The 71,012-nt window shown below is 38.7% G+C and overlaps 7 protein-coding genes across 8 annotated transcripts; 1 reads left to right on the plus strand and 6 right to left on the minus strand.

The window, feature by feature from the left end:
* Positions 1-2,781: 2,781 nt before the first annotated feature.
* On the minus strand, positions 2,782-6,722 carry LOC112175411. 2 transcript variants are annotated; one of them, XM_024313084.2, is made up of 5 exons: positions 6,572-6,722; positions 5,571-6,055; positions 4,746-5,177; positions 3,915-4,346; positions 2,782-3,261 (listed from the first exon to the last, which is right to left on the minus strand). In XM_024313084.2, exons 2-5 carry the CDS (start codon positions 5,852-5,854, stop codon positions 3,120-3,122), a joined length of 1,290 nt encoding a protein of 429 aa, XP_024168852.1. In that variant the 5' UTR covers positions 5,855-6,055; positions 6,572-6,722; the 3' UTR covers positions 2,782-3,119. The 2 variants fall into 2 exon arrangements, with proteins under 2 accessions (XP_024168852.1, XP_024168853.1); XM_024313085.2 differs by lacking the exon at positions 6,572-6,722 and adding an exon at positions 6,436-6,456.
* A 10,899-nt stretch (positions 6,723-17,621) lies between these two features.
* Positions 17,622-18,675, minus strand: LOC112175412 (replication protein A 70 kDa DNA-binding subunit A-like). Its single transcript, XM_024313086.2, has 2 exons — positions 18,237-18,675; positions 17,622-17,859 (listed from the first exon to the last, which is right to left on the minus strand). Exons 1-2 carry the CDS (start codon positions 18,524-18,526, stop codon positions 17,718-17,720), a joined length of 432 nt encoding a protein of 143 aa, XP_024168854.1. The 5' UTR covers positions 18,527-18,675; the 3' UTR covers positions 17,622-17,717.
* Positions 18,676-19,129: 454 nt separating this feature from the next.
* On the minus strand, positions 19,130-34,062 carry LOC112176837. The gene is given in 24 exon segments (XM_024314925.2): positions 19,130-19,658; positions 20,035-20,120; positions 21,146-21,385; positions 21,467-21,674; positions 22,388-22,674; positions 22,755-22,943; positions 23,412-23,646; positions 23,950-24,074; positions 24,204-24,469; positions 24,579-24,687; positions 25,277-25,370; positions 25,999-26,095; positions 26,098-26,325; positions 26,773-26,982; positions 27,058-27,175; positions 27,688-27,787; positions 27,886-27,941; positions 28,542-28,667; positions 28,768-28,896; positions 29,443-29,562; positions 29,877-30,085; positions 30,721-30,836; positions 31,902-32,892; positions 33,867-34,062. Coding segments are annotated over 23 exon segments (4,350 nt in total). The 5' UTR covers positions 32,744-32,892; positions 33,867-34,062; the 3' UTR covers positions 19,130-19,498.
* Positions 34,063-37,012: 2,950 nt separating this feature from the next.
* Positions 37,013-40,221, minus strand: LOC112175421 (serpin-ZX). The gene has a single exon (XM_024313096.2). It carries the CDS (start codon positions 38,519-38,521, stop codon positions 37,184-37,186), a length of 1,338 nt encoding a protein of 445 aa, XP_024168864.1. The 5' UTR covers positions 38,522-40,221; the 3' UTR covers positions 37,013-37,183.
* LOC112177678 (protein N-lysine methyltransferase METTL21A) lies at positions 39,487-40,173 on the plus strand. The gene has a single exon (XM_024315944.1). The coding sequence runs from the start codon at positions 39,487-39,489 to the stop codon at positions 40,171-40,173; it is 687 nt and encodes a 228-aa protein (XP_024171712.1).
* A 191-nt stretch (positions 40,222-40,412) lies between the features above and the next one.
* On the minus strand, positions 40,413-52,009 carry LOC112175420 (regulator of nonsense transcripts 1 homolog). Its single transcript, XM_024313095.2, has 29 exons — positions 51,284-52,009; positions 50,041-50,292; positions 49,767-49,937; positions 49,575-49,625; positions 49,379-49,471; positions 49,177-49,272; positions 49,032-49,082; positions 48,827-48,945; positions 48,236-48,344; positions 47,575-47,697; positions 47,412-47,483; positions 46,528-46,599; positions 46,370-46,436; positions 46,124-46,266; positions 45,957-46,028; positions 45,727-45,855; positions 45,395-45,550; positions 45,150-45,263; positions 44,971-45,069; positions 44,811-44,888; positions 44,398-44,532; positions 43,659-43,733; positions 43,390-43,507; positions 42,511-42,884; positions 42,366-42,428; positions 42,198-42,269; positions 41,588-41,719; positions 41,362-41,481; positions 40,413-41,170 (listed from the first exon to the last, which is right to left on the minus strand). Exons 1-29 carry the CDS (start codon positions 51,827-51,829, stop codon positions 41,036-41,038), a joined length of 3,837 nt encoding a protein of 1,278 aa, XP_024168863.1. The 5' UTR covers positions 51,830-52,009; the 3' UTR covers positions 40,413-41,035.
* An 8,285-nt stretch (positions 52,010-60,294) lies between these two features.
* LOC112177679 (putative cytochrome c oxidase subunit 6b-like) lies at positions 60,295-61,393 on the minus strand. Its single transcript, XM_024315945.1, has 3 exons — positions 61,263-61,393; positions 60,476-60,557; positions 60,295-60,372 (listed from the first exon to the last, which is right to left on the minus strand). Exons 1-3 carry the CDS (start codon positions 61,391-61,393, stop codon positions 60,295-60,297), a joined length of 291 nt encoding a protein of 96 aa, XP_024171713.1.
* Between the last annotated feature and the right edge of the window lie 9,619 nt (positions 61,394-71,012).

A 71,012-nucleotide genomic window follows, 5' to 3' on the forward strand; every position in this document is an offset into this window, starting at 1 on the left:
TGGCAATTGCCTATTACATCTCTTGGAAAAATAAAGACTTAAATAGAATAGGCGATCTATTGATCCCAGCCAGATTTGTAGTCTTCAACCCTTCACTTTAGATCATCTTCTTGATCTTCTTGTTCCACATAATGAGCTTCTCTTGCTTCACAATATGCTTTGTAGGCGGTAACAATTTCTTCACGAGCTCTACAAATGTGTGCCCAATGACCGGATACTCCACATCGAGAACATACATCTCTTTGATCAAACTCCATTGATTGAGAGGCTTTGAAAGCGTCATTTAGATGGCTCTTAGTGTTGGTGGCGCCACCAACATGGCCAGAGGTGTTGCATCCCTCTCTCTTTCCATGTTGACCTCTTCGGTTTCGTGTTCGCCTATTTTGGCGGTTACCTTCCCAAGTAGAGCAGTTATATAGACTAAAAGGTCCAGAAGTATCCCTAAGATTAGGGTTTCGCTCTTGGCGCTCTCTCTTAGGGGCGCGACTATAATTGGATTCCGGAATATGCTCTATTTCCACGGATCTCGAATTATAGTTCTTCACAATAATGTTATCATGCTTTTCAGCGACATTCATAGCTCCAACAAGCTCATGAAATCTTGTGATATGTCCTGCAGTAACATCGATTCAATAGTTCTTAGCAGCCATTAATGCAGAGACAGGGAAGGTAGAGAGTCTTCTCAATCAACATCGCATCTGTGATCTCTTTACCACAAAATTCCATTAAGGATTTAATGCGAAGTGCTTCTGAGTTGTAGTCAAGAACTGATTTGAAATCACAGAAGCGGAGGTTATGCCATCTCACTTCTAGGTCAAGAAGCAGGGAGTCACGGACGTTGCCAAATCATTCTTTGAGTGAGACCCACAGCCTTCTGGGGTCTTCTTCATTCATACACTCGTACTGGAGCGAATCATCCATATGACGAGTCATTAGGATGATGGCTTTCGCCTTATTTGCCTCTAAGGCTGCTCTATTTGCTTCGAAAGCTTGAGCTTGCTCAACAGTTAGCACGTCCTAGCTAGGCTTGAGAATTGTATCCAGGATTCCATTGTCCTTGAGATGTTGGGGGACGACACGAACCCTCCTGTGATATCCAGAGCCAGTTGTTCCTAATGGAGCAAAGTCCAATTTGTTCAGGTTACTCATCCTGAAAGAGAACAAGAAATTAGGGTTAGTTTCAGAGCGTAAAAGGCTACCACGAAAACATGTAAAATTTCTGAGCGTAATCACTTCCAAGAAATTAGGAATTTCTTAGCATAATTGCTGCTTCCAAGAAATTCAATTCTAAGAGGTATTGGATTAGATCAAAACAATGATGTAAGTGGTCGACCATAAATTCTGTACAAACTCTAAGTTTAGAGGTCTCAATAAGCCCCAAGCTTGGAGTGAGCACGAACCCCTACAGTTCGGCTTTTGGTCTACCCTATGAAGAAGAAAAGGGGGGAGGGGGGTAGAAGAAGGGAGTTTACAAGTCCCCGAAAAAAGAAGAAAAGAATGAAAAACTTCAAAAACGGGAACTTTTAGAAAGGTTTACCTTGAAAAATTATCGGGAAAAGGTCGCTGGAAAATTGGTGGCCGGCGGTGGTCGGCGTTGAAGTTGCTGCAGGGAAGCTGCGGGGCCGCTGTGGGGATGCCGCGAGGTCGCTGCAGAGATGCCTTGGGGATGCCGCGAGGTTGCTGTGGAGATGCCGCGGGGATGTTGCAGGGATGTCGCGAGGTCGAGGAGATGCCCCGAGGTCGCGAGGATGCTGCAGGGATGCGGCGATCGTGTGCGGGAAAAACCAAGTGTTCACGGGGAAGGGCGAGTGTTCGCTAACAAAAGGCAAGCATAACTTATGGGCGCTGCAGGGGCAGCGAGGCTAACCAGGTAGGGTTAGCGTTGAGTTGCGATGCAGGGGCTGCAAGGGCAGTGGTAGCACCGGCGAGACTAATTCGGTGAAGTATTTTTCGGCTTTTAGGGTTTTGGTTTTTAAGGCTAGGGTTGGGGCTCGTGCTGATAACGTGTTTTAGGGAATCATAAATTGAGAGAGAATTGCTATGTATTCTCATTTATGATAGGGGCCTCTTTATATAAAGGATTACAATGCATAAAATCAGAATCATACAAGGAAATGTAATCATACATTGAATAAGAATATCTAGATTCTTCTAATTAAACCCTATTACCATTAGGTCAAGTAACTTAGAGTTTGGGCCGGACACACAAATATGGATTTACTTAAACAACTATTAATTTATCAATTATTTAATATATTTGCCAACGGGTAATTTTATTCACACACCTTTGTTTGTTAGATACACACTCCACGTACTTTTTTGTAAAAATTAAAAATCCTGTTTTACCCCAACTTTAGAAGAAGAAGAAGAAAAAAAAAGACTTCATCTCGAATCAGCTTGAAGGAAAGGCCGCGATGGGGAGCCTAAGTCGCCGAAGGCCAGCAGTTGTTGGATGGGGAGAAGGTGGCGAGACTTACATAGTTATATAGGGGTGTGTGTGTGTGTGTGAGTGTGTGGAGGGCGGGGAGGGCGGGGGGAAGGATTGTTTGGGTTGCACCGTTGCAGAGCTCAAAACCTCGTTCGACATTGAATGATTCTTCAATTTAATGTCTATCAAATTGAACAATCGATCTGATATTTTTTTCTTTGAAAGAACAATCTTATCTTTATGGACAGATGAATTAATCAAACCTCAATGATCATCTTGGTTTATAATAATTGTTTGATGAAAGTGTAGAGATGCTATAAGTTTTAAGTTAATCGCTGCAATGAAAAACAATATGTTTCAAAGTCTATAATTTTACATTCCACTGGATTGATGTATTATACATTTATGCCAGATTTACATAGAACATGATATGCAAAGGCGGCCGGAGAAGAAAGAAAAGTTGCAGGTGGGGAAAGAGAGAAAGAGGAAAAGGGTAAAAGAGGCATAATGAAGGAAAAATGTATAAAAAAAAATTGATGGATGTGTATTAAGAAGATAGCTGTGTGTTAATAAAATTTCTCTTTGCCAACTCTATTAATTTGTAGAGATTTAACTGTATATAACACACATTTTTGTAAAAAAATTGCATGTTGGAAGCATGTTGAATTTTATAGAAGACGACCAAGAAAGATTATAGCCCCAAGGAACCGAATTGCTCGGTTGTTTGATCTATAAGTATTGTCCATTGGGATAGTGCATTCGAAAATCCGGCAGCCTGTCCAATGATATCACATTTATCAACTAGCACATTCAATGAGATTATAATGATGATCCTGCACCCAGCAAATGAGAGAGTTAAAACTAGAACTGTAGCAGACAACTTCCATGCATCTAACGTAACAGCAGACACAAAGAAACCGAAAAAGATGTACGTTCTACTAATGACTGCATTTTACTATTTTCTTCTAGATAATGTTACAGATTTTCCTACTAGCTTTCATTTCCATCATTAATGTTCAAAAAAGGACTCCAAGACTCCAAATTAACCTAATCAAACCAATCGCAAAAAAAAAAAAACCGCTAGACTCAACTAAAACACAGCTTCAGTACCCTTGATGAGATCACTGTTAACCCCTAGCGGCCTTTATCTAGTTAGCCCAATTGAATGTACTAAGAGCCCATCTTCAGGATCCATTAGCCTTACTTGGACAGCTGGCACCAGTGGTCCATACTCCATAATGTAACCTGATGCGAACTCCCTTATATTTTGTATTGGCTCTCTATTTTGAATTATCTATGAAAATTTTGCATTCTCTTTAGCCTTTGTTCCTCTCTGTTATTCTGCTGGTATAGGTTGAGTCTATCAACCCTAGCTAGCCTTTTCTCTCAATTCCATCAATCATACAAACTCCTAAACGAAACACGCATCAATTAAACTTGACCAAAAGCATCAAATTTTGAAAAGGAAGGACAAGCTAGCACATACTTGCGGCCTTGGATGGTGGTGCAGGTGAATTGATTCAGGCGGACAACGGAGCCCTTCTGAAGGTGGCCTTGCTGAACCAGGAAGTTCTGCTGAGTGGCCAGCATCCCCTGCTCGGTGTGGTACCCATCGGATACGGCCACCCTGTACCGTTCAGTGACCTGGCCGCCGCCATGTGTGTGGATTTGCTTCAAGTCGATCACTTGCAGGATAGGCTTATAGTTGTCGTCAAAATACTCCGTCGTGATGTTCAGTATCGCCCCCTCCGTTAGCCTCGCGTCCATCGCCGGAAGACTGTAGGGTTCGCTTATAATTGTCTCAGTTGTTTGATCTACAAGTCTTGTCCGTGGGGATAGTGCATTCGAAAATCTGGCAGCCTGTCCAATGATATCACATTTATCAACTAGAACATCCAATACGACAATAAGGATGATCCTGCACCCAGCAACATGAGAGAAAAGTTAGAACTAGGGAATGTAACTGTAGCAAATTAACAACTTCCATCTCGTAAGAAACCGAAAAGATGTACTATCTACTAATGACTGCATTTTACTATTTTCTTCTAGACAATGTTACAGATATTCCTACTTGGTTTCAATTCCATCATCAATGTTCAAAAAAAGGACTCCAAACCTAATTAATCAAACCAACCGCAAAAAAAAAAAAATACTAGACTCCAGAATTCTAATTAAATTAACTAGAACACAGCTTCAGTACGTTCCTAGCCTTTTCTCTCAATTCCATTATTCACACAAACTCCCAAACGAAGCACGAATCAATTAAACTTGACCAAAAGCATCAAATTTCGAAAAGGAAGGACAAGCTAGCACATACTTGCGGCCTTGGATGGTGGGGCAGGTGAATTGCTTCAGGCGGACAACGGAGCCCTTCTGAAGGTGGCCTTGCTGAACCAGGAAGTTCTGCTGAGTGGCCAGCATCCCCTGCTCGGTGTGGGACCCATCGGATACGGCCACCCTGTACCGTTCAGTGACCTGGCCGCCGCCATGTGTGTGGATTTGCTTCAAGTCGATCACTTGTAGGATAGGCTTATAGTTGTCGTCAAAATACTCCGTCGTGATCTTCAGTATCGCCCCCTCCGTTAGCCTCGCGTCCATCGCCGGAAGACTGTAGGGTTCGCTTATAATTGTCTCAGTTGTTTGATCTACAAGTCTTGTCCGTGAGGATAGTGCATTCGAAAATCTGGCAGCCTGTCCAATGATATCACATTTATTAACTAGAACATCCAATAAGACAATAATGATGATCCTGCACCCAGCAAATGAGAGAAAAATTAGAACTAGGGAATGTAACTGTAGCAAATTAACAACTTCCATCTCGTAAGAAACCGAAAAGATGTACTATCTACTAATAGTAAAATGCAGTCATTTTCTTCTAGACAATGTTACAGATATTCCTACTTGGTTTCAATTCCATCATCAATGTTCAAAAAAAGGATTCCAAACCTAATTAATTAAACCAACCGCAAAAAAAAAAATCACTAGACTCCAGAATTCTAAATTAACTAGAACACAGTTGCAGTACGTTCCTAGCCTTTTCTCTCAATTCCATTAATCACACAAACTCCCAAACGAAGCACGAATCAATTAAACTTTGACCAAAAGCATCAAATTCGAAAAGGAAGGACAAGCTAGCACATACATGCGGCCTTGGATGGTGGTGCAGATGAATTGATTTAGGCAGACAAAGGAGCCCTTCTGAAGGTGGCCTTGCTGAACCAGGAAGTTCTGCTGAGTGCTCAGTATCCCCTGCGCAGTGTGGGACCCATCGGAGATGACCACCCTGTACCGCTCAGTGACCTGGCCGCCGCCGCGCTGTGTGTGGATCTGCTTCAAGTCGATCACTTGCAGGATAGGCTTATAGTTGTCGTCAACAAACTCCGTTGTGATCTTCAGTATCGCCCCCTCTGTTAGCCTCGGGTCCATCACAGGAAAATTGAAGGGTTTGGTTGGTCGGGAATGAGCGAGGGTTGAGTCGAAAGAGAGGGTAGAAGAAGCGAATTGCTCGGTTGTTTGATCTACAAGTCTTGTCCCTGGGGATTGTGCATTCGAAAATCTGTCAGCCTGTCCAGTGATATCACATCACATTTATCAACTAGCACATCCAATGAGACAATAATGATGATCCTGCACCCAGCAAATGAGAGAAAAGTTAGAACTAGGGGATGTAAGTGTAGCAAACAACTTCCATCTAACGTAACAGCAGACACAAAGAAACCTAAAAGATGTACGATCTACTAATGACTGCATTTTACTGTTTTCTCCCAGACAATGTTACAGATATTCCTACTTGGTTTCAATTTCATCAGGGACGGAGGAGCCAGGATTTTGAAACAAGCTGGGCTAAATTTCCATTTGATAAAAATTCCGAAATATATGAATATAAATAAATAAAATTTTGTACAATCCAAAATCAACTCACTGAAACAAGTAGATCTCATTGCTACATATAAAACTGATCAAGTTAAATATGCAAAATAGATCAAGTTAAAACACAGTCTGACTACCTGATCTTAAGTTGTACTCTACGATTCTTTGTAGCAACTTCGTCAATATAGATTCAGCCCCAAATTCAGAAACATTTAAATTGAAACTCTATAATTTAAATTTAAATTTAGATGTATAAAGAGAAAAGTAAAATACCTCTGGAAGAAACCTGATTGAGAGTTGATAGTACAATAGCTCAATAGCTGAAGAAAAAGAAAAAGGTCGACTACCGTAGATGACGGAAGAAGAAAAAGAAGAACTGCGTGCGTTGAAGAAAAAGAATTAAAGAAAGGTATAGTTTTTACTTTCTCATTTTTATATTAAATTTTTAATGAGATTTTATTATTAAATAGTTTTTTATGGGTGGATTGGGTGCCGTGTATGACTTGATCACTTGATCAAGTTTGAAATTATCTTTTATCGCAGCAGTTTCATAGTGTTGTCTTTCAACCTGTGCATAGAGAGGTTAATTTTGTGGCTGATAAGCTAACCAATCTTGCTCATAGCCATCCTGGTTGATGAGTTTTTAGACTGGAAGTGGATTTTTGGGTTAGGTGTTGGGAAAATTTCTTGATTTTGTTTCTTGGCTTGCATATGCGTTTTTGGGTTGGATCTGGATGAGTTTTTGGGATGAGTATGGGGAATTGCTTGGGTTTGCATTGCGTATGGGTTTTTTGGGGTTGTTTCTAAATGCCCCTTCACAATAGTAAGAACTCCTATAGGAGAATTGATGTGTGATGCAGCATTAAGCTTGCTGCCTTGTCTTTGGCGTGTATCTGTGATCGTAATCCCAGAAATCTGGCTGTTGAGATTACCATTCTAGGATTCCCGCTGCTGAAATCTACTGTTGGGATTGCATTCCCAGGTTTTCTGCTGCGCTGCTGGGATTTTGTTATGCTGCTAGGATCAAGATTTTGGACGTGGTCAGTTTCTTATTTGGGTGGGATTGTGAGAAGATGGTTTCAATGGGCTTTGGCTGAGAGGATTGTTTCAATGGGCTTTGGGTTTCTTAGCTTGTTGGTTGGCTTTATCCTTATTAATGAGATATTGAGCTTGAATTGTGCTATCTCTCTTCTTCACCTTGCCCATATAGAGAATTGTGGTGCTGGCTTGAATTTTGGTCCCAAGTCCAAAATTATTAGCATGCCTAAAACTCGCGATGGACATCATACTTTTCTGTAACCTTCCACACCACACTCATTCTTGTAAGCCCCAAGTGCATGAATGTGGTTTGGGTCCACGTGCGTGGCGTGATGGTTGCAGGTGTAATTCGCCTTGAAATATGAATTGGGCTTAAAGCATGAATTAGGCTTGTTAGCTGGATTTTTGGGTGTCAACAGTTGTTTTACCAAACAGCTCTAGCAACTTAAATTGAGAAATAAGTTACTTAATCCACAATCACCTCGGGGCCAAATTGGGGCTAAGATAGATAGGGATTGGAGATTTAGAATACGGGTCTTGCTAAGTGAACCAAGCAAATATCTATCTATACCCAGCATATAAATTTTTTTCCTATATTTCCAATTTTACCCTTACCTTTTCAAAAAGCCTTCTAGCCGTACCCAACTTCCTTCCCCAACTCTACATCAAATTTTCTTGCTGGCTTTCTTGACTATCCCTCTCCACTGGGTAGTTTAACTTTTTCATCATTTAGAATATTGGGTTTCTGAATTGCTTCATAGGGTTGCGAACAAAAATTGTGTAGACTGTGAATCATGTCAGTTCGATATAAAACGGTGTGGCTTCATCAAAGAAGCAATTGTCAAGATGATAAAAGATCAGAGACATGCCAATTTGATAGTTAACAATTCAATTTGGAATTGCAAAACTAGTTAAAGAAAATAGAGAATGATGGTGGGTTCAATCAACACCATGAAACCATGAATATATTTTTCATCTGGTAGCAAAAGGGAAACTAAGCCAACTGCTCAGGGAAGAAAGAGAGAGAGATCTCATGCAGAAAAGTTTAGCTGAGCCATTGCTCATCACGCGGACGCAAAGGAGGCTGAGGAGGTTTGATTTTCACAGTTCTAACCTCGTATTAATGTTCACTAATAGAATAGCCATATGTGGTTGATTTTCACAATTCTGTTTGGGTATTGGAGAGTTCAGTTGTTTGCCTTATGATTTTCACAGAGGGAGGAAGAAAATGCTGCTGGAGATGAAGGAAAAGAGCCAAAGGGGACGGTTGGCTGAGGAACTGTGCAATTTTTTTTTTCAACCATACAGGGACAAAGTTGGAACAATTTAACATAAAATATTATTGCTGAGTCTACTTAGAAATATGCTGGGTACAAATTGAAAGACCCTTTGGATAATTAAGGCTATTTTATTAGGAAAAACAAAAAAGTTGCATGCTATAGCCCAATTAAGCATGTACTATATACTATCCTTGAATTCCACCATCAATGTTAAAAAAAAAAAAGATTTCGTTTTTCCATTCACTGAGTGTAAGAGAAACTTGGATCCGCCACTGATCCTCATATAAAGTCACATTTATGGTGAGATACACTGTTTGAGTCGGAGGATGAAAGCACTAGCTTGTAGCCTTTTTGGTTTACACCATACCTCACAGAAACACACTTCAGAGCTCTGGCATCAAGTTTGGTATGCTAATTCTTAGGAACTGAACGAAAATGACACAACGAAAGACATAAAAACAAAGATTATGAAATGAGGGAATAAAGACATGACAAGAAAGAATTTTGTAAGAAATCTGACCATTGAGAACATAGGAGGTAACCGGTTTATGAGATGACATGCTGTGAGAACTGCATCTCCCAAACCTGTTTGGGCAAATAAGCTCTAAACAAGAGCGAACGAGCTATATCAAGAACATAACGATTTTTTCTTTCTGACACCCTTTTTTTTTTTTTTTTTTTTTTTTTTTTTTCTAGAGTTTGAGTACAAGTTGTTTGATTAATGATCCCATTTAAATGAAAAATCTGTTGAAAATAAGAATTTGACAAACTCTCTCCTATTATTAGACTAAAAAACTTTGATATTGCCCCTAAACTGGGTAATTCGGACAGGTGCACAGAATTGCTGAAAGGCTAAAAAAACTTCAAATTTGTATTTAAGCCAGGCTGCCCAGGTAAAATAACTACAATCATCAATGAATAACACAAACCATTGCTTTCCAGACAATGAAGAATCTCAAGGACCCCAAACATCCGAATGAATAAGTTCAAAAGGGATCAGACTTTTATTACTAGTACTTAGAGGATAATTGACATGATTACTCTTGATCAAGATACATGTATGACTAATTAGAATGCAATTTAGAATCATCAACAACTAAAAGAAAGGACATCATTGACTTTTTCATGACACTAAACAAAAGATGTCCTTATCTACAATGCCATAACAAAAGTTCACTTAGCTAATTAGTAGCCCTGGTAGAGATCATAGCTGCTCGGGCCATTTTCTCGACCTTCTGCCCCGCGCACATGCAATCCAGATGAAATAGTCACCCCTCAAATAGCCCCTGCCAATCATTTCCTTGGTGAAGAGGTCCTTAAAAATGACACACAAAGAGTAAAAAGTTACTAAATATTTAGCTTGAGCATTTAACTGAGGAAGCGATATTAAACGATTATACAGGTCAGACACATATAAGACATTATGCAATGTGAGTCTGAGAGTGGCTTGAGTTGAACTAGTGCCAAAGATTGAGAAAGAATCACCATTGGCAATAGTGACACAAGATATAGGTGGTCAAGATAAATGGGTACATAGACTACAGTCAAAGGTCAATGTGATCTAATGCTCTGGAATCGACTATCCACATATTATCACTAGTAAATTCAAAAATATGTAAAGCAACACAAATCTTACCCTTATTGCGAACATCTAATGCAATATTCTTATCACGAGATTCATGTTTGTCAAAATAACAAGGTGGATAACCAATCAGTTTGTAGCAAATTTGAAAACACTAGATGGAGCAAAACTTATGGGAATGATCAACACGTGAGCGTAGTTCAATGAATTCAATCACACACATTAGAATTTTGCTGACGCAGTGTAAACCTCACTACTGAGGAAACTTCACTGCTAGGCTTATAACGTAGCCTACACGAGAATCAAATCCAATATGAATCCAAGCAATTACAAATCACAAGTAATGGTAATGTGGTATTCAACACAACCACTTTACTAGCAACAAAGCTAACTTGTTTACAATTTCAAAGACCTATTCTACACAGTATGAATCGATCTACGTTGATGGAACAAACTTAACAATCCTTCAATTTGGCTCTTCACTCAAGGCCTCACTGATCTCAAGTACTATGGAAGTGAAGAATGCAGTGAAACAAAGAAAGAGAACAAATAATACAAAAGAGAGTTTTGCAAAACAGTTTACACAGACTATGCAGCACCAAGAAATCTCACCGTTCAAAACTTTGATTTTGTAATGCAGTTTCAAAACCTTTTATAGAAGAACAAGACTCCTCCTCAATCCGATCACATTGATCATAGATTGGGATAAACTTGGAAGGTTTTTTTCAAACAAAACGTGAGACTCACTTAATCCTAATTGAAATCAAGTAATTGTGATCTCTAAATATAGTTATCTGATATGCATTCAAAACAATTCTAAATACAAATAAGATTTTCTAAACTTCTTCCCTTAAAACCCGATAAGACTACAGAGAGTTTAGATCCACAATATATGCATCAATCACATGCAAATTGATATGATATGCAAACTACCTTAACTCGAGATCAGTGAGCTTGATTTGCGCACTTCTTGATCCTTCATTCTCCTAGGGCCACCGGAAAAGTAGGAGAAAAAACTTTTCTCAATCTTTAGTACTCAAGTCTCCTAGTACCCTTAAGAGATCTTGTGTTGAATGGAAACAGGCGCCCAAAATACTTACAGAATTGCTTTAGTATGTCTATACTTCTTGCAATAGCATATAACCTTTAGTGTGGATTGATGACCACAATTGACAAGAGCTTCAAACTCCATTACAAGAAATAAAACAAACACAACACACTCAGTTATGCTGTGGAGAATAGATCAAAAATAGCGAACAGCCTTCTGGCAACTGGTCAACAGTCTCAAACTTTAAGTTTAGGTTTGAGTGGCGCAAGTCTTCATAGAATAAAATCGTGCCCAATGAATTTGGTAAAGAAGAAAGATCAAAGAAACAAAGAGTCAAAGTGTTAATAGGATCTTTGCTCTGATAACAAGTCAAAGATGATAAGATTACAATTTGAGAATGGTTTTTCTGAGATGTTTCTTCTCGCAAGGAGGATAAGTATGTATAGATCCAATCCGTGTACCATAAGGTAAGTAATAATCCTAATTAAAGTCTAATTAACATAGATTACAACATAAACAGGAATATCCTTAATACACAAGGTAAATAGCATGACTCATGGCAACAAATTCAGCCACTTCAATGACCCCAATCACCCCATGGCTATGTAATGCAGGTTCTCTGGAATTTGGGAGGGTTGTTGAAGTTCTCTTTAACCCTTAGCTTTCAATATGGTTTTTGTCCTGTCCTTCTGGGAGTTCCTTGAATACTTTCGGAGGATCCATGTTTATATATATAAAGATGGTATTTCTATTTTTTTTTCCTGAGATGTTATTAGTAACATCATCAAACTTTGAATACTGTATCCAATTGATTTTTTTTTTTTGTCTTGTTTTTAAGTTACCGGTAGTCTTTTCACGTTATCAATGCACTCTTGTTCAACAGCATTCATCTGGTCAGCAGTTGATTGAAAAACTTGTGGTCACCCACCATTAAAGATTTTTTTTTTTTTTTTCCTGCCGAAAGGAGAAAAGAAATTAAAAACCAGAACCTCTAACACAACCTACACCTAATGAATCAAAGAGGAAAGCATGACAAGCTGTCAATGGGAGAGCATTAGACCAAGCCTGAGGGCGAGTGTTGTGTCCAAACTGGGCAACTTGATGTCATGGATGAGCAGTTTAATGTGCCAGGGGATTTGATTTTTGTCTGTCAAAGCATCAATAAGAAGTTTTGAGTCGCCTTCAATGTCCAAAGACTGAAAACCATGGATCAAAGCTGCATGTAAAGCAGCTCTAAGGGAGAGACTCTCCGCCATTAAGATGTCAACAGACGGAAGAGAAGTATAAGCTACTAAAACAGGAAAGCCTTCAGCATTGCGAAACACAAATCCCCCTGCAGCACAAGAAGAGGACAAAACAGAGCCACCAAAGTCAAGTTTTAAACAATCTTGGTTAGGAGGGGACCATTTAATAACTGGAGAAGTAGACTTCTGTTTAAAAGAGTACTTGGGGTTCAAATGCCTATAATTATGGAAGCAAGAAGCAGTGGTATAGAGAATTTTTGTTGGGTTCTGTAGATAAGATCATTCCTGGCTTTCCAGATAAAAGAAGCTAGATTAATAGCCAGAGCAAAATAAATAGAAGCAATAGAATTAGTAGTCGAAGCCAGTCAATAAAAGAATGCTGCCAGTGTGGAGTCTGTAAGCGGGGGAAGGGAGAGAGCCAAATTTTGTGAGCTTCAAGACAATTAAAGAACAAGTGCTTAAAGTTAATATGAAGAGTTGAAATTTAATGAATATTATGTAAGTATTTTAATCTCACCACTGACATCAAACCTTCCATCACATGTTGACCAAGTGAATAATACCATCACGTTAGACACCAAAGAGTTCCGGGCTGACCCTTTTTCGGTGCCAAACAAACTTCTTTAGATATTCAGGTGACATGTTCCTTTATTATTATTATTATTATTATTATTTTTAAAATATATTAGGTCATATTTTCTGTACAACCTTAACAACTAATAATTCGCCCAACCTTACCACTAGAATCGACCGAGTAGGTGAACACGATTCTTATGAATTTCATTTTACATCATTTATCTTTTTTATTAATCACTTTATAACAAGAACAAAAGAATTTCATTCATTAATTACCGTTTTTCTTAATATTGTGTTAAAAAATGACAAGTATGGTCTGTGACCAAGGTATTAAAAAGCGCGCCTCAGGCGCACCTTAAGGCTCATAAAGCGTGAAGCGTACAAGAGAAAGCCTCTGTTTTGCAGATGAGGCGTAGAGGCGCTCAAGGCGCTGCTGAAGGCGTGAAAGGCGTCCAAAGCGAGGCTGAAGGCGTCTTGCGTGAACGCCTGGGGATTTTTTTTTTTTTTTTTTTTTTACACCAAAATTCATTTAGGTCCAGTTCTGAAGTCGAGCCAAGCCCCAAATCAGCCAAAGCAGCATACTCTCCGACTCCTTCACTCCCAAGTCCCAATTCCCAAGCAGGAAATTTAATAAAATGATCAAGACCCATTGGTTTTCTCAAGGATTTCTCTCTAAGGCTGTTTGCAGAATTGGAGCAAGAAATTTTATTACTTTCGGAGTTGTAGTTCGATTTGAAGAATTTAAGTGCGTCTTTCTCTCTCTCAGTCCCTCTGTATTTACTGTAATTCATGATAAGGTCGTAAGCTTCTACTTGTTCCCCTTCCAATAATATATATATATATCGATCATCCACTGTATTCTGGAGAAAACACTCATGTTCATGTTAGTTTGTACTCTTCTACTTGAATATATTGGAAATTCGACTGCACATGGAGACAATAAGAAGTAGGATTGTAAGCATATTAAGGGATTCTATTAACCAGGGATTGTAATCAAAATTTTCTTTTAATGGTTACCCGGCCAACTTTAATTATTTAGGATCTCACATGTCCTGTCATCTGGTTTATTCGGTTGTTTTTTTTTTTTTTTGTTCCTCTGGTTCTTTCTTGGCAGAATTGGTTCGATGTGGTGGGGATGATGTTTGTATTTCTCACTGGAAATCTGATTGTCGGAACATCAATATCCCCATGGATCCTTTTCCTGTAAGTAGCAAAGTATAGTGCAATGTACCTGTGCAATTGTTCTGATGTGTGTAGGGCAATTGTTCTAACTGCTCTAGATAAAAATGTATTGTATTTTTGGTTGTTTGGTGCCAAATATGCAATTTTGTTAAGCAATTTTTCTGTTAATTCCTAAGCACTTTTTCTTGATATAAGTTCTGTTGATGATATAAGTTGATATATATAAGTACTAATTTGTTAGTTGTTCTGTTTATGATATAAGCACTTAGATGTTCTGCTTAAAACTTTAAATTGATATTAGTTTTGAAGTTGTGTAGTGCAGGCACAATAAGTTCTAGTATTAGTGAGAAAACAAAGAAATATCATACATATAGCTCATTTATACGTAAGGCTTACGCCTTACGCCTCAAGGCGAACGCCTTACTGAGGCTCTCCCGAAAACGCCTCGGCTACGCCTCAGCCTTTTAAAACATTGTCTGTGACTCAACATTTGTACTGATATTGTTTCAACTTAACCACTCGTTTAAGTTTTGGGCTTTAATCACAAAATGCATCAGTACAATTAAGTTTGAACCACCCACTTATAAGTTGGGATCTCTCTCTCTCTCTCTCTCTCTCTCTCTCTCTCTCTCTCTCTCTCTCTCTCTCTCTCTCTCTCTCTCTCTCTCTCTCTCTCTCTCTCTCTATCTCTACCTCCCTCCTCCCCTAAACCCTAAACTCCGAACATGGCACAGACGCCAATTTCTAGTGCCTCCGCTCCACTTCCCCCGCCCTCTCTCTCTCTCTCTCTCTCTCTCTCTCTCTCTCTCTCTCTCTCTCTCTCTCTCTCTCTCTCTCTCTCTCTCTCTCTCTCTCCCTCCCTCCCCCCCCAAACCCTAAACTTCGAACATGGCAGAGACGCCAATTGCTAGTGCCTCCGTTCCACTTCCCCCGCCGTCGTCAACCAATCCGTTTGCGAGATCTGCAGCCTCGCCGCCGACGACGGCTCCAAAATCGATGTACTCTGTGGCTTGATGGAGCTCCAGTCCGCACTCGAAGGTTCCAATTCGAAGTTCGTCGACCTTTTCACCCAGCAGGGTTTGAGCTTGGTTTGATCGAGTCATGTTCTGCGTCGTCGTCGTCATCTTGTGGGCACAAATCGATCAAAAGACATTATGATGGAAAAATTTGAAACCGGGGAAGACAATGAAGAAGTAAGGGTTCTGGTACGAGGTCTCCGACCAGGAACTAAGAGAGAAGAAGAGGACGGGGTGCCCAGAGCATAGTCTGGGTGCCCAAATAAGTTTTTTTTTTTTTAAGTAATAGGGCAAAAGGAAAGAAACAAAAAATTTTGAATATCTATCTGGGGGGGCATAGACGTCTATTGGAGGACAATAGACGTCTTGAATTGATATAATCTCTTCCTTTTTTCTTTAATCGAAGTTTTATTTGTCTAATTTTAGGAAGATTAGTTCCCATGCTCTTCTGACTACCGAAAGTTCTATTGGGGGGCAATAAAGGTTAACCTCTATTGCCCTTCTATTGGGGGGGGGGTAATAGATGTCTATTGGGGTAATAAACCTTTCTGGTGAGGTTTTCAGAAAAGTCCTGTGGGTAACGGCCGGTGACAGGAATCCGGCGACCGGATTCCGGAGAAAGTTGGCCATAATGATACAAAGTCTGACTTTCCAATCCTTAGAATAAAGAAGTTAGAGAAAGGAGAAAGGGTAAGCACTGTATTTGATCATAGTCAATTTAACCAGTGGTTTCATCCAATCTGTATGGCATTGTCTCGAAGAATATCAAGACAGCAGATATCTTTTTGGTGTCAGTCTGAAAATAAAAAATAAAAAATAAAAAAATTATCACACAGTAGCATTTTGGTTTATGTATTATTATCAACCAAAAAGATATGCCACATGGTCGCTTGAAACTGTCTTGGAAACTATAATATATGGCTTCTATATAGAAGGCTAATTATGCACCGACTGATAAGAGCTTTGTCTAAGCTTCTTAAGGATGGGATTGCCTACTATCATCTATGCTTTCTGTTCTTATTTTGCTATACAATTTTAAGTCAGAAAATTCCTGCAACCTACGAATTTAATTCAACAGGTCAGCACCCATCAAGGTTCAATCTTTATTAAGTAGACAAAACTACTCCTGAATCCTCTTACGTAACAAACTAAACTTAAAACACATTACAAAAACTAGAACTCCATTAATATCCTCAATCTTTCTACAAATCAGTTAATATCCTGCATCTGTTCATGGAAATATCTTTAATCTGGCATCTGCATGGACAGTTATACATTGTTATATCTTTCTCCAAGTCGTATGTGAACATTAACAGGTGAGACCACAGACAGTGTAATTTACTTTCCACGCCAAAAAGAACGAGTTATACCATATCCTCATGAGGTCAAAACACAAAAAGAGAACTAGAATATCAAAGCAATGATGGCCATCTCCACTTCTCCAGATCTAAAAGAAACCCCAAAAAAGTGAAACCCAAATTGAAGGCAACAATTTGAAACAAGCCGAATTGAAAATTTGAAACCCTAACCCCAAATTCTTGAAAGAAATTACTTACTGTCCCTCAAAGAATAGAGCAGGGCGCTGTAGAAGCATGCAGAATACCATCATAACCGTCCACGGTGGTGGCGATTTAGTCCTCCAAGAGGTGGAGGTTGAGGCGGAGCACGCGGTCCTTGCGGCAGCGAAAGGCAGCGAAGGTCGCTTGCGACAATTCGAGATGCCTGTCTGGTAACTCTCGTTAGAGATCATGGAGCGGGATTGGAGTGTGTAAAGGAGAAGGATGGCGAAAATGCACGAACCCTTTGAGATTCAGATTTGGGTATTTGGTGTGCCCTTAGGTCTGGGTTTGAGAGAGAGAGAGGAGAGAGAGCAAATAATATGAAAAAGAAAAAGATTGAGAGAGAAATAGATTGAATACACAAAGTGGCAATGACCCCGCTCAATAGTATGCAAGGAGTTTTTCACTTCTTTCACTTTGGGAAACCAAATGCAACAAATATATGTCTTCCTTACATGTCATGCAAACTAAATGCAAGGAATTACGGTGTTCTTTGTATAATACAACCTATTGCAAAGAATGTATAGATCCTTGCATATCAATTCGTTGTATAAGCCCAAATTTGTTGTAGTGTACTATGACTTTTCTTTATTTAAATAGATTTGTGGTTGGCTTAATGTTTATAAAATGGAATAATGTAGTACATTGAACAATATAATACATTGAACAATGTAATTGAACAAAATACAACAATATTTAAGAAAATAAAGAATACTTTGATAAATTGATAAGTTATTAATCAATTGATAAATTAATAAATTATTAATTTATCGATTATTTAATATTCGCCAAGGCTATAAATTTGTAGAGATTTAACTGTATATAACACACATTTTTGTAGAAAATTGCATGTTGGAAGCATGTTGAGATTTTCTGGAAAGCGATCAAGAAAGGTTATAGCCCAAAAGAAGCGAATTGCTCGGTTGTTTCATCTACAAGTATTGTCCCTGGGGATTGTGCATTCGAAAATCTGGCAGCCTGTCCAATGATATCACATTTATCAACTAGCACATTCAATGAGATTATAATGATGATCCTGCACCCAGCAAATGAGAGAAAAGTTAGAACTAGGGGATGTAACTGTAGCAAACAAAACCGAAAAAGATGTACGTTCTACTAATGACTGCATTTTACTATTTTCTTCTAGATAATGTTACAGATTTTCCTACTCGCTTTCATTTCCATCATTAATGTTCAAAAAAATGACTCCAAGACTCCAAATAACCTAATCAAACCAACCGCAAAAAAAAAATCGCTAGACTCCAGAATTCTAAATTAAAACACAGCTTCAGTACCCTAGCTAGCCTTTTCTCTCAATTCCATCAATCATACGAACTCCCAAACGAAATACGCATCAATTAAACTTGACCAAAAGCATCAAATTTCGAAAAGGAAGGACAAGCTAGCACATACTTGCGGCCTTGGATGGTGGGGCAGGTGAATTGATTCAGGCGGACAACGGAGCCCTTCTGAAGGTGGCCTTGCTGAACCAGGAAGTTCTGGTGAGCGAGCAGCATCCCCTGCTTGGTGTGGGACCCATCGGATACGGTCACCCTGTACCGTTCAGTGACCTGGCCGCCCCAGCCGCCGCCGTGTGTGTGGATTTGCTTCAAGCCGATCACTTGCAGGATAGGCTTATAGTTGTCGTCAACAAAGTCCGTCGTGATCTTCAGTATCGCCCCCTCCGTTAGCCTCGCGTCCATCGCCGGAAAACTTTGGTTGGCCGGGAATGAGACAGGGTTGAGTTGATAGAGAGGGAGGTTATGGAGAGGTGGGAGTTTAAATAGGGAAACCCTAGCAACTTTTTTTTTTTTGTTTAGAGAGAGAGAGATAAAACCCTAGAAAATTGAGGGAATTGGGAGCGCGGGAAAACTGGGTGGGGAGAGAGCTTGTCTTGGAATTTTCATTTCCAAGATTGAAATACAGGATGTGTCCATCAAACGAGCGGCTGACGTCATTCAACTATAGTACGCCGCCGCTGAGTGGTGTCACGGGCGTGACTGAAGTCGTATTTTCCCTTTGGGGTATCTCCAACCCTTGGACCCAAATATCATTCCTATTTCAAATTTCGTCTCAATACCATCCATTGATACCATTCTTGGACCCGAATATCATTTATACTTCAAATTTTGACACCTCAAGTTTCAATACCATTAATTGAGATAGAATCTCCAACCCTATTAGTCCTATATATGGTCTTTTCAATGAAGAATACAACGTGAAGGAAAATTGAAAAGTAATTTGAGCGCACACGCGCGTGCAGGAATGTTAAAAATTATGCTCAAGTAAATGAAATGCTGATCACAAGGACCAAATTACTATTATGTTACGAATAAATAAAATTTTGCATTAGTAACAACAACTGAAAAATGACTTATGAATCTATATCTACTTTCTCTCACTTGCCCTAAATTTTTACATTAATGTGCCACTATGATTGCTATGGAGCAAAGCTGCAAACCTATAACTATTGCCTATATACAACTAAAGACTATTTACAAAGTAAAACAAATACGCACTGGTGGAAAGCACAACATGATCATTTACAAAGCAAAAAGAAGCCCCACACCGGTGCAATGCGGCCATACTGGCGCCAAAACACAACAGCCTCTCTCGTGACGACAAAAATAACAGAAAAGCCTCAAGTCATTGGCACTTTTATTGCCTTTCCTCTCTTATGTGCCAGCCTCAAGTGCCCAGAAGGCATCTGGATCTGGGCAAAATAATGAATAATCTTGAATTTCTAGATTCGCTATGTGCCAGTCTACAAAACGGGCTTGTATTAACTTGAACAGCAGAAGAACAGTTGGCAAAAGCCACCATTTATCATCCTCCCTGGAGGAAAGAACAATTAAGAAGAATATAAACATTGACATGTATGAAAGATAGATATCAAATTTACAAAATATATATACTATTACTACTTGAAAGAAAATAGATCAGTTGATTATAAGGAATGCATTTAGTTTCTCTTACGCTCCCTGAATGGAAAAACGAAATCCTTTTTTTTTTTTCCGCACAACAGATAGTCTAATTTTATAAATAAATAAAAGATCCATATTCAACATGTTACCCATTTAGTCTCATTTTTGGCTTCATACCACAATGCATGTACCCAAACAAAAACATTAAAATAGGTCACAAGCAGCAAATAGTTCCTTCCAAAGAAAATGATTATCTGAATTCAGATAGAATAGAGTTGACGCCTCACCTCCTAGTGTTCCATGTATTTGACTGGTCAGGTGGCTGGAAAAAGGAAAAGCTATAATGGAAAATGCCACATATGAATGCAACCACCTGAAACGTTGAAACCAATTACACAAGGCAAGAAAATATTACTAGAGCAGAAAATCTATACATCTTAAGCATCTGAAATCATACTTATATGCATGAAAATGAAAATAAGATGGTTATCTCAAGAGCACGCTTTGATCAAAGGGATTTTTAATATAATTGGGCCATGAAGAATTGAATTATTATTTATCTTCTATTAGAGGAAACTGAGGCAACATCTCAAACACAGTTTAGATACTCTACAATACTGACACCAAATTTTTATTTCACAGATGATTTTAAAAGGGTGAGTACTACAATGCAGAAGAATTTAGTATCAGTTCCAGATTATCAGTTTATCACACATCCAGACCTCAGTAAGTACTCTACGGAAGTTTTCTGTCTAAAATCTGTCATTTTAGTATAATTTTAAAGGCAGTGAGAGGACAACAGAACTTCTTGCAGAATGTCCATATAGTATAATAGTTCTTTCAACTTTCATTTTCCCATGAATCTTTTCTTTGATATCTACCAACTAATCATTTAACTTGCAAACAATATTGACAAACTTACAAACTTTATCATGGTAGCAGATCAAGAACAACTGCTCACAGATTGTTGTTATATGGTATATATTTCTTATTTATTTATAAGAAACAAGATTTTATTGAAAACGAACAAATACCAACCAGTGGACAAGATATCCACTGGAAAAAGCCCCTAAAACACCAACACCAACAGGACACCCCAACTAGAGCAGAACAAAACACTCAATTAACTAACAGCAGCAGACCAGCAGACCATCTAAGTGAAGAGCAAAAATGAACTATTTTTTAAAATTGAAGAAATCAATGCCCATAGAGCTTCCCAAAATTGAATGCTACGCAACAAAATGTCAAATTCATCCCCTCTTAAATTCTCAAACATATGGAGAATATGCATTATTAGCACAAGTGTCACATTTACAACCATAATTTGCTTCGGACTTGCAATAGAAATTTTAAAGGTCAATTCTGCTTTTACCATAATTCATGCTCTGCATAACTTACAATGTTAGACAGGGACGTAGCATTCCACAATGCATATACCCGAGCAAGTGAAGCTCTTCTATTTTCCTTACTGAATAAGGCACTCAATCCAGCAAGGAAGGGAGAAAGTAGAGATAGAGGTAGTATAAGCAAGACAGCAAGAAAAGCCCCAAGAGAAATCCAATAGTATTGAAGCAACATGAGAAGGGTGACAGATAGGTCTGCTAAAAGCATGACACTTATCAGCAGCAGCAGGGTGTCCTAAAGCAATACGGTTGTATTAGATCTTGGACATCAGAATAAACCTATTTAATTGCATAAATGAATATCTAAATAACGTACCTGACGGCCAATAGGTCTTGTATTGTTCAGTAGAAGAGAAAGTGGAAAGAGGAAATCCTTTTTGTACTCCATAGATCTCAAGGTAGTATGATTTATAAGGCCTCCATTTATTCCTCCAGTTATCCTTTTAATTGATAATGCATGACCTGCATACGGCCAACTTTGCTGCATTTGCTTTAGACACTTTCTTGCACATGCAGAATTTGACCTGGTGTTGGATCAACATAGGAACACACAAGTCAATAATCAATTATACAAAAGAACACAAAGCTCAGGAATCAATCATTTGTGCATTTTAAGGGTTCTAGGTGTAATTTATTAAGCTCCAAAATGACATTATGCTGTCAGAAGTCTTACACCTAACCTCAATTACAGCAGAAGGGAATTTTTTTTTTTTTTTTTTTTTTTTGTTACTTGCTCCTGACCAAGAGTTGAAGTGAATCAAACAAACAACCTTCTGAAAAATTATTATCTGTTCTGACTAGATCGAAAACATTCTTAGTAAACATTAAAGTAAATATACAGCATCATTAGGTCTAACATATTGTAGCTTTAGTTTCTTTTTAAAAGATGATTCAGTTCTTAGGTTCTTTCGTTTTATCCAATTCCCTTTTGTTGTGGGGCAAGTATTCCTTCCTTTCCAAACCTAATTGCATCATAATGTCCGGTTATTTTCATTTAAATAATCATATTAGAATGTTCTCAGGACAACATCGAACAAATAACTCTGAAAGGTAAAGCAGAGAAGGCCAATTACCATCTTCAGCAGAATTAATCAGTCTGTAAGGCAAAAACTACAATATTGATCTCTTGTCTGTAGCTTGCATTTGGATTGGTTTTAGAAACTTCATCTTAGATTGGAAAACAAACAGAATATTTTAATTGCCTTTCTGAAGAAATGTAGTCCAACAATTTAGTTACCTTGGCAGCTCATTATCACTTCTATCCCACGTATTCAACTGGTGCACACTTTGAAGAGGATAATCTCCAACTACTACCAATATCCCCAGCTGATAATAACCAGAAGCTGTTGCTTGAAACCATAAAAGCTCAATTTTAACCCCATGGAACTCAAGTTGAGGGTTTGCGTGGCTATTTATCCAATTAATAACAGGAATTAGGTGAGTACGAATAGATCCATGCCTCACCATCCTCAACTGAGCATTCAAACCAGCCACCAAATGATTCCAAACAGTTTCTGGGACATGCTGTGAACAGTATGACATAATTTACAAATGATTATAAATACCTTAAATATTGAATATTAAGACTAAAGTACCATGAATACCTGGCCAAGGAGATTGGTCAACAATGAATCACTGTGAAGATTATAAGGTGACATATAGCTTCCATCACCACCAAAGATTATGCACATGGGGAACCTCTTCTGGATGATTGATACCAATTCCAGACGCTTCTCATCACCACCAAGGAAAAAATCAATATATGCTACCATCAAGTCTGGCGTTGCTCCAACCTGCATCAATTTCAATCATGAAGATGAACATACAAGAACCAATTTTAAACCATCAGTAACAGAAAATTGAGCATAAAATTACTGTCTGATATAGAGTAATGTTGACTTCCAGTAAAGGTTACTCTCTGTGTAGGAATTATCTGAAGTACTAGCTATGAGAAATGGTGAGCAAAATTTGCATCTGAAGGCTGAAGGGAAGAATTACGAAACCTCGAGCCCTCTTACATCAGAAAGCTGGACCAAGTTCAAAATAAGAGTTTAAAGAATTTTGGACAGTTGAAAATCTTATGATATTATGCATTTATGCTGAAATGAGCATCAGACTGAAACTATTGCAAATTTCATCAGTGACAAGCAGTAGGAACCTCAGAAACCTACCAAATATGAAAATAAATCTTTGAAAAGAGTATTAACCGTAACTACAAAATTGAACACTGGGAAGGATAAGTAAAAACAAAAGATTAAAACCTTCATCCCTTTGTACAAGGCTCGAGATCTGCAAGAGCGGAGACACGAATGGTCATATTCAGACTTTACATATTCCTGAAGGCGATGAATTTTATTTCTTTGCCGCCACTGTTTCCAGGACCAGGAACAAGGATATGCGAGAATTGAAAGTATACTATGAACAGACCCTTCCCACCAGTCATAAGCAGCCACAGAATTGATCTCATCAATGAATCTGTTAAATGCATCTTCATACCTGTAGCACAGAAAAAGGTTGCAACATAAAATCCTATTACAACATACGACAGAGCAAGTGGATGCTACCCTAAAGTGGTGCTTTTAATTAGTGTGTTCTTTTCAAAAGCAAAAGAACCCTGGAAGAATAAATTTTCAGTTCGATAATAAAACCAATAAGTTTGCTTGCATTCAAGTGCATTGATCATAATGGTCGATAGGGTTTAGGGTTTTGGGTATTCCAGTGCCAGAATTAATAATTCAAAGTATCGCTCATAGATTAGTATCCAATTGTACTAGCTTCTAGGTTCAGTCATTTTCTTACACAATTTCAATGATTGCATCTGGAGGAGAATAAGGAAGATGCCAAGGTTCTCTGAATGTATTAGGACCCATGAAGTACATGCGATGAACATGGCTTTGAGTTTCTTCAACTCGGGTTCCTCGCACCTACGGTATCATATTTTAAGAAAGAAAACGGGAGAAGAGTGCAGGAAATTGGGTCATAAATTCAGCAAGTCAAATCACAGCTACTAAACCATAAAATGGAAATAAAGGAATTGGTTGCATGAAGAGTACCTCAGATAAGGAAAGAAGAGACGGAAAACGATGACGATTATGGTCTTCAACTGAACCAGCTCTATCGTGAGAGCATGATCCAACAAGTTTAATTCTCAAAGTACTTAATAACAGACCCAGAAGCACCAAAATGCATGACAATAAAATTGCAAAAGGCCAGGGCCCCCCAAAGGTATACAAAAGCTCCTCAAGAGGAGTATAGCATTTTGGCATCCTATATTTGTCAGATATGCATTTGTAAGGACACGATGGACGAGTCACCCCGCCTGCAGCAAGGGTGCATCTTTTTGTGAGATGAATGCCCAGTAGCAAAAATTTTAAGGGAACCAAAGAGAGACTCAATTAATAAATAAAAAATCACACTCATCAAAGTACCTCGAACATAAATGAATTCAGCACGTCGTGGAAGAAGGTCAACAGAACAAGGAATACAAAGATGAGCATCAGAGCCCTCAACATTTTTATATGTGCCAACAGGGCATTCCTGTAAAAAAGAAAAAAATAATAATAATAAAAAGGAATGCTTTTTCCTTCAAAAGTACAATTCACAGTGCCCAAACAGAAAAATAATTCCAGCATACAATAGGAGCCAGTACTCAATTCATGATTCAAAAGTGACTTAAAGTACAGTTTCTTTTTCAAAATCTTTGCTTTACATGACATTATGATTCCTCTGCCATAACCCTACAAGCAAGTATATTCATTACATACCTGATAAAGATATATGCAAATTGGAGTTCCATCTTTTACTGAACCAATAAAATTTGTTATCTAAATAAAAAAATAATAATAAAAAAAAGGCTTCAACTGTTTACAAAGACTCTAGAGTTAAGGGTCCATGGCGACTTCCACTGTACCTTGTAGAAAGTTTCTCAATATCTCAAGCTATTAACATTTGGACAGAGAAGTGTTTTATATTTTATCACTACTCACATCTCCCAGTCTAACAAGTACCCTGATTTGATTACTCTTGGAAGGTGATATCATGATAAATTTGTAGGATACCATTTCTCCAACAATAAAATAAATAAATAAATAAATACAAGCAAGACAAGTAACAAGATGAAATTTACCTTGCAGAAGGTGCCATAAAGGCCCTTAGGGCATTTCTTCCCGGTGATAGTTCCATCATATCCATGACTACCTCCATCATCTCCATTACCTCCACTAATACATATCAGAAAGCAAGTAATATGCTGTTACTGCGCGAAATATCTTATGTAATAGTCTTACTATTATTAGTTGTCAAGAAAGTAATGAAAGTAACAGTCTATACAAAAAAAAGTCTAAATATAACAAATATTCACAAATTTTAGTAACATTGCTTATAAGAAGTGAGGGCAAACAAACATTACTGGCTTTTTGGCATCACTTGATAAGTAGCAATAACTAATCTGAAGATGGAACGATGGAAATATCACAGACTACTATAACCACCTCAAGATATCTAGGGTATTTGCTCAACTAGAAAAATCATTAGTTGCTTATACAACATCCAAAATAATGTGGTTTCAAATCTTGATATTTATTAGTCAATTCTGGGATGAGATGATAGACAAGATGACCATTCCATGGCATCTGGCCTATAAAATCATCAGAGCAGTAGGCTGAGGAAGTGAAACAGTATCAAGGAAAAGTTTTGAAAATGTTGGAATAAAAGCCTGAAACACCATGCTTATGGTGTTCATTACACGTGAATCATCCAACACTGATATTAAATACTCAAAGATATGGTAGATAGCAGCAGCAACTGCACTAATGTGCAATTTCATTTAGCAATGACACCAAATTATACCTTTTGTTAATGGAGCCACTTATACTCGCAAATGGAGTATATTCATCCCTGAATTCTATCTTGGACCAATGAAAATGAACTCTTCCACCCCCACCCCACCCCCACCTCGTGGACCACCTTTGCCTCCCACTACAGATAACGATGAATTCTGTGCAAGTAACCTCAGCTCCTGAAGGAAAAGAAGGATTGTCCCACCTGAACCTCCACCAAGCCCGCCAATTATAGAACCATTACTGTTTCTAGCTGCCTTATCAAAGCTTTGACCATCAGCACTCAAAGATCCATAGACATCAAGCCTTAAGAGTGGCCACTGGATGGATCCCATCACTAGCAAGCAATAAATGTGAATCATAAGTATATTCCAGGTATAATGTCAAATAATCCTATATAGTAAGCACATAAACAAACCAAATTTTCTTTTGTTGTGAAAGCATACTTGTGTGTTTGGGTGGGTGTTGTTGGGGGGTGGGTGTCGGGTGGTTGTGGGGTCGTAAGGGAGTTGGAATTGCTCAATATCAAATACTAGTTTACCACCATTTCTAAAAACTTAAGTCATTAGGATGTGGGCCAACAATTATTTTATATCTAACACTCCCTTTCACATGGTCGGCCTCTTAACAACTAGAGACCAAAATGTGGAATTAACTTATGTTGGTAGGTTGCAAGGATTTTTACAAGATGCTCTCATTCAATTGGGAAGCTTGCAAGTGTACAACTAACCACAAAAACTTAAACAGTGAGGATATGGCCAGCAGTTCATTCAAATTTACTTACCAATCATTCCCCCTCCTACCACATTTCCATATGACTGATTGGCACCCTCAGCTCCACTCCCTAATTCACACGGGAAATTAGCATCACCATATTCATTACCGCCATTGCTCACCCTCCCATTATAATAACCCGAGCCCCCTCTTCCCCCATGTCCAGCACCACTACCAGCTCCATTTAAATAGTTTCCCTTTCCAATACCTTTACTGCAACCTGAAAATCAGATGAATCAAATGTAATCAGATGCTTTAAAACTTTGAAACTTCTTTCAAGAATAACCTCATTTACCTAGTTCAGATGCACTGATCCGGCCGTCAGTAGCAATAATAATAGTCCTAGCCCTGTGGATGTGGACAACACTTCCCTTGACAACGCCATGAACAAGAAGATCCTCTACGCGACAAATCTGTAAAGTGCCAAAGGAAAATATATGTCAACAGAAATATCTGTTAACCCAACCCACAAATTGATACTTCTCTGAGTAACCCATCAGGAAAGAGTTGATTCAACTAAAGGTTAAAGACAGAAAAGTAACCTGATGATTTTGATTTTGATTTGTCTATATGAACGAAATGAATGTTTGCATCATGCTGAAGCAATGATCTTCATTATGGTATTGTAAGACTTAAACTATGCTGAATTGAATGTCTGATTTCTAAGAAACGAGCTATGATAAAGAATTTTCCACTTGAATAATGTAATATGCTAATTAAGTTTGACACAGGGAAGGTGCCATGAGTAGAAACAAAGTTTCACCCAATTAAATGGACAAGAAATATAGAAATCTTACATATATAAAGGTATCCTATCTTACATACTAACCATAAATCAAGCATGATAAAATTATTGTGAAGCAGATACTCATTTTGAAAGTACATCAATCAACTTCATTAGTTTCTAATAAATTTCAGTTCTTACTTGAAGTGAAAAGGAGAGTGTATAATTGACATGGCAATCATCTGGTGGGGTAATCAAATCCAACGGGCATGTCTCACTCTCGCATAGGGATTTTGTTACCCTACAAAAGTTGAACCGACAAAAACCTTCAGCAAACTTCTCTGGCTGATAAATAAGAAAACATAATCACAGAGCAAAAGCCCTAAACTTAATACTCACACTTTTCGGCTTGCATCATCATCCATTGGAGCCTGAAGTAAAGAACCAGCACCAACCTGTTTTAAGAAGTATGAAATGTTGTAAAGAGGTTTTGTCCAAATGGAATATTAGAATTGCACTACCATAAAAAGGAAAGGCGGACAAAGTAATAACAGATTATATATGGAAGTAGGATTAGGTAAAGTTTTGATCAGGAATACATACAGAAGCTGATGCACCAGAGGGAAAGACACAAACTTAATGATGCTCACATTCTGATAGTGCGTAAATAAACACATCCCAAAGATTCTAAATGTCAACCAAAGAAAAAGGTTGATTGTTGGCACATTTAAGAAATCTATGCCATAGGTCACCAAATATCACACTGTTGAGTTGTATAGAAATTAAAACCCACTAGTGAATTAGGAGAAGTCTTTTTGTTATAAAATAAATAAATAAAACATTCAATCTGATTAGAATACATCAATACAAAGAAGATATGGTGTATCAATATTAAAAATTTTAAATCTCTGAGCTGATCCTAATTTGAGCTGTTCATTTTTTATTTTTTTTTTAATATCAGCATGCCACTGCAATTAGAATGGGAAAGTCAGAGCACAACAGAAGGTACTGAGAGAATTCAATTAATATAACATCAAATGTATAAACCGACTTACAGTTATGTTATAAAAGAGAGACAAAGAAAGACGCTGGGCTTTTATTGTATCACCATGATCAGTCAACTTCAGTAGTCCTTGACCATAAACACCCAAGTTTTTATTTGAACTAATGACAGACTTATGCTGCAAAAGACAAAGCACCAATTCAGCTTTTCAATTCAAGGACAGGATAAAGATTTCAATTCCTAAAACATAAATATGGATGAAGTTCAGACAATCATACCCTCATTTCAATGAGATTCCTAACTTCAAGAACTGAAGAAGTAACAATGGTATTTCCACCGCCATTTATTTCAATTCTGGAGTTCCACATGAGTAACATCTTGACAGCAACTCTAAATGCACCAAAAACCTTCATTTATATTAAGGTATTTTCTTAGACTCTTAACAGAAAAACAAAAGAGTTCATAGAGCTGTATGACTTCATATAGATTTTATACTTGGAACTACATGCATAACTCGCAGCACCATAATACCAATTTATTTTGTAAGCTCTGATAAATTAGAACCCAAAAAAATAAACAAAAAGTACCAAAGGATCGAATGCTAAAATACACCTCTTAGATTTAGAAGTGAAACTGAGAAAGGCAAAACTCAGCCCAAATAGTTCATAAGCAGAAATAAAGTCATGAGTAAGCACAACAAGAAGATGCTCATAATTGCTGCATAACTCAGAGAAAGTATGTATAAATTATTTGGTAAATAAACAACCCAAAGTGTGGGAAAGCTGGTTCCTTCCTTGAGCATGGTGTCCCCTTAGGGGTTATATAGCTTTTGATACTCTTGGTTAGGTACAATTTTGGTCTGAAATTATTCAAATTCTTAATCAACTTTCCTCACTCTCTCTGTGCTCATCCTGATGGATACATTGCGCACCTGGCGATTTAAAACTTTTTACCTTTATGATGGAATCACTCATCAGAAGCTCTTCAGCAACAAGTTCAAATTCGGAAACTGGAAACTCAGACAGTCCAAAGATGATGCTGCCTCCACGGTATAAACTAACTTGGCCTCTCACCTTCGCAACCAAACAAGAGATATTACAACTTGCATTTTGTATATTTTCTGGTTGCCAGGCATACAAGATGAAGGACTTAGCATTTAGTAAGAAAATTATTAAGATAAACATGTAACAGTGGCTTATCTGTGGGATGATAAACAGATGCCAAATGAAGTAGATGGACATCCCACAATCAAATATTATGAAGCCACATCTCATGCATGATAAAATTTGCAACTATTATAGTTGAAAAAAACCAAAAACAAAAAGTGTACATAATAATCAACTCATGGAAAACAAAAAATCACTTGAGTACACTAAAAGTTGGCAACCTGAACTCTGGTCCACAGCAGTGGAACCAACACTTTTGCGCTATTCTCCACAAAAACATGTGACCATAATGGGCTGGTAGAAAAATCAAGCAATGGGGTTTCAGTTTCTGTTGTGATATTGTCATTTCCAACTCTTAAACTAAGCAGATCTGCATTAAAGTATGTGCCAGCTGCTCCAGAATTCCCAGGACAGCCAATACTTAAACCACCTGAAATAATAAAAATAAAGATAAAGTTGAAAGCTCCAATTTCCATGAAAATAGATCTACACAAGTAAAGGCATATCAAGTAAGAAGAAATAATTTCCAACAAAATTATAGTCTAGGACTGGAAAATGTAAACATCTTTTTTATTGATAAGTTGAGAATATAAGCCTAAACATGTAGTTATGAGTCTCTAAACTTGGTTTTCAAACACTAGGGAGTTACTAGTAGATCCCCCACCCCCTCTAATTGTTCTTCTTCCCTTCTCTACTTCTCTTTTTTGGTTAAAGATTTGATGCATCTAGATTAATCTATCTACTTACAGTTGGATGGTTTTCAAATGTGTGATACTGCCTACCAGTTAACAGATGCAATTTTTATTTTTTTTATAAGAAACAAGAACTTATTGAAAATAAAAAAGGAAGAGTACAAGCAGTGAACAAGTCTACTATAAAACAGAGCTAGTGTAGAACAGCTAGGCTTCTACTTCCAGAAAAATAGAACTAAAGAATTAGCTTGACCCATTTGTAAAACTTTTCTGTGAGCAACCATTATTCAGATTTATAAAGTTTAAGAGTAAATAAGAACCAAATATTTGAAATTCAAAGTTTTACTGCTTCTAAAACTAGATCAGTACGAACCATGGACAGTGACTTTTACATCTTCTTGTATGCTGTAACAATCAAGTGATATTCTTCCACCACCACCTCCACCCCATCCTCTTCCACCAGCAGCACTTATTGTACCGTATCCCTTCCTATGTGACGGTACAACATGCAAACAATTGAAGATACTCAGAGGAATTCTTTTAGTAAGTAATGCAGTCCAAGTAATTAAATGCATTAAATAAAGATTAGGTAACTCATCAGAACCTTCCTCAAGAAAAATATTGCAAAATACCTAACATAAAGCAGAAGGTCCTTAAGTGGCAAGAATAACAGCGGATCATAGATTTTTTTTTTTGGTTAACAGCGGATCATAGATTTTGACAATAATATAAGTAGAAGTGAATACAAGAAGCAATTTGTTCTGTGTTGATGCATCTCTGTGTGAATGTCAAATGGCCAATAGATAATATAACAACAGAGATATCAACATTTTAATTTGGAACCCATCTAATACAATGTTAATGTCATCGTGTTGAGTAAAGTAGACTCACTCTGTTACACTAAATTGAAATGATGTACTTTAGTAACTAGACTAATGTACTATAAGCTATATAGGTTTAGCTTCTAATCTCAAGTTCTTTATCTTTCTTATCTACAACATAAACATGGCCCCACATACAGGCCGTTGGACACTTTCTCCTACACTTTTCCCTCTTACACACCGTTTCTTTACTCTCTTATATTTTAATTCTCACAATACCTATTGAAACTATCATGTATTCACTTCATATGCAGTAACTTCTATACTTTCCAAATCCCACTCCTCCAACAATACATTTAATTTTTTATCTAGCAAATAAAGTTCGAAACTTTATGTTTCCTATTCCCTGTTTTTACCATCCCATGGCAAATTTTTAATATGGTTTACAACATAAACTACATCAATTGAAGTCCAGTTTTTATTAGAATCAAGAAAATTCTTGAGTTCAATAGGACACATGGATGCCCTTTACTTCTAAATTTATGCCACCAAATCAAAAGATTTCTTCGATTTGGTAAAGTTCTATATAAAAATGAGAATTGGTGTCTGTCCAACCATTATATATTCTAAGTTTCTAACAGTCCCCGACAGAGCTAGTTGCTCGGAGAGGCCATCAGGAGAAAACAAAATTAAATAGTAAAGCATTATATCAAATGGAACAGTATATACTCACAACTTAACAGCATGTATAAAAATACTTCCACCAGATCCTCCTCCACCAGTTGTTCCGCCGTCCCCTCCTTCTGCAGTTACAGATCCATTTAGATATAACATATCCTTCACTTGAAGCTTGACACGTCCTCCACCATTTCCTCCAAATGGAATTTTAGTAGATGTGCCTCCACCCTTGCTCCCATAACTCCATGGCTCGGACAATTTTGACCAAGTATAAACATCACCACCCCAAAAGCTCGTCTGATTATTTTTCAAGCAAGAAGCACCTCGGCCACCATGCCCTCCACCACCTCCATCATAGCCCACTGGAGTTCCACTAGTTTGAGAAGGCGGTAGTCCACCCAAAGATGTTGTATTTATAGAAGAATTATACCCCATTGTCAGATTGGCAGCCGCAAAAACCACAGAACCAGCAACTATAGCCGCATATTGACCAATTTTAACATTTCCAGACATGTTGAATGTAATCATGCAGCCTTCAATCGGACAAATAATTGATACATGAGGGAGTATCTCCAGGTTTCCAGTACCATGTATGTGAAGATCAGAATTCAAAGAGAAGTTTGAGTTTAACAAGCATGTGGTATTGAATGATCCAACACCTTCCAGGTCCTCACAAGATACTGGTTCATTTAATGGAGATGATAACATTGTTACCACATAAGTCGAAGTGCTGCTTTCAAAGCCATCACTTATATGTGACCCCAAACCTTTCATCCACTCTTCTGACATGGTGCCTGTACTTCTGTACTGCCCTGAAGTAAGGGACAGGGCAAAAATGCAAACATGCCCCACCAGAATACAAAACCAAGTGTACCATTTCAATTGTGATGGAGACATTACCACTCAGAGAGACAGATTATTAACATTTCTCTCATACGCATATGAATTGAACATAAGTCTAGCTTAGTCTCAGAAGGCAGTAAAAGTCACATACTTCTCAGTACAATATCAAGTTCAGTAGACCATCCTCAGGAACTTTGCAGCTTCTACTGTCCAGTTACATTAAAATTGTCATGCAACAGCACAATTAAGTTACAGAGGATATTAAAACCATAAACAGAAAAAGAAAAAACATGTGAGATTTATAAAAGCTGCAGATACTTATGGGAGATTAGGATATAGATATTAGAAGCCTAATGTCTAAAGGATTTGCAGCACTCCTATAGGATAAAAGTTTAGAAGCTGATATCACACAAACTATCAAGGTTTCCCCATCCCTTTGTTTTACTAATGACTCTTATTCCCCTCGAAACAAACTTTTAGAATGTCCATAAATACAATACATTAATGACAGATGTGAAATGTTCCAATAAAACCATTGATTACTCTTTTCATATCTCTAAGTAAGCCTACTATTCCAAGTTTCCAACATCCTGAGAAGTACACAGTACAAAAAACAAAATAGTTACAAAAAAAATAATAATAATAATAAAAGGACTCCGACTTTTGATTAGATTTGATAAATGCTTTGCATGAAGAATACTGAATACGGAATCTTGGCTCTTCTCCTTGTCTTGCCTATCCTTGACCTGAAATCTACTTTCCACTTCTTTCATTGGGTTTTAGCAACAATACCTAAAACACATTATAGGATTTCTAACTAAGCATTTGGATCAAAACTAAACATTTCTTATTATATATCTCCACCAAATTGATGCCCTTCCCGAAATCCACATAAAGTTTCGTACTTTCAACTACACATCCATAGTGAAATCATACAATGTGATACTACCGCATCCCATAAGAATCAAACATAAGCAAGCAAATATAACCTCTCATTGCCCAAACCATAATTCTTGAAATCAACCGAAGAACAGTACCAAAGAATCAAACTTGGCAATCAAAAATGAAGCAACAACACAATTCCATCAACCAAAAACAGGAACAGAATTTCCAGTCGAAAAATCCAAGTCCAAATTCAACACAAACTTCTAAAGCCAAGAGCTTGAGAAAAGCTTACCGCTTTGGCCTGGAAGCGAAAGGCGAGAGAGAGCAGAGGGGAGGGGAGGGGAGCAGAGGCAGAGATAAGAATGGCATAGAGTGAAAAAAACAGAAGGAAGCTTCGCTTTTGTTCGGTGTCAGAAAATGGTTTGTGCCTTTGTTGCTCCCTTGCTTTTTTAGTCTTTGCTGGCTTTTCCTTTTTCACTTGTTTGTTTCTTTTTGAATTTATGAGAGAGAGACAGAGATGGGTCTAATCGAGTCCAAGGAGTCCACGAGTCAAGTGACGTTTTAGCATGAACGCAATCAAGAAAAACTCTTCAAGCTACGTTTCCCTTTGTATTAGCTGTACTGTGTGTGTGACAGGTAACGGACGAGGAGATCCCAATAATCTTTTTTTTTTCTTTCTCTAGATAAAATTTCAATATTAAAATTCCCTTTTTTTTGTACTATTTCAATCTCATTTTTTGACTAGACAAGATTATCTTATTTGCCATATTTAAACAAAATTATCTTTGAAAAGATGACCAAAAATTAGGCTCGCTGTATCCCTCTTCAAGAGGTTCATCTGTTCGTATATAGGTCAAAAAATCCATGAAGCCCATTGTTTTGGTTGTCATGTTTGTAGGTAGAACTTAGAAAGTCCTAGAAATTCCAAATTAAGGGATATAGTGACACCGTAATGTGGTTTTGTGAAAAAAGATGATTCGTTGGTTCAACAAGTTTATATAACATGGCATATGTAACCTCTTCAACAATCACTTTACAATTCACATATATGAAGAAGACATTTTTGTGTTTAGCGTGAACATTCTTAGCAGGTCACTTTCAAGTTAACCTGAAATGATCGCTCAATTATTCTAAACTCAAACCCACTAAATTTAATTAGCTCATGTTCAAGTCATATAATATACCATCTTGTTGGCAATAATTTCATTGTCATCAACTTTTGATATGACATCTTGTGTTTGGTGGAATGCAACTCGTAATGTACGAGGTTTCCAATTTCACAATTTTGAAGATTTAATCAGAGACTATCATTGTTCGAGAGGTATCCATCCTTCTTTTCGCTCCGAGATAACAAAAGACAAATAGTAACACAAGGAATTTATATCGGTGCTTGTTCGGCGGCGCCCTTGAGTAGACCATGGCTCCCACCCTCATCGATGAGTGGCAGGTGTTGCCGGATGGGTTCGTGGGGTCTCAGGGCTCCAGCTTTCGCGTTTTCTTCACCAATCTGGGCTGTGTACAACGTTTCTCTCCTCTCAGGCAGCAGTGCAAGTGTGGATGATGGGCGACTAGCAATGAGCAGCGACACAAGCATGGAGTAGGTGGCCAAAGGTCAGATCATGGCAGCGACATACCATGGATCGTATGGTGATGGTTACTTCTCTGAGATGCATCGATAGTCGGAGTTTTCAATGGTGGTTTCGTGCTCTCAATCTGATGGACATAGAGGGTGGCAGGGCATGGTAAGTTCCTTACTGGTTCTCAGTTTGGGGTCCGTGGATTTGGTCTGAATCCTACCGACAACAAGCAGGGGGTTTAGTGTGGGTTGTGTTTCTTTTGCGAGGCGAGTTCGAAGGGATTGATTTGTGGTGGTGGTCTGCCGGCAGGGCACCTAGGAAGAGGGAACAGGATTGTGGCGGCTGGTTTTTATTTTTGTTTAAAGTAGTGTTTTTGGTTAGGTTATTCTGGTCTTTAGCATGTCCCTACTCTTTTGAGCTAAGGTTGGGTCAAATTGAGGTGTCATCAATGTGGTGTCTTTCCTGGGGACGAATTGGTTTATATTCGATGTTATCTTACGGTCAATGTGCTGATGAGCGATCCTTGCACATGATGTGATATTTTGAGACACGGTGTGGAAGAGGGCGTTGGTTTTTCTAGCAGTTGTCTATGAGGTGGTATTGAGATTCCAAAAATTTTTGTAGTCCTAAATGTTGGGCGATATAGGTGGTTAGGGGTTAGGTCCTTTCGGCTCATGGAGGTCATTCATGATGACGGACCCATAACTAATTTAGGCTCTAGGGAGAAGAGTGGGGAGTTTCATGTCCACCACCGATCATTCCCGTGTTATAAACATTTTCAATAAAGGTTTCTTGAAAAAAATTTAAAAAAATAAGAGACTATCATTATTTTACTATAAACTAAATATTAGTTCAAGCTGTGACTTATTTATGTTATTTCTTATTAATGTAAACCTATGTACTAAATTTGTTAATTACTAGTTATAGAACCAAAGTTGTAAGAAAATCAAGTGAATCCGCGCATACAAAAATGAGGATGCATGGCGCAAAATTCAGGCCACAGGAAAAGCCATGAACACCTAACTTCGACACATATTTGACCAAAAAAAAAAAAAAAAACTTCGACACATATGAGACCACGATCTACATGACCAGGACTTTAGTCTGTAGTAGTAATGATCAACGAGTCATGAGTGCAACAAAGTAAAGACAGCATCTAGCCGGTGTAAATGAAAGAGGATAGCCTCAGAGTCCATGACCATGAACCAAAACTAGGGCTGCCACTTGGTTTGGTAATTACCAAATACCAACCGATATTTTAGGTTTGGTAAACCGATTTTTTGGTAACTAAGACCGATAAAACCGAAATCGAAAATTACCGAAAAAGTTGGTTTGGTTTTGGTAAATACCGAATCTACCGATTATCTAAATATTAGATTTATATACTGCAGTTTTCAATACACATACATGTATATTAAGAAATAAACATTAAAAACTTTTATAATAGTATGAATATTACTACATATACTACATTATAGTACATGTATTTTAAGTAACCTAGTCAAAGATGGTTAAATAACCTAGTTTTAGTGAAAATTGGTAAAACTTGATGTCATATATACAAAAGAAAGCTATAATTAGTAGATGAATAGAACGTTTATGATTATAAAATTCAAAAACCTAGTTTTGTTCATTCTAATTTATATTATAAAGAATTAGTTGTTCTAAAGTTGGTAATACCGAAAACCGAAATACCGAATTTGGTAGATATAATTAAAAACCGAAAATTTTGGTTGGTAATTGGTAGCTCAGTTTTGAAACCGAAAGCTTTAGTTTTGAAGTTGGTAATACCTATAACCGATTCGAACCGACCGAATAACAGCCCTAACCAAAACACGCTTGTAATACATGAACTCAAGGACTAAAGCATATATAATTTCTGTAATCCGATCCGAGCGTCCTGATTACATTGAAAATAATAAAACCTTTCACGAAGCTACACATGCAAAGAAAAGCAAAAGCAGCTGGGCCTAATAAAACTAAGAAACCCAAATATCACAGGCCTATTTTCTTGGCCTCCATACCGTAATAATCAGCCCTTAAGTAGTGGATTGAGCACATAACCAATGAACAGAACTGTTTCCGTTACTTCTTCTCTAATCACGAACATGAATGGGTGATCAGCCACAAAGTCTATCACTTTAGGTTTGGGAGGACAAGGTGAAGCCGCAGACATTTCCACCCCGAAAGTAACAGCTGCAGCTTCGGTGCCTTCCTCATTAACTTCAATGACGGCTTTCTGATAGATGCTGGGAATATATAGTGGCTCACCCACGCGTGATTTCACCTCCTCTGTCAAACCTCCCAGAAGTCCCAACTCCTTAAGAACACGGGCAGCTGCAAAGTCGAAAGAAAACTTGAACTTTGGAATTCTGAACTCACCCACCCTTTGTTTTGAATATGGAATGTGGCTTCTTAAGCCACACTCAGAATTAAGTCTCTCGACCATAGCTGGCAGACCATCTTTTGCATCCGGAAGAAACAAGCACATGGAATACAGCCTCTTGTCTTTTCCTGTTCGGTACAGAAGTTTTAAGACTTTGAATCCATCAAATTCACTTATGTACTGCCTCTCCCTGCAGCTGGTCATGAAGGGCACTGCCTTAACTGGGTTCCCATTGAGAAGGTGGAAGTCATACTTTTTCGTCAATGATGCAGCAAACTTGTCGGCCCAATCTCCTTTGAAGTACAATGCATTTGCAAATAGGAGCCTCGTTAGGCTGTTTACTGAGCCCGGAGAAAGAACACCTTTGATGAGGCCGTTAGTCTCCTCTTCCACCCATGAATTAACTCTAGTTCTCACTTCCTCATATTCGGTTTTGAAATCCACTCGGTGCAGAGCCGAGTTGTAGGCACTGCCCACTGCCTGTTCCAGAGAAGGCTCCAGATGGACTGACTCGTCCACCCAGAGGCCATTGGCACATGATACGCGGGGCCCACCTTTTTGGGACCCATCTGCAAACACCCGAGCCGCGAGCTCGGACGCCAACGCACGGTCGTCAAAGGTGGAATTGGTTTTAGAGTTGAGAAGAGAGAGCACTACTTGAATGGAAAGCGGCGCGCATACTAGGTTTGAGTCCTTGGCTTCGTTCAGAAGCAGCTTCTTTGTGATTCCGAGTGCGATGTTTGTTTGATTTCTCCTGTATTCTACCTTAGGCTTATTAATCACTATTTCCTCTTCATCAGAGGAAGAACCAATTCCATGGTGGGCAGGAGAGGTGCATAGAGTTTTGGTGAAGCAGGTTGTTGTTGGCGTCTGAATGTTATTTCTGCTGGGAATTAGAGAGGTGAAGCAAAGAGGAGGAAAGCGATGTACCTTAAACAAGGAAGTTAGGGTTCTGCTTCGAAACGCTGTCATCACAGACGCCATGTTTTAGGATTGAGCTAAAACCCTAAAAAAGTCTCTGCTTAGAGTCTCTGTTTATCATGAATATTGATCGACGCCCGACCCTTTCAGAAATCTATATGCATTGTGCTGTTATATAGAACAAGATCCTCAAATCTAGGAATATTGCCTACTCCTATTGGAGTCTGGAGCGTTACCAGTAGTATACTAGTATCTCCCTATACATTAAAAACTACTCGCTTTTTTTAAATAAAATTAAAAATTACTCTGTTTTTTTTTTTTAGGGGAAATACCCCAAAATTGATTGCTATATTCTGGCGAGGATTGGAAACTTAACCTATCTACAAGTGATTAATCTCTCACACAACTCATTATCAGGTTCAATTCCATTAAACATCGTTGGTTTTTGACTTTTTTCAGCTGCTCGCCTGCTTGCATTGATACTCAATAACAATAATCTTTCTGGTGAAATTCAACCTGAACTTGATGCATTCAATAGCTTGAAAACCAACATGAGCTCCTGCCTACACTTTCTTCATCCACTCAACGCCACCGATTTCGTCTTCCCAAACCTTTTCTCCACCTTTCCCAGACTCGTACAATATCAGACGCGAAGTCTTCGAAGAAGAAGAAGAAGAAGAAGATGAGGCCCATTGAATAGCACGTGAGAGGGAGGTGGCTCAGTTAAAATTCATTTACCATGGACATAGAATTGACGTGGATACCCCTCCGTTAACGGACATCTAAGGCGTAACAGGCCCGGCGTATTCCAGAATGCCATTGGGTGGTGCCTATGCACTTGCTTCATATTCCAATCCCAACACATCCCAGCAGAACAAATTCTCATAGAACAATTTTGTCTGGGAATTGGAATAGTCGTACTTTAAACTGTTAGCAATCTCCACTTCAGAGAATCATTGGATATAAAAAGCACCTACCATATAGCTAGTTCAAGTAAAGGAGCCGAGGAGCTAATAGCCTCAGAGTCAATGGCCATGAGACAAATCCAAGTCGCCGACGACACGCTTGTAATCCATGAGCTCGAGGACGTTTGTGACCCGGCCACTGGCCGAGCACTCACCGGCTCATGGATTTGGGCCTCGGCTTTGGTCCTATCCAACTGGATGACCAACCAAAGCCGAACAAACTTCAGTTTTCTAGGCAAGACCGTGCTTGAGCTTGGTGCAGGAGCTGGACTCCCCGGCTTGACCGCAGCCCGGCTAGGAGCGAGCCAAGTTGTGCTCACCGACATCAAGCCGCTGCTTCCAGGTTTGCTGAAGAATGTCGAAGCCAACGGACTTGGTGAACAAGTCAAGGTCAGGGAACTCATGTGGGGATCAGACGAGTCATTGAGCGAAGTCGGTGAGTTTGACTTGGTTTTGATGTCTGATGTGTTCTACAACGCCGAGGAGATGGTTGGCTTGGCCAAGACGTTGAAATGTGTGTGCAACAGAAAGACGACAGTTTTGGCAGCAACTGAGGTAAGGCCCTCAACTGCTGAGTGCCTGAGCGAGTTTGTTAGAGAAGGCTTTATGCTTGTTGAGTTGCCGAGTGAGTTCGCTTCTTCAGAAGGAATGGACACGGAGAGTTTGGATTCCTTTGCCATCTTCCAAGTCATACCACCGCATGAAGAAAGCCAAATGGATAGCCCTTGTAATCGAGACCACAGGACATGAGCTACGTCAGTGCATGTTTATTTTGTAGACTTATATTGTTTCTTGTACAAAATGGTACCACTTTATCCAAGGACGAAATATCGCTAGCTTCCAGTTTGACAAAATTCCATACATTTTCATTTATACGTCAAACAAGTCTAATCTTACTTTCTGAACTAACAAGATGATTTTCCAAAACCAACTGAACAAAAATGTAAAACCAGAAACCTCAAAACACTTTACGTTGAACCAATACAGTATTTGAATCAAGCCTTGCACAAGAAAACCATTATCACGCTTTTATATACCACCGGGTTCTGGAGCAGTACACGCACCCAATAATACTTGCTAAGCTATCATCATCATCTATTCAATAATAATGTAAGAGTATAATTACATGTCACGATCTGAAAGGGCTAGGCGACTTTCCCCAGCATGCTGTACAAAATTGTGGTAAACTGCTTCTGTATGAATAATGGGGTTTTTCCCCAGTCAGTTAGATATATAGCCCCGCCGCTGCTTCCAGTTTCCACACCCTTTCACCAAAACCATGCCATGTAATGCTCTCACTCGTTGAACATTTTCTTACCTTTCTTCAGAACAATACAAAACTTCAAGCAGGTAATCGGGGTTATCCTTTTCTTTCTCAGCCCTGGATGTGCTGCTCTTGCTTGCTCAGACCCATGCTCATTTGCCCCACTCATATGATCTTTATAACCAATACCCAGAACATTAACTATTGATTATGGAGATAACCACTGATCTCAACAGGCAAATTTTCTGCATTTTAGGGTAGATATATTTGGGCACACAAGAGAGCACAAACCAAGTTGCTGAATGCCAAAGATTATAACCCATCACAGCCATTATTCCCTACTGTTTCTTAACCATTGTAGTGAATCTTCTGATTTTGGGAGCTCTGACCCTGCTGAGGCGGCTGCTGTTGTGGGGCCTGCAAGTTCATTGGCTGTGTGTTGTAGTGGGTAAAAGGTTGGGAGTACAGAGAATTCATATATCCCTGCACATATGTTGAACAACTTTATCAACTTTAAAACTACAGAGGTCAACAAAGCACCAAGCCAAGGTATGACTGGAGAAAGAAACAGAGAGAATGCAATAAATGTTTGGCCATTTACACGGATTCGCTCCACAGTGGCCAAATACCTATCCATGATAATTATATAGCAAACAGTTTGTATGAGAAGAAACCTGAGACTGAAGTGCATTAGCATTCCCCACTCCATAGTGGTTCTGCGATCCATCATCCTGTGATGGGTCATTGTAGCCCACCTGGGTAAATAGACCTTGTGTACCATGAGCCATGTAGTCCTGAAATATGCAGTTTGCAGTTCATATTTGCACAAACGATGATAAAAACAGCACACAGAATAGGTTTTTATTTTTATTTTTTCATAACTAGTGGAAAGCAGCAAACCTGAGACATGAAGTCATTCCCTGTACCAAATCGAGAGTACCCTGCTTGAGAATTCTGGTTTATAAAATTGCCTGGAAATCCTCCTTGTGCTCCTTGTGTAACATAATCAACAGCATATCCACTTTGAGAAGCCTGCAGATAAGGCCAGCAGCATGTCAACATATAGTGCAATTAAAGGAAACTACGAACTAAATTCCTAATCCTATGTTTGATTTTTACTGTATACATGAGTACATGAATGATCCAAGTAAAAAATGTACAAGATGGGTACTCTGTAGTCTGAACATAATAGGGGGAATTCATTTCATACAAGCATAGATTCAACCATAAGTTTACCAAGAGAAAATGAGCTTCTTTAGGACAGATTGATCTAACATCCTTTAACAAACCACTCAAGGAATAGCAATGTTGTTTAATATAAACATTAAATTATGAACTTCAGCAAAATGCTTAAGAGAAATCTAGAGGATAGATATAGCAAGTAGAACATAGATATGACAAACAGGAATTTTTTTTCATCCTGAAGTTTCAACATCAAGATATGCTGCTGAAGCAACTAAATAGTTCCTCTAATGATACACACACTAGACAAATGAAAACAAATATGTACCTGAGTGGAAAAGTCAGCAACGTTATAAGGAACATGAGATCCCTGACTTTTAAAGTCATCACCCAAGAACTCCTGCAACAAGTAATGAGATGAGAAATTAAGATGTGAATATAGCTCTACAAATTTATACAGTTCTCAGTGGGAACTTGGAAAGTATGAGAAAGAAACCTGAGACATGCCCGCCATGGAAAATCCATCACGAAATGTTTGGCTTGGCCCTTGAACTGGCATCTGTCACAGGCAAAAAATGAGACTGAATGCAGGTAGAAAATCCACATATAAACTTAGCAATGAAAAGAAAAAATATACGAACATTATTGACAAATCCAGGTTGAGATAATGGACCGCCCACAGATGGCTGACTATTAGGATTTTCCAGAGCAGGAAAGTTGAAGTTAGACCCCAGATTTCCTACATTCTGCTGTGTGCCTTGCTGGTGTTGGAGATGACTGCCAATAGGAGCACCAGCACTGCCACGTCCAGCTCCAAAACCTCGACTTCCAGGTTGAGGGACATGAGGAACAGCTCCTACTGGTCCATGCACAGCTCCACGAGTTGGAATAGCATAGGGTTGAGAAAGGGGACCACCATGAAATGGTGCAAGTGGTGCCCTAGGCATTGGATATCCAGCAGGATGTACCCCAGGCTTGTGGGTACCATTCGGTGGACCAGGGGGTAGGTAAGAGCCTGGATTTGACAGAAACAATGAGGATCCAACAAAAACAATTTAAAAATGCATAATATACATTTTCCAGCTGTTATTAAATTACCGAGTTAATCATTCATATAATTGCTTGGGGATATAATTATTCTTCCATGTCCAACCAAAAACTTACTTTTGAAACATAATTAGTTCGCCTCACATGTGAAATTTAATTTTGGACAATAGATGCACATAATAAAAGTCAAGTTCACTGGGCATTCAGTTTTAGATGGACAATTCTTAGGTTCACCTGCATTGTGAGTAACATACTTTAACTTAGATTTTTGTAATCCAAACCGTTAATCACAGAGGGGGTGCACCTAAGGACTATCCCTATATTCAAGTTTTATTCTGTTTCTTCCTAGCAGGAGAAGAAGCAGCGATTTCCATTGGTAGAACAAGCACACTTAAAGTTCTGTTCCAGAGTTCTAAGATTAGGATCCTAAATTGCATACATCACCCTACAAAAGGATACTAGAGATAACATACCCCTACCACGACCACTTCTTCTATCAGCACTCTGACCGGATGGGGGAATAGACCCATAACTATCACTTGGGACAACTCCAGGACCACCACCAAAGAACAGACGCCGATCATTGTAGATCTGTGTAAAAGAATGGTATACATGATTTCACAACTATCATCCATTCTTTATTTTATATATGTGATCCAACTCCCACAAAACAAATTGAGAAATAATGTGTCTGCTTTATCAATTCCGAAAAGAAAATTAACCGTCTTGCAAAATAAAATACCTTTTTGGGCTTTGGAAATTGAACCATACTCTGCTTCAAGTTATTTAGAGGACCTTCGACCAAGCACTCATGTTCCTAATAATATATAAAATGTCAGAAGTCATACTCAATAACATACGTCAATAAATACAACGCAATCATTTGATTGACCAAATGATAAGATCAAAGAAGTATTGAAAGGGTGCCTCATCAAAGGGAGAAAAACATAAAGGCTGTAATCACATCATTCAGCGTTAACAATCATGCTGACCATAAGTATTATCCACTGCCATCAACAATCAAAGCTCATGACTGCCACTGAATATGTGATCAGATTTTTGTTTTCCTTATTCCCTTTTCTTATAAGAGAGTAGATTTGTACTAAGGACAGTAACGGCCAAAGAGTAGGCCTTTTTTTTTTTCAAGACCCCCTTTCGGAAAACACATTGGCTTTCACTCAAGTTCGAACAAATCAATCAAGAAAAGAGCCCTTCATTTTTTTTCAATTATTTCAAATTCTTTTGCTTCATCTCTGATCGAGATCGAGGGATTTCAACGCCAATTTCCTAGGGATCTTGTTGTCATGAGATCTTTTATGGTCAGAGCAAAAGGTAAATCACAGGTACGTTATCTTTAATTTTAAATAAAACAAAATACTTGGACAATGTTCACTCCTTTTCAATCATCTGCCAGAAAGACTCAAAAGCTAAGAAACAGGCAAACACAAACCGCTGCATAACCCGTAGAGATCAGATGATACCTTGTAGTGTGTCAACAAGCTATTCCACAAGGGCTGTTTACTTAGAACTTTAGGGTTCCCCAGAATAACAATACCATACCGAGCACGTGTTAGGGCAACATTGAGCCTCCGAGGGTCATTAAGGAATCCAATGCCCTGAAAGAGTGGTGCATTAGCCAGATACATAAAATCTATTGAATACCATCTTCTTTACTGATGAAAACAACTATTCTATAATCATCTTAAAGCTAAATGAGCAAACTCTAGTAGTCTGTTATAAGAAAGTCCGGGATAAATAAAACACGTGAAAATGGGGCATTGAAGGATGCACAATACAGACAATAGTGAAAACAAAAGATAGTATTTGGGCTACGGCAAGGAAAGAAACTTTCCACAAACAAGAAATGCACATATAAGTGCTCCCATCCACTCACCTGATGCTCATTACTCCTCACACATGACAGGATGATATAATCTTTTTCCCTTCCTTGAAATGAATCTACACTTGCAACCTGTAGCAACAATAAATAATGAACATCGACGGACATGGACAACTGCCACAAAATTATGCATCTGATAAATCAAACAGATTACCTCTATTTCCTTATAAAGTTGCTGCCTGAGAGCACCATTTCTCGACATATAGTTCACAATATATGCTCGCTGTCCCTCATATGGTGTTATCACCCCAATCTGTGAAACATTGATATTATTAAAGTACAGATACAAGAACTCGGGTGAAATCTAAATCCAAATGGAAGTCATGGATTCACCTGACTAGGGACTACACCACTCCTTAAGAATGTTGTGACAATCTTTTCAACATTAGCAGCTTCAGTTCTGTTCAGGTAAGATGTTCCGCTAGCACTTATCTCCTCTTGCCCCATCTGTAACACCGATGCACGAGTCCAAAACCATTTAAAGAAAAGAAAGAGAAAAAGAAAAAAAAAAGGCAGCAAACAGCACTTTTCTAAACAAAACAAGTTTTCACATCACATTTAATTGGCACTTGGTATACCTGAACATAAAAGAACATGGGACGATTGGGAACTGGCCATGGAAAATCAATTCCTGTTGATTGCCTTTCATTGATGGTGACGCCATTTTGGAGTGTTCCCTCATAGAAGCTGTTGGAAGGAAATTCTGACAAGGCTGGATGCATTCTGTATTGGACCTAATTTGAAATCGCAAAGGATTATCATCAGTACTGCAACATAGTCATACTCGTATCCACAATAACATCAGTTAGGACCAATTGCTGCATGGAAGAACTCCAATTTCACATATCTATATCAGTACAACTACAGTATGCATTACATCCACGCAGACTGCATAAGTTTGACCAATTACCTGCAACCTAATTGGTTTCACACCAAGTAAAACGAGGCGTTCAAAAAGAGACTGGGCAAGCCCAGCACGAGCTGCTTTCTTGCACATAATGACTGGACCAAGCTGGCAGTGATCACCAACCAAAACAACCTAAAACAGAAATTCCACATTAAACTGCAAACCATGCAACTGTTTTTAAACCATCAAGCCCTGAAGAAAAATGTAAAACTGAGTGATTGATCTCAACGGACCTGCTTTGCCCCCAGTACCAAAGGAATAAGGCATTCAGGCTCTGTTGCCTGAGTAGACTCATCAATAAGTACCTAGATGAAAATGAAAAAGGAAAAAAAAAAATTAAGCTCTTTCAAGTTGTGACTGATACTGACAGTAGAACTGGCTTTGTAAGATGTATTTCAACCTGACGGAACCTAAAATTCGCCAATCGAGGATCTCCAGCACCAACACATGTGCAACAAATGACATCAGCACTCTGAGAAATCTCTCTCTCAGTTGCCCGCTTCAGCGCTTTGTACTTTTTCTCATCACTACTTGACAATTCGCCTACAAAAAGACACATTGAATTAACTTATTAACATCAATATGCTACAGATTTTCATCACTAATGTCAATGAAGAAAAGTGGGGAAAGAGGGAGAGAGACAGACCTTGCTCATCCTTCAATTGCTGTAACTTGTGAAGTTCACTCTTTTCTGATGTGTCAAGATGACGAACCTGTTATTTATTATCAGTAAGCACCAGGTTAAAGCAATGAACGTAATTAATAAGCAAAATGTAAAATACTAGCTAGCAAATCAAAACAAACCTGATAGTGAAGGGTTAAATGCTCAACAGGAGAGCTGACAGCTTCCCTTGATTTTGCACAAAGTCTAACGACCTTATAGCCCAACAGAAAGAAATAGACTCAGAGACATCCAAGAAGAAAACATATAAACATGAGTGAAAAGCAATCCATTATCTACAAACCAATAAATGGCATATGTTAACACTCATAACCCCACTATTACACTACAAACTCTTTACCCAAAAGACGTGATACAAATTATAGAATTCTATTTTATGGTTTCGCTAATATAAAGATCAGCTGAATTTAAATTCAAGTGGACTGCATGAGTATAGTCACAGCTATCTTGGTTAACAGAGATTAAATTCATTTAGAAATGAGACACTACTTTGAGTGAAAACTGAATAGCTACTTTCTATTTTTTAATCACACCCCTACCCTCCCATCCCATGATGCCAGTGAGATATTGTTACCCGTAACCTCCACGGGTGTTAGTCTAACTAACACATACTCAACACACATGGACACAACTCAGTTGCCAAATCTACTTGAGGAAAGTAATTCTAAATTGGCTGCTTTTCTCAGTAAGAAAAGCCTTCTGGTTGCCTCCAGTAAAGAGAGGTCTGGTGCTCGTTTGTTTGCTTGTTTGTTTGTTTTTTTTGTTTTTTTTGTGGTTACTAGGGCAACAGCATCAGCAGTCATGTTGCATGCTTATTTGCTAATGTTGCAGCTGGAAGTATTACACTTCTTCTTCTTTTTTTAAACTATAAAAATCCACTTCATGTCAAGACACCAAAATCAAGAGCACGAACCAGAAAGGGTATGAAAATGCAATCCAAAATATACAACCAAACAAAGAAGACCATAGAGTTTATACAAATGCAGGCAAAGCACTGCTCCTTTACCTTCAGCCCAGTTGCACTTATTTTTTCAGCTAGTTGGTCTACAGCCACATTACTAGGAGCGCAAACCAAGACCTGGAGTAAGTGAAAATTTAGTGAGAGAGAGAGAGAGAGAGGGAGGGAGGGAGGGAGGGAGGGGGGAAGCAAACAATATTGGTGATTCTACCTGTCCCTGCCCTTGTTTAGCCATGTGATACACAATTGCTGCAGAAGTGACAGTTTTTCCTGTGCCAGGTGGACCTTGAATCAAACTTATAGGCTTCTGAAGGACACTTTTCACAGCAAAAACCTATCCACAAAGGAGTATAAGACACTCAGAAAAGTCCTTTAAAACGCAAAAGTTTTAAGGAACCATGAAATAATTGGAAATGAGACCCCTTCAAGAACTAGAGGATTAAAAAAAAAATCTACTAAGCACACATGAAGAAATCTCAACTATGTCGTGCACAAATACACACACGGTGTGAATATGTTCTATAGCAAGTCAGACTCGAAAGTCAAAAACATGAAACTGAAAGCCAAAAGTTTCTCAGTATATAGGCCATTATTGAGTAAGCTAATGGTTAGAGCTATGATGAACCAGGAAAAACCAGGACATGAGGAGGCATTTATCAAGTAAAAGACAAAATCAATATATATAACAAAATACATACCATTCTAATATACACTGATGATTCACTTTTGACCCAAGATTCCAAACAACTTAATTATCTAAAAAATCAAACGGAAATTACCTAGTCTACAAATTTGGTATAGAAAACATAAATCTTTGTCAAACAAGCATAACAACCAGCGTATATGACCACTAAGTGTATCAATATATCAACCTGAGATGCATTGAGTTCTGGCAGACCAGGTGCACCAAAACGACGAGGCAGTGTATTACGGACCATCTGAACCTCTACTTCATGGCCTAACAAGTGATGGTAAATATACCTGCAGGAAGTACAAAAGAGCATTAAATTTGAGATGCATAGAAACCCCTACAGGCAGATTAGATATATGACACTAACTGTAGATATATAATCAGGCTGTAATATCACTACACAATACAACTCATGAAAGTTCCATCTTCATACGTATGTTCATATCAGGTTAATAAGCTCCATGCAAGGATACGATCAGAAAATTCAGGCTAATTTAATCTCCATCTAAACTAGTGAAATCATTGATCTCAAAACCATTTTAGGCTCAACATTTCCAAACAACATCGAGCAATAGATAAATTATGAACACAGGTATCAATATTGGGTAGGTGACAAAACCAATGTTGATAGATGAAAGATAGATTGTTTTGTGAACCATATCAGAACTTAGGAATTCGATCCTAACCAAGATTTTATCAACATACAGTTCTTTCTAGAATTTTGCTCATGTAAAGAAAATGCATACGCATAAAAAAATACCAGAGCACTTACCCACTAACACTTGTCTCATCCACTGCAAAAGCTTTCATGGCTCCCTGCATACGATCAAAACTTGTACTTTTCCACACGAAATCAACGCTGAAGCCATGGTTCACATCAGCTGGAACTCCCTGCATGCAATACCACCAGTAAGCACAAACAACAACCAATTTCCCAAAAAAAAAAAGAAACTTAGCCACATGAAAACCAAAATTACCTGACTAGCACGAAGTTCAAGCGCAACCTCCTCTTGTGCAGTTAACTTGATCTGGGCAGATGAGAAATATATGATTTGAGCCAAAGAAAAAATGGTCATAAATTCATACAAAAATATATTGTTAGACAGTCAGGAAAAATCATACCACATGTCCCACAGACTGCCATGCTGGATGAGCTGCATCCCCAGAATAACGAAGCCGCAGCTCATCACCAGGTACAAGACGAATCTCATTGTCCTCCTGCCACGCAACACAACACAAAAAAGAATGCTAAGATAAATATGGACATGAAGAGTCTGTAATACAACAAAAAAAGGTCAATCTAAGATAGACTCCCGGAAATCACCTTTGGAAAAATAAAATAAGCGACACGCTTCTTGTTAAGACCAATATCCCACCTAATGGTGAGATTGTCCTTACTTTGAGATTCTTTCATCATCTGGAACAAAATTAAGAACAAGCGGCTTAGACAAATGCTTGTACTCCACAAAAGGAACAGAAGGACTATAAAAAAGGAGAAAAGCAGAGGATAGTAAACATACTTTATCATAGTCAGCTTCAAGCTTGATAAGTGGTGCAAACACATTTTGATACTGCATCAGAAATATAAAAAAATTCCATTAACACATCAATACGCAGCTATATGCAATTGCAGATTCCTCATACTTTACGGCCACAGGTTTATCAGGTCAACATGAAGTAAGCCAGTAAGCAATCATAGAAAACAAGTTTACCTGGTACGCATCCTCATACTTTACGGCCACAGGTTGGGGTTCGTCATCCACACCAGGCTTCTCAAGATCTTCAAGGGAAGCATCAGGATTTGACTTCCAGAGTTCTTCTACCTTGTTTATTTGTTGAGCACTAATCTGGCGTGCCCTCAGCTGCTCCTGTTCGGAGGGGACCTGCAAAGCACAATGATTTAGAGGGTCTTAACTTAAAACCATAGGTTACCTCACAGGAAAAAAGACAACAAATTCTGATAAAAAGATATATAAAATACCAAACCTTAACAAGCCACTGCAAGAAACACCTATCATCAATCAAAGGACACCACTGGCTCAGGTCCCAGTTCATATCCTTCAATGCATTAACACTTAAGCAGGGTTCCCTACAGAGAAGAACGACAACACTCTCTGTCTTGGCTGAAATAAATCCAAGAAGGAATACATTGCGGCATCCACAGTTGTAGCACTCAAGGATTGTTTCTCCTAATGGGCTATCTTTATGAAGACAGACTTCCTTGTGTTTTGCACGAACCTGCAGGACCCAAGATAACCGATAAGTTTTTAAAGCTCTCAGGGTGTATCAACCCTCCAAGAAGATAATAATAACAATAGCTAATAGCCACTTGAAAGTAATTTTCAACTTAGTATCCAGGCAACATTAAAGTGCGACCCCACAAGCAGCACAATTTTAAAAAGTAATCATATATGATATGAGCTTCAAATAGATGCTCTTGCATTATAATGTGTCATTGCAGTAAGAAAACCATAACAACACAGAGACGGTAAGAGAGAAGAGGCGGTAAACTGCTGTAACAGAGCAGAGAGAGTCAGAGACGTTTTCCAAGATCAACTATGGAAGCGCAATAATATAACAGCTTAAAGAGCATGTACTCATGAGCACTTGTACGTAAGTGGTCTCAAATACAACCAACTCAATTTTAAAGAGCATGTACTCTTGATTGCCTTCCAAGTACCCTGTCCTTAATGGAACTTTACTAAAGAGTAGCATGAGTGGGAAGGTCTTCTAATTCTCTATGAAACTACATAGAAACATATCAGCTCATATGCCTTTTTATACTATTGTGAAGAATGATATAAAGTACCACCAAAGTAAAAGAAGTTGTATTCTACATCATTCTTCAAGTACATAATCAGACCAAACCACTGAAACTCGAGCTAAACAAATAGAAGCATCTAGTCTAAGTGTAATTTACCCAGTTTGCTTCTTATCCCAGTGACTGAAATTTGGGTTCTCTTTATAACAATGCAGTTTTGAACAGGCACACCAACGACCATATCCAAATCTAAGCTTTATACTTGTGATTCAACCCCCATATACAATTATATTCACTTCAACAGCAATTGACCTCCTAAATACAATGCAGATTTATTTCCCCAAATCTCTAACTAGTACATTCCTACTAATCACTCCTAAATTTCCAGTTGATAATTGAATTCTCGAAAAATAATAACAACAAAACAAAAATTCAAAAAATAACAAGATTATGAACCCGGAAACTCACCAGGTGATTCACAATATGAGAGCCGGACGTGTTCCCCCTGGAATTACAAAACCATTTCCGGCACGACGGCACGTTACACCTCACAACGCACGCCGGGTTCGACACGCCGCAGTACCGGCACGCATGCTCAGTAAAATCCCCCTTTCCAAACTCATAGCTATCATCATCCCCAGTGTCCTCAAAGTTCAGCACACTCATCCCAGACGCTAGGGCGTCAACCACCTGATTATTATTCCCGCCGCTACTGCCCGAGCCACCGGCCCGGGCCTTCGTGGCGCTGCCCGGGGCAGCCGAAACAGGCGACGCATCAGACTGGTGGTCGGAGCCACCACCACCACCTCCTCCGCCGCGGTCGCGGTCGCGGTCGGCAGGGTCCGATAAGGAATCGGACGGCGTGGGCCAGGCCACCGGGGAGCGAATCGGGTCGCGAAACTCCGGGTAGTCGAAGTCCTCGCCCTGGGTGTTGAATTCGAGAAAAGTGTAGGCGTCGGTGGCCGTGTCCGGCTGCGACGCCGTGTCGAAGAGGTTGTTCGGCTGCGATTCCATTGCGGAATTTGAGAGGGTTTTGGAAATTTGGTGGGAGATGGGGGGAAGGGAGTTGCAGGGTTAGGGTTAGGGTTAGAGTTTGGTGAGGGAAAATGAATGGGGGGAGGAAGAGAGAGTGAGTCTAGACGTCATGGATGAAGAGAGAGTAGTGCGTGGGGTTTTTGGCTTTTGTTTTTTATGTTTTTTGGGGGTTGGTTTATGCGAGATGGGTAGGTTTGCAATTCTTTTGAGACGCGCGTCACGCTCGGCTGTGATTGGAGAGTGGGGTACTAGGAGGGGCTTTCAACAGGCACGTGACGAGGGGCTTTTGAGTGTCCTTGTGGCACGTGGGAGGGTATACAAATGTCAACTTTTCCTATGAGGGTGAGGCGCGTGGGGAGCAAAGCCTTGGACGGCCACCTAGAAGTTAAACATGAAATTTTACTTTTTCACTTTTACTTATTTTCTACCCCGTTGCTGACCACGAAGGCACGAATATCATGGTCACAAATGTCTGATCACTGTCCCGTTCTTCTCCAACTTCACTCAAATAAGGTTGTGAACAATAGCATGCTTCCCTTCAAATTTCAAGCTATGTGGCTTACCCATAGTGAGTTTCCCAACTTCGTGCTCAATACTTGGAACACTGCTTGCGGCTCCTTTATGGAAAAAACCGCCTCTTTATCACAAGCAATGCATCAATGGAACATTCACACTTTTGGCAATCTGTTCCAAAGAAAGCGACATCTTCTTGTTAGAATTGGTGGCATACAAAAATCAAGGGATAAATCTGTTAATCCTTTCCTAGTCAATCTTGAAGCTGAGCTAATAAAAGAGTATGAAATGCTTAGAGATCAAGAGAACTTATTTTGGAAGCAAAAATCGAGGGACAGATGAAATACTAAATTCTTTCACCTTACTACTCTTGTTAGAAGAAGAAGAAGAAATAAGATTGAAGGGCTCTTTGATAATCAACAGCAGTGGAACACTGATAAAAGTTTTATGAAGAATATCGCTGTCTCTTCAGAGATCTTTTTTCTGCATCTAGGGAAACTGATGTGAGGTTTGTCATTCCTTGGCTCTTTCCTCATATTCCTACTAATCAATTCGATGATCTTTGCAGGCCTATTTCCATGTGCAAAGTTAAACAAGCTATGTTTTCCATTGGAGGACTTAAAGCCCCTGGATATGATGGATTTCCTGCTATTTTCTACCAAAATTTTTGGCACATTTATGCTCTAGAAGTTTTTTCTACTGTCCAAAATGCTTTCAGTTATGGAGTTATCCCTGCTGGGTTGAATCACACTATCATTTCTCTCATCCCCAAGGTTCCTGGACCTCAATCTATGGCTCAATTCAGACTGATCAGTCTCTGCACTACCATTTATAAAGTCATTTCAAAAATAATTGTGGATCGAATCAGACCTCTAATACAGAAGCTCATTAGTCCTAATCAAGTCAGCTATGCACCTGGGAGGCATATTTCTGATAACATCATGATTGCTCAGGAATTGCCTTTTAAATTTAGAAAATCTCATGGACATAAAGGTTTTTTTGCTTGGAAAGTGGATCTCTCGAAGGCATATGACAGGCTTAGTTGGCATTTTATTGAATCTGTGTTATATGAAGCTCTCTTTCCTCCCTTGATAATTAAATTAATCATGAGCTGCATCTCATCCACTAGTTTCCAGATTTGCTTCAATGGGGAACTTACTGAATCTTTCAATGCGCAAAGAGGTATTAGACAAGGCAACCCTCTCTCACCATATATTTTCGTCTTATGTATGGAAAAGTTGTCGCACTTAATTCATTATGCTGTTGAGATTGGTGAGTGGAAAATTGTAAAAGCGTCTCAATCTGGGCCTAGAATCTCCCATCTTTTCTCTGCTGATGACTTGATGTTATTATCTAAAGCTTCCTAGTGCCAAGCTGATGTTCTCAAGCAATGCTTAGATATTTTCTGCTCCCTTTCTAGCCAAGTGGTAAGTTATGAAAAATCTCTTATTTTTTGTTCTCCGAATATTGATCTTGAATTGGCTTTTGACATCAGCAATACTTGTGGCTCTCCTCTCACCAATGATCTGGGAAAATACTTGGGTATGCCTCTTATTCATTCTAGAGTTAACAGGTACACTTATGCTAATCTTTTAGATAAGTTCAAAGCAGGCTTTCCAGCTGGAAATGCAAAAACCTAAGCTTAGCTGGAAGATTAACCTTGATTCATTCTGTCACTGCTGCCATACCTACCTATGCTATGCAAATTGCTAAGCTCCCTATGAGTATTTGTGATGACATTGATCGACTCAATAGGAATTTTTTATGGGGTGATACTACTGAGGGAAAAAAGTCCATCTTGTGAATTGGGAGACTTGTGTCTTCCTAAAGCCCTTGGAGGTCTGGGGATAAAAAAAACATGTGATATGAATCAAGCCATGTTGGCTAAAGCTGGTTGGAGACTGTACCATAATGATCCTAGTCTTTGGGCTGCAATTTATAGGGAGAAGTATCTACGACATGAAAATTTGACTAATTTGGAGTATCAAACCCCTAAAGATTGTTCGAGTACCTGGAGAAGTGTTGTTCATGGAGCGAATCTGCTAAAACAAGGTCTGATATGGAGAATTGGTAATGGGAGAACAATCAAATTTTGGACTGATGTGTGGCTGCCTCCTGTTCCCCTTATTATGCATGTTACTTCTGATGTTGTTGTTGACACTAATGCTTTGGTATGTGATTTCTGGGATACTCATGGTTGGAATGTTGATCTATTACTTACTTGGTTGCCCCAAAATATTATTGACCAAATTCTGAATGTCCCCCCTGGCTTTGATGGTTGTGATAATGATATTCAAATTTGGAGGCACACTTCTGATGGATTGTTCACTGTTAAATATGCTTATAGCATCTTTTTTGACTCTTACTGTACAAATAATTCTCCTTGAGGCATATTTGGAAGCTTCAAATCCCTCCTAAATTGAAAACTTTCCTTTGGGTGCTCAGTCATGGAAAACTGCTAACTAATGTTCACCGGATGCATAGGGGCATCACACAAGATGATTCATGTCCAATTAGCCAGCGAGGTAGGGAATCTTTAACTCATCTCTTTCAAGATTGTCCTAGTGTGAAATATATTTGGAATGCTTTCTCTATTCCTATTTCCATTGCTAATACCTTTGCTATGAACTGGAAGGAGTGGCTCTTTGCTCACCTTCATTGTTCTAGTTATGTGGAATCCAGTACTTAGTGGGCTACTCTTTTTACTTTTATTTGCTGGTCCATCTGGAAATGGAGAAACAAACACATCTTTGAACCAAATTTCAATTATCCTAATATGCCTCAGGTGATTATTTGGTCTGCTGTGAAGGAGTGGGCTAGAGTCTAGATAAATAATTTGAAGAACAGAGATTACTGTCTTAACATGCTCAATTGGAGTAAACCTCCTCATGGTGTTTACAAGTTAAATGTTGATGGCACAAAAAGTGGTATTTCTGGGAAGATTGGTGCTGGCGGTATTATAAGAAATTTTACAGGTGATTGGATCAAAGGATTCCAAATTAATCTTGGCATTGGAGGCATCTTAAATGTAGAAGCCTGCAGATTGTTCTATGGTCTCAAACTTATTGCTGATTGTCAGATAAATAATGTGGAAATTGAAACTGATTCTGCCATTCTGGTAAAGCTGATGCAGGATTACAATCTTACTTATCATCCTCTTGGCTCTTTACTTAATTGTTGTAAAGCCCTTATGGAAAAATTCCAATCTCTCACTTTGAAGCATATCTACAGGGAATCTAATATGGTAGCTGACTCTGGCAAAAAATAGCATTAATCATGAATATGGTTTGGTAGTTTTCGACCTTCCTCCTATTCATGCTGCTAGTGCTTTTCTTGAAGACCTTGAGAAAACTTTTAGAATTAGAAGATATTCTGCTAGGCCTAATGGTAGGCTAATAGATTAGTTTGTTTTGCTTTGCTCTTTTGCCGGGCCTTTTTAGGCTCCCTTGTAACAAAAAAAAAATGTCTAGAAAATAAAAACTTCGTTGAGCTTTCCAAAACCGGTAAGAGTGACTAGGATGAGGAATTGGGTTTATTATATTTGTGATTATTGAGTAAGACGGTGATAATGTGTTCTTGTATGCGTCAATATTAAAGACTTTTGATTATGTTTATGTCAATTTTGCGTACATGCAGGTTCACAAAGTTGCTTAATGTTGAGTTCATTGTTCGATTAATTTTATTTTCATGTTGATTAATTGCGCTCTTGGGTTGTTAGATGATATGTTTTACCCGATGAGGGTGCTTTGGACCACTATTGGTAACTTACGGAGTGACTAGCTAAGAGGGAATACATTTTGTTTATCCGATAGCTTACATGCTACATGCTCTGCGTATGGAGAGAGAAACTCATCCCGGACCTTGAGGAAGCACCTCAATAATTGGGTCAATATTGTACGATATAATGACTTCGAAATGTATTAGAATCAACACCCATTTTTTATTAGAGTGAATGTCAAAAACTAAACTAAGAAAAATATTTTGCTTCACATATTGCCATTCATGAATTGTATAACAATGAAGAATTTTTTCAGTATGAGCACAAAATGAGAGATATCGTTACTTAACAACACGTAACACTTTTTGTTTTCCCTTAATAGCAATCACTTTGTCTGCTATCAGTGGCGTAGCTAGAGATTTCATCTAGTTGGGTCAAACTATAAATAAGTTACTACATTGAAAAAAAAATAATCATTTACTAACACAATTGCTCATGTAATGAAATCTATACATAATTACCCGATACCTTGATAAGTTACATGACGAATGATACTAATTTGTTTGACAATTGGATTGATTTATTGGAGAATATTAATTGTGATTCCGTTTGCATTAATAGGAATTGAAAGAGAAAAGCATCTAATAGTAAAAACGGAAAATAAAGAATAAGATTATGTATTTAATTAGGTCAAAGATGAAGCCAATTAGGCGAAGAAGCATTCTTTTCATTTTTTAGGAGGGTCATTAAAGTATGATAACATCTATCTATATGAAAAGTTCAACCAATCAACAGTTAGAATGAAAAGTTTATAAGGGTCCGGTCGCCCCATACTCCCTATGCCCATGTCTGCTATTACCCTCATTTCATAATCCCGACGTAAAAGCACTCCCAAATTTGATCACTTTGCTAGGTTCTGGACCTAAAACAACCACATAAATCTCTATATAAAATCTCATTATAGACCACTTCATTACATCACAAAATTTCTAGCTAGAAGAAAGATGGAGGGCAGTTATTTCATCCTCGATCGGGTTAACCTTCACTCTCCTCCTCACCATGGCCACCACCCTATTGCATTGTAAATTCTACTTGAAAACAGTTCCCACTCAGCCATCCCCTGTGGCAACCTCTTCATGATTGACGACCATCTCCAAGTGTGTTATGGCCAGTACCTAAACTTACCTATCTACCGATCATTCATACAATAAATAATTAAGATTCTCATTTCTTTTCCCTTCGTTTCAATCATTTAGGGGCCAAAAGTTGATTTTTTGTTTGTCTAAGTATTTGAGGAAACCTCTTTCTCGAAAGTTGTATTAGGAGTTAAATCGAGTTCGTGAACATATGGCATGCAGCAAAAATCAGAGTTAGTATGCAAAAGTTACGATTTGAAGAGCAAAAGTTACTATTTTGGGAACTTACTATAAATAGAAAGTTGTAAAGGGAAACTTTCGATTTCAGGAAGTTTCCATGTTCAACGAAAAACCCTAAATTCCAAAACTCTTTTAAGACTGACCCGGTTACTGACCCGACTTGAAATCCAAACCCGGTCGGAACTTCGTCGTTTGGCGACCTTAGGTCGTAACCAGTCCCATCTGAACCACCTCTTCCTCTTGCTCCTTGTGAGTGTGAATCGACCAATTAGCAGCAAAAAAGGAAAATCGAAGTAGGCCCAAACCTAAGATTTTGAGACTTGAGTCGAAAAAATAAAAATGGACCTACACCTTTTATGGAGAAGAGAAAAAAATAGCCAAAAAGTTTGCAAAAAAAAAAATTGAAAAGAAAAATAGATAGACAACTAAAAGGGGATTGAACCTAGACTAGGGATAATGTAAGAAAAAGAAATGCAGTGTGCTAACTGAACCAACTTTATTCCTTAGTGGGAGACTTACATTTTATATTATTGATATTTGTTAAATACCCAAAAAAAAAAAAAATTAGGCCCCACAAGACACCGAGCCTGAGACAGTCACCTCACGAACCTCATGTCAGTTTCAGGTCTAAATCGAAGAGCCATTCATCTCGACAGTTCGTGCGAGTCACCAAGTCAGAATTTCATTTTCCGACCACCTCAGCTGACGAAACCTATTAGGTTTTGTAGAGAATCAGGCGCTTAACAAACCCTCATAATGGTGTAGCTTGAATTAATTGGAGTGAGGAGATTCAACGGCTAGAAAAAATAGGGATTCCCAAAGCTTTGTATGATGACATGTAGAATGTGCGAGCTCAAGGAGAAATTTGTCGAATGGCTGTCATAGCCAAAATTCAATGAGTGGACATTTGGTTTTAAATTAATTATGCATGCAGTATTTTATTCTAAATTTTGATTTATTGTAACGATTTATATTATGATATTTGAGTATTGTTGATTTATCGGAGGGTGGTAGTATTATGGTTTCGATAACTTGTTGATAATTTTCGACATAGATTAAGCTTCAGGTCGTTTTCCTATCCCAAAGTTTTGTTGTTTCTTCGAGTTATTTGAATTTTGGGTCATATTGAGGTGATGGTTGATCATGAATTCTACTCAGAATATTTTTATTGACTCATTGAATTTATTTGAATATTGAGTCAATATGGAGCTGATGCTACTATTGGAATTATTGAGAAATTTTTTTTTTTCAAAAGTGGAGATTTAAATATTATATATGACAGTTAATGAGTTGGATTATAAATTGAGGAGGTGAATTATGAAAAATGATTATGATAACACATGCATGCATGCATTACCTTCCAGACAATATTATGGTCGGTAGTACCTTCCAGAATATATATCCGGTCTACAGTATCTTCCAATGCATCATCTGGTCGGCAATATCCTTCTGATGACACAAGATGGTTAGCATTACCATCTAGCATCGCCTCGTAGTATACCGGTTAAGATTATTTTCAAGAGACCTTATTGCAATGCTTTGGTTTTTAATTGAGAATTAAATTAGGAAAACATTAAATTTTATTTTATTTTTTCCTTGAAATCATTCATTTTCGTCCATTTAGTACTCTAACAGTTTTATATGCTTTTTCATGAGATTTTTAGTTTTTTGTGTCCAGTTTGTAGATTAGTTTAGTTCGAGCTTTAGTAGGAGTCGAGACATAGTGTCCACCGCTTCCATCTTCGATTCATTGTAGATTACACGTTAACTTATACTTTATTTCAGTTGTATTGATAAGTTGAGCTTCAAGATTTGTGTTTTAGAATTTTTATGAATTATTTGTGTGAGATATTGTTAGCTATTGAAAGTGTACCAATTATCTTCATAAATTTGGGTGTAGTCGTGTAGATTCTGCCAAAGTTTCTGCAAGATTTCCCTTAAGATGAACCCCGTGGGCCCTCTTCAGATTTCAGGATGGGTCCTGTTAAAAAGAGCCCTAAGGCCCACTCAACTGTCATTGAAAATGCAAAGGGGATGTACCTGTTGACCAACAAAAAATCATCTATCTTAACTATCGTAATGTACCTAAATTTTGATTTTACAACCGGTTAAGTTTAAAGAGAGCTCCTTCAACGGAAGTCCAGTGAAGGAGCCGTCACTAGAGTGGAAGGAGGCTGTGATTGATGGAAGAGAGAAATTTAGGTTTGGCTACAAGGGTTGTGTGAGTTAAGACTCATTCCCTCAATGGTTGCGCTGGTGATGTCATTGTGAAGGATAGGGTAACTCTCATTCGCTAATGAGGCCGGAAGTGAGGAGGTGCGGCAAATTCATGCGTTTGAATTTAATTTGTAATTCATGCTTGTATTGAACCATAACATTTTAGAATAACTAATTGATATTCTGTATTGAACTATGACATTTTAGAATAACTAATTAATTTATATCCTGTTATACATGTATCCTTGTATTTCGGTTCGCAAAAGTTAAAATATTGAACTTTTCAATACATTATCTGTATTGAACTATGACATTTTAGAATAACTAATTAATTGATATCCTGTTATACATGTATCCTTGTATTTCAGTTCTCAAAAGTTAAAATATTTTTACTTTGATAACATGATATCTAACATATCATGCATATTTTTTCCATTAAAAGAATTATTTTGGAAGTAGACAAAAGTTGAACAATAAGAGAGACCAAATTGGATGTGGGTTACATAGGTGTCACAACGTTGTATTCTTAGGATGCAACATTAGTATGCGCTCATAAACTAAACCAGTAACTGGAAAATTTGTTACATGCAATATAATTATTACATTATCAGCCTCCTGTTTTACTCTATCACTAACACTCCACGCTTTTGATCTTCATCCCACCTCTCAATCTGCAATTCATCAAGAAATTGTAAGATCTAATGCAACATAAAAAAAATTCCATTAAAAAATCAGAAACAAGATTTAATCACAATATTGTTGAGTACTAGGTCGTTAGGGTCATATTTATTGATTATTTACCCACTCAAGAGGGCACAAAATCTTATAATTTTTCTCAAACCTCACACATTGAGGTGTGCCATCGCCCTTGTCCTTGATACACCTGAGATCAACATGCATATACACATGAAACATTAGCTATATGGTTGTGTAAAGATGAATTAATGACAAAACATCACTGATCGGAAACTTGGAGCATGTACGTAGTAGATTTAAAACCTAGAGGAATTTCACCATGGAGTGACCTTAATCATCATCATATCTTGCTATATATTCTCATACATACACAGGGTAATTAATCACGAATTATCTTATTTAAATGAGCAATAATTAAGATAGATCAGTCTAAACCCTTTTCAGAAAATTTCAGGTAAGATGGCACAAATAACTGATAATATGAAATCCCTTTATCGTTGGCATTAATATTTGCAAGACAAAATAATCTAAACACAAAATTAATGTTCAAGTCATGTTATCATAGTCATAAAAACCTAAACAAACTATCGACGTAGATCAATCATTTCAGGTTGATAATTTTTTATGAAAAGAATCATAACAACCACCATATATACAAAAGGCTAGCTGATCAAAGAAATTGTAGGCAGTTCCTTAGCAGTTAGCTTCCAAGTATTTTAAGTTTATTACATACGTATAGAGCAAGATCGATCTAGCTAGAAATTAAGTAAAAAATGATGGGGGTGATATTCACTTGTGGAACTGCCAGTAACTAGCATAGCAGTGTCGCGCAACTGGGTTATGTTCGTCTTCAACCTCCTCCTTGTAGCTCGGTGGTGGCGAAGAAGGCTACAGCGGCAAAGTCGGTGTCGGTTTAGGAGGAGCTGATCTGATGGAGCCGTACTCATGAGCAGGCCGAGGAGCCTGCTCTCCTCGAGCCACCTTATTCACATCTCTGCTTCTCATCTTGTCATGCGGATCCATTTGGGTAGCTGACATAGCTGAATTCGATCGATTTCAATCACTATCTGTTCTTTCTATGGTGTGTGTTCTATACTCCAAAATTTGCAAGTGCAAACATAATATGCGTGCCTTATTTTCTTTTCTTAATTCCCTAAGCGGTGGAGTAACAAATGTAAGCATCTGCACATAAGATCATATCATACTATACTACCACATATTCTGCTGTGTCATCCTAAACAATTTGTCAAGACAAGGAAAGAGACATCTGGCAAACAAGACTAGCTGTGAGCTCAAACAATGGCTGTGATTCAAATTTTCACTGCTGATTGATTAAAGATGCTTTAATGCGCTCCAGGTGCGTAGAATGGTAATGGTTTCTCATTAAGATATCATGTGTTCGAGCTCATCAGGAGATGAAGTGGAGTGAGGTTAAAAAAAGGGAAAATGCTCATTTACCCAATTTTAGCTTAAAATTTGCCCACTTGCTCCACTAACTGTTTTTTAACCCCGTTTACCCAAAACATTCTAAGCGATTATTTCCCCTTTACCAAATTAATTTTTTATTATTTTTTTTTTGGGACTTTTTTGCCCTCTCCCCCCTCACCGATTTCTCTCTCTCTCTCTCTCTCTCTCTCTCTCTCTCTCTCTCTCTCTCTCTCTCTCTCTCTCTCTCTCTCTCTCTCTCTCTCTCTCCAGACGACGTCGGATTTCTCTCTCCCTCCCTCCATCCCTCCAGCAGGTAACCCACGACGCCTGCTCTCACCATCGCGGCGCCGAAACTCATCGTCGTGCTCTCCGCGGCCAAGCTCGACGCCAAGCCAACGGTCCTCGTCGCTTAAAAGCTCGGCGAGGCTGGGGTTGACCTTCTGAAGGAATCGACGACGGACTGAAAACTGCTATCTGGGACTGAAAACTGCTATCTGCTATTGTGCAGTCATAACCATAAAAGTTGTTACATTAGTGCCCCCCAGTAGACTTTGTATTGGAGGCCAATGATGACTGCTTTATTTATTGACGGACTGAAAACTGCTATTCCAAAGTAAATGTAGTGTTAAATTGCAGTAGTCGATAAATGAAAAAAATTGTGTGGTTTGTGTCAGTCTAGTGGGGGGCAGTAGACAGAATATTGACCCTCAAAATGTGGGTTTTTAGACATTATCTGTTGTTTTGAGTGTGAATAACTTCTATAATTTGTGAAACATAGGAAGCGGTGTAATGTTTGATGGTCTATTGGGGGGCAGTAGACACATTAGTGCTACCCAATAATGTCTTTCTTAGGAGACAGTAATCATCTCTTGTTGATTTGTTTGTGATAAAGTGCAATACACTGTGAATCCTTGAAACTGGTGCAAGTTTTAATGGTTTAGTGGGGGGCAGTAGACACATTACTGCCCCCAAATAATGTCTTCATATGAAGTCAGAACCCTTCACTTAACTGGTGCAAGGTTTAATGGTTTAGTGGGGGGCAGTAGACACATTACTGCCCCCAAATAATGTCTTCGTTTTAAGTTAGAACTCTTCACTTAACTATCATTGACAGATTATTGTACTTTAAGACTTATCAAAACTCTAATTCCAGTGATTAATTAACCACAGTTAAGAAATTAGTGGGGGGCAATAATCTGTCTATTACCCCCCAATAGACCACAGTTTTGACGTCGTCTGAGACCTGCAAGGGAAGCCCAGACCCGATTCCGGCGTGGAGCTTCGGAGCTTCCCGGACATCTGACGAACAAAACCGGCGAAGCCCAGAGGGGTTGGGATCGTGGAGTTAGATGGCGTCATCCTCTGGTGGTCCGACGGTGGGACGGAGCGGCGGCGGCAGAGGCCGACATCGACGGTGGAGTGGTGGGTGTGGTGACTCTGAGAGAGAGAGAGAAAGAGAGCCTGAGACGAGGTTAGAGAAAGAGAGAGAAAGAGAGAGAGATAAATCGATGAGGGGGAGGAGAGAGAGATATGAGTTTAATTTGTTAGTTAAAATGAGGGCAATACTATCAAACACTGTTAGATTGGGTAAATGGGGTTAAAAAACTCTTAGTGGAGTAAGTGGGCAATTTTTGGCCAAAAATTGGGTAAGTGGTCACAGCCCCTAAAAAAAAATGCTTTAATATACTTCAGTAAAAATTGATTACTCACGTATTCTAGTCAAGAAGTGCTAGAGTGAGTAATTATAATAAGGGAATTGATATGGGGTCTCAATGAGGCCTAAGATTTGTGGCCTCAAATCCTAAGTGTCATGCCATGTAAGCAAATGCAAATTTTATTTTCAATTTCACATAATATATCTTGCCACATCATACTATTGCAACACCAACTTTACCCTTTTACATTTCCTTATGTTAAAGGATGAATTAATTACATTAATGAATTTAATTAGGTGACAAAAAAAATATCAACTCTTAATTATGTATTAATTTAAGATTCTTTGACCAATATTTTTCTTCATTTAGTTAAATTCTTTCCTTTAATTTTTCTTTCCAAATGGTATTAATATATTGAATTATATTTTTCTTCTCTTGGTAGGCAGGATACCTATCAATATGCAATACCACTTAGCGAAGCAAGAAGCCGCAATACTCCCCTAGGGTTAGGGTTTACGTCTGTGAAAAAAAAAATTTCGACAAAGGATGACCTCTGTTGATGCAATGGCAGCACGACTTGCCTCCTCCCTCGCTCTTGCGGATGGGAAGCGGCCTGTTGATCTGCGTCCATCCAAGGGACTACGACAACTAGAGGTTTTTATGATCAGAAAGTTATTGACTGCAAGGGACTATGCACACCAGTCTTTCATGGGGATGTTCAGATCGGCGTGGAGAACTAATGGTACTCTTCGTATCGATGAAGCGGGTGAAGATGATCGTGTGTTGATCTCCTTCTCGGATCCAATCGACAGGACTAGGGTTTGGAAGGGCGGTCCGTGGGGTTTCAATTGAGCCCCAATAGCGCTGGCAGAGTATGATGGGGTGAGCCCCGTGATGTCAGTGCCGCTGGAGAAGTCATCGTACTGGATGACGTTACTGGGTGTTCCTCCGGCGTTTCGGTCGGAATGGATCATGCGCCTTATAGGCAGCACAATCGGGGAGTTTATGGAATTTGATCGGACAGCTTTCCAGACGAGAGCACTACGAATCCGGGTGGAAATTGCATATGTGAGGCCATTGCTGCTCCGACGTCGTTTCCAGGTTGAGGATGAGGTCAGTTTGTTGTACAATTCAAATACAATTCACCGCTGTGGGCTCGTTACCCATGTGGGATTGCCATGCTCCGGGCCGGAGTTGCTGGAGGACGATCAGGGGCCAATAGGGACGGTGGAGCCGCCATCAGCCTTGGCGGTACTGCGTGGTAGACCGGAAACAAGTGCGACTGCAGCTAGGGGTTGGACAAATAGCCAAACCCTAGTTTTCCAAGCCCAGGTTCCTCGAGTTATTCTAGAGGTCCTCCTACAGCAGACCGCTGGGAACATGAACCGAGCCACAAGACAGGTGCATATTCGAGAACTTGCGGAGCCCCGACAGGAGGTCCCAGCCATTACAGGGGGCGTCGTCACCGTGAAGGAGAGGAGGTACTCATCTCTCCTAAAAAGCTTCGTCTCAGTTTGGCTATAGGTAAAAACAACCTAGATGCTGTGACTATGGGGCTTGTTGACGCACATACTAGTGCAATGGAGAAACCAAAGAGAAAGCGTGGCCGTCCTGTCGGAAGTCTCAACAAACTGCCCTATGGTACTGCAGGAAAAAGCAAAGTGATCAAGAAAGATGAAGACCAAAGTAAGCAGACCAAGAGGAACAGCACGAAGACCAACCTGTTGCCAAGGTTGTTAGATGCTGAAGATGGAGCTAATTCCAACCCTAAGGGGAAGGAGTTGGCTCTTATCTAGTTTCTCGTATAATTTAGACATTTGGAATCCAAGTCTTGTAAAGGAGGGTTAAATCTCTATAGGCTTCTCTAAGATGTTTCTAGTTTGTTTTTTTGTACCACAATTGCATGGTGGCAAAATAGGCTAGATGATTGATTTTGCCTTAGGAAGCGAGGTTTTGTCTTGCTTAGTTTAGGCTTGTGTTCAGCGAGCGTCCCTTAGTTCTTAATGAGTTTAGTTTTAGGCTTAGATAGGTTCTCTTGGTCATCGACTAGTTACTTATGTAAGCTTTGTAAGCTCTCGCCTGTTTCCATGGTTTGATTATTGCAATCAATTCCTATTCAAAAAAAAAATATATTGAATTATATGCCAAGAGATAGACGTTAACTTTTCTTTCCAAATATTGATTAATTTCATCCAAAAAAAAAATAGTATTAATAAATTGAATTTAGGAAACACTTATGTCTAAATTAAGAGGTAAGAAAAAATTCCCACATTAGCAGCCATTAATTAACATCTACAATCTAGATATAAGAGAAAAATAAACAAAAAATAATAAATTCAGATATAACGTTTGAACCCTAACTACATAAAGAGAAAACAATAAACAAAAGAATATGTACAATCATATGAATATGTATTTTTCATATTATAATTTCAAAATTTGCAGGAACCCAACATAGGTTGAATTCATATACATGTGTTATGCAAATCTATTAATTGAACGTATGTACAAATCTATTGACTGAATTACACTAAATTTTTTGTACTCTTGATTGTAGAAAAAAAAAATTGTTGTTTAAATCTAAGCATGAGTGTAATGAAAAGAAAAAAAAAATGAAAGAAAGCTAAATTTTTTTTTCTTTAGAAGAAAACCAAAATAATTTAGTCATTAGATTTTGAAAAGATAAGATAGTCTTTTTTCTGAAAAATTACATAGCATGATTTGACAAATAGATAATGCGTGAATGATATGGCATGACACCTAAGATTGAGGCCACAATTTTTTTTTTTTTTAAAAGGGGTTTGGAACCCAGCTTATAACTGGGAGGCTCAGCCCCACGCCTGGTTCCATTTATTAAATTATAATTTTGCACTGGGGGACATATAACCTGAATCCCGAGCTACAGTAGATAAGTTACATTGATCCTCATAGAGAACGTCTGAAATAATAACAAGCACCCCCTCAATCCAGAGATTATCTAATCTACTACTATTAGCAAGGTGTGCTAGCATATTGGCCACACCATTTGCTTCATGAAATACAAACCGGAACTGAAAGAAAACAAAAGAACTAGCATACCTCTTGCAGTCAACCAAAATCCGGGCCATATCATATAGGTCCTCTTCATCCCTCGCTAGGGCATTAACTAATGTAGCGCAATCTGACTCAATCTCAATCTCATCCCTTCCCTCATGTATAGCCAGTAACAGACGCACACGAAGTGACTCCACTTCTAAATGCAGCGCTGACTGGGAAATGGGAGATGCCGAGCTAAGGTAGCCACGAACTCTCCATTTGCATCTCGGACTATGACACCAACCCCACCTCCTCTACTATTCACTGAGAAACTTCCATCTATATTCACCTTCAGCGGTCCACTAGGGGGACACTTCCATTTAGCCAGAGGCCTCCTAACTCTTGTCTTACACCTGCCATGCTGCTTTTAATATTCTTCTAGAAAATTACAGGCTAACCGAGCCATGTGGGAGGGATCAAAGCCACCACTTTTCCACACAAATTGTTCCGCTCCTGCCAAATCACCCAGAGAGACATCAAAAACCTCTCAAACTGTCCCTTATTAAGTGTCTCACTCATGCTTCTGATCCAATCCTCAACTGACTTGGCAGGATGCAGCTCCGGTTAGGTGCACAATGGCCCCAAGCACAAAAAACTCCTACTGCTTTACACTCTTTAAAAACATTAATGCCATGCATCCTCCTTTTTATACGAGCAAAATGGACACTGTAGGTCTAGGAGGTGGACCCTTCTCTCAAAGGCAGCTCGAGTTGGTAGCAAACCGCGAACCAAACGCCATGCATGCATCCTCACTTTTGGGGGAATGTTCATCTTCCACAGTTTCTTCCAGAAAACATCACCAGCTAAACCTGCAGCACTACTCGACGTTGAAGCTCTAAATTCCATGTTCTCAGTAATTCGCTCAATGTGATATCCCTGTATCACGCTGTTGATACCCTTTTTATCAAAATGCCAACATAGCCTGTGATCCCCTCCATTTAAACTAAACGGAATTTGTGCAATTCTACTAACCTCATCTTCCATGAAAAGTTCATGCAGTAGCCATATCTCCTAATCACCTGTTTGGTGGTCGATTAAGTCTGCCACTGTTAGGTCCTCCGTACCCTCCATAGGTGGTGAGAAAGGGCGAAAATTGTACGGCATTGGGATCCAGGGATCCCTCCAGATGGAGATACTCTCACCATTCCAAATTTGATATCGGAGCCCTTTGCTTAACAACTCACGATCCTTCAGTATGCTCTGCCAAGTGTACGAGGTCCCTTTCTTCTTCTCCACCTTCATGAAGTCCACATTTGGGAAATAGCGAGCGTTAAAAACTTAATCAACAAGTGAATCTGGTCTTCTGATGATCCTCTACCCCTGCTTCACTAGAAGAGCGGTGTTGAAACTTCTCATATCTCTGAACCCTAGGCCACCTTCAGACTTAGGAAGACAAAGTTTTTCCCATATTGCCCAGTGAATCTTTCTCGCCTCACCCTTATCTCCCCGGCCACTAGAAACCCGCCATCAATCGATGCATATCAGAGCACAGGTGTTTGGGCAGCTCAAAACAGTTCATCACATAAGTTGGTATTGACTGCACAACTGCTTTAATTAACACTTCCTTACCAGAGGCACTTAGGGTTTTGTCACACCAGCCTTGCATGCTCTTCCTAACCTTTTCGAGAGAAACTTGAACGCTTATTCCTTTTAGTAACTTAACTCAAGTGGTAAGCCCAGATACTTTGTGTGCTTCTCTACCCTTGTAACCCTCAGAGGCCACAAATCTTAGGCCTCATTGAGGCCACAAATAATTATGCGATCATTCATTGGGAAAGGGCATATCTCCAAAATTACAGTAAGTATTTAACTTAATTGCGATAGTTTATCATCAAATATCAAGATTTTAATTGCCGTTTCAAAAAAAAAATCAAGATTTTAATTGCCTTCATTTGACAACAGAGTATTACACTATTACGGTTAATTAACACACGTACACTTTAACACAATAAACAGTATGGTAGGGTCAAAACACGTTTGTTACGTTCGTGAACTTTAATTTTGTTTTTAAGAAATTTTGAGTGATTTAAAAAATTGTGGTTTTAGTGGGACCTCCAAATTTAATATTTGAACCTCCATTTTTTTATATAATTATCAATAGACTTTGTCAAGTCATATGAAAAAACAAATAAGGACAAAGAGAAAAAAAAGAAAAAAAAAGTTACTCTTCTTACCTCCCCAAATATAAATATTCTGTTAAAAGAAAAACACGTTATATGTTTTCATCAAAGTAACTGACGAGAGAGAATTAGGGAATTAGCGGTTACAGCTCAATCATCCATTATTGTAATTGCTATTACCATTGTAATCCTCACCCTATATAACGGGACTATCTAATGAAATGAGTATACTAATTTCCCATTTTACTTTTACACGTTCTCAGCACGCTCAGAGCCAATAGCCAAGAAAAAAAGAGACAAAAACCCTAGATTTTCTTTTTCTTTTTCCTGTCGACACTAGAAGAAAACAAAACCAGAAAAAATCCAAATCTGTCAAGCCGAGCGTCTGTCCTGCACGCACCAAGCAACTCTCGCTTCAGTCAGCCAACGACAGCCTTGGCCCATGTTTGTCCTCCTGTCCAACTTTGTTAAATAGGCTCACGTGCGCAGTTTTCTTAGCCCACCAAATCAACAGGCCCATCAGAAGCCCAAAAAAATCATCGTTACGCACGCCTGCATCAACACGTGCGTGCGCTAGGATCGTTTTCATTGTTTTCTCAAAACCAAGTATGTCTTTTATTTATTTGATTTCATAATCCGGTAAATCTAATTATTTACAATTAGAACTTTTGAGCATGTATGGTTAGATAATATTGATCATTTTAGCATGCCCTGTTATTTTATTTATGTTTTATTATTCATAGAAATTTGAGCATGCTATATTATTGCTGTTATTTTATTGTTACTTGGCAAGATTTTTAGTGAGGCAACAATTCATGCACCATTTTGTCTTGGTTCCTTGACCCAAAGCACCAAAATCAGCTAAAATTGTCCCACTTATCCCAGTAACAAATTTTTATTCCCACTAGCCCAATTTGAGGTAAAATAACAATTTTGCCCTTAACCTAATTAAATAACTATTATCATGCCACTCTCTCTCATCCCTCCAATTTGCACTCTCTCTCTCTCTCTCTCTCTCTCTCTCATTCTCTGATCTGCACTCTCTCTCTGTATCTCTCTCTCTTTCTCTGCCATGGCAGCTCCGGAACCGGAGGATGACGCCCATATCTCCTTCCTCCCCTTCCCTTTAGATCTGCGCCTCCTATCTTTCTCTCCCTCTGAAACTGTTCGATCTTTAGTATAGAAGAAGCCATGGCGGAGCCAGAAGAGATACCAGGGGCATCGCTTATGGAGAAGATCTACTCCCAGTGCCGCTCGTCGTCGTCATCTTCCGACGATGACAAGCCGTCGAAGAAGGCCGATGATGTCAAGCACAAGGCTGACATGTAGAATCTGGAGGTTTTCTTTTCCCGATCTAATTAAGGAGAATATGCATGAGAATTTTGAATATATTGTATCAGAAAGATCTCATATTGTTTTAATTTTAATGTATTAGCGTTGTTTTGATTATCTTGTTGGCTATTATGTGCCTGTTAGGTTGTATTGATCCTCATTGTTATAAAATTATGGGGATTGGATTAGCACATTCTATGGATTTCCAAGGTTTCGGTAGGCCACTGCAGTTTTGTTTTTTTTGAGAATGGTAGGTCACTAAAGGTTGGTTGCTTTTTTCTAGAAGATTTTTTGTGCTATATGAATTGAATTGAATCGGAATGGAATAATAGTTGTAGTTGTTGTCTTCTCTCGTTTCCTACTTTGGTGATGTGTGTATTGCATTCTCTGTTGGAAGGTGGTTGTTTAGGTTGTGTGCATTTGTTTTTTTCCGTCTAAGATCGAGCACGTCTTGACCCTCTCTCTCTCTTCCTTTTTTTTTTTGGGTAAAATGTGGGTACAAGGCCTAGAAGGAAAGGGGGATTTGGAGGGTAATAAAGGTCTATTAGGAGGCAATACAGGTTTATTGAAGGTCTATTGGGGGGCAATAGACGTCTATTAGGGGGCAACAGATGTCTATTGGGAGGCAATACGTTTTTGAATTGATGTAATTTCCCTGTTTATTTTTCTGTAATCAAAGTTTTATTTGTTTAAATTTATGGAGATTAGTTCTCATTCTGGCGATTGAAAGTCTTATTGGAGGGCAATACATGACTGATAGTCTTCTATTGGGGGGCAATAGACGTCTATTGGAAGGCAATACATGGCTGATAATCGTCTATTGGGGGCCAATAGACGTCTATTGGGAGCAATAGACTATTGGGTGGGGCAATAGACGTCTACTGCCCCTCTATTGGGGGCAATAAACATTTTCGGTGAGTTTTTCAGAAAATTCCGGTGGGCGGCAGCTGGTGACCTGAATCCGGCCAATCCGGCGAAAGTTGGCCAGATTCCGACTGTAGGTGACCGGACTCCGGCGGCCGGTGACCGGGC

Source organism: Rosa chinensis, chromosome 7 (genome assembly GCF_002994745.2).
Source record: "Rosa chinensis cultivar Old Blush chromosome 7, RchiOBHm-V2, whole genome shotgun sequence".
NCBI classification, from domain to species: Eukaryota; Viridiplantae; Streptophyta; class Magnoliopsida; order Rosales; family Rosaceae; genus Rosa; species Rosa chinensis.

Excerpts from the sequence above, each read along its gene's own strand:
- LOC112177679 (XM_024315945.1), bottom strand. The coding sequence starts at position 61,393 with ATGGATCCGCATGACAAGATGAGAAGCAGAGATGTGAATAAGGTGGCT. Across the intron at positions 60,558-61,262 it reads CCGACACCGACTTTGCCGCT|GTGTATCAAGGACAAGGGCG; the intron begins GTAGCCTTCTTC and ends TGTTGATCTCAG. Across the intron at positions 60,373-60,475 it reads TTTTGTGCCCTCTTGAGTGG|ATCTTACAATTTCTTGATGA; the intron begins GTAAATAATCAA and ends ATGTTGCATTAG.
- LOC112175421 (XM_024313096.2), bottom strand. The coding sequence starts at position 38,521 with ATGGCGTCTGTGATGACAGCGTTTCGAAGCAGAACCCTAACTTCCTTG.
- LOC112177678 (XM_024315944.1), top strand. The coding sequence starts at position 39,487 with ATGGCCATGAGACAAATCCAAGTCGCCGACGACACGCTTGTAATCCAT.
- LOC112175411 (XM_024313084.2), bottom strand. The coding sequence starts at position 5,854 with ATGGACCCGAGGCTAACAGAGGGGGCGATACTGAAGATCACAACGGAG. Across the intron at positions 4,347-4,745 it reads CCCACCATCCAAGGCCGCAA|GATCATCCTTATTGTCGTAT; the intron begins GTATGTGCTAGC and ends TGCTGGGTGCAG. Across the intron at positions 3,262-3,914 it reads ACCACCATCCAAGGCCGCAA|GATCATCATTATAATCTCAT; the intron begins GTATGTGCTAGC and ends TGCTGGGTGCAG.
- LOC112175412 (XM_024313086.2), bottom strand. The coding sequence starts at position 18,526 with ATGGACGCGAGGCTAACGGAGGGGGCGATACTGAAGATCACGACGGAC. Across the intron at positions 17,860-18,236 it reads CCCACCATCCAAGGCCGCAA|GATCATCATTATAATCTCAT; the intron begins GTATGTGCTAGC and ends TGCTGGGTGCAG.
- LOC112175420 (XM_024313095.2), bottom strand. The coding sequence starts at position 51,829 with ATGGAATCGCAGCCGAACAACCTCTTCGACACGGCGTCGCAGCCGGAC. Across the intron at positions 48,946-49,031 it reads TTGAACTTCGTGCTAGTCAG|GGAGTTCCAGCTGATGTGAA; the intron begins GTAATTTTGGTT and ends TATTGCATGCAG. Across the intron at positions 46,029-46,123 it reads CGAATTTTAGGTTCCGTCAG|GTACTTATTGATGAGTCTAC; the intron begins GTTGAAATACAT and ends ATTTTCATCTAG.